General features: G+C 32.6%; 8 protein-coding genes and 1 pseudogene across 9 annotated transcripts; 7 read left to right on the plus strand and 2 right to left on the minus strand.

Annotated features, from left to right (window-relative positions):
* Positions 1-3,606: 3,606 nt before the first annotated feature.
* LOC18049747 (ER lumen protein-retaining receptor) lies at positions 3,607-7,400 on the plus strand. Its single transcript, XM_006443121.2, has 6 exons — positions 3,607-3,827; positions 4,556-4,821; positions 5,525-5,640; positions 6,711-6,784; positions 6,870-6,933; positions 7,159-7,400. The coding sequence occupies exons 1-6, from the start codon at positions 3,737-3,739 to the stop codon at positions 7,193-7,195; spliced, it is 648 nt and encodes a 215-aa protein (XP_006443184.1). The 5' UTR covers positions 3,607-3,736; the 3' UTR covers positions 7,196-7,400.
* Positions 7,401-7,706: 306 nt separating this feature from the next.
* On the minus strand, positions 7,707-13,743 carry LOC18049748 (ERAD-associated E3 ubiquitin-protein ligase HRD1B). The gene is made up of 8 exons (XM_006443123.2): positions 13,659-13,743; positions 12,861-13,397; positions 12,063-12,239; positions 11,049-11,198; positions 10,756-10,964; positions 10,294-10,447; positions 9,506-9,785; positions 7,707-8,176 (listed from the first exon to the last, which is right to left on the minus strand). Exons 2-8 carry the CDS (start codon positions 13,391-13,393, stop codon positions 8,012-8,014), a joined length of 1,668 nt encoding a protein of 555 aa, XP_006443186.1. The 5' UTR covers positions 13,394-13,397; positions 13,659-13,743; the 3' UTR covers positions 7,707-8,011.
* Positions 13,744-19,061: 5,318 nt separating this feature from the next.
* LOC18049749 (probable NADH dehydrogenase [ubiquinone] 1 alpha subcomplex subunit 12) lies at positions 19,062-22,326 on the plus strand. Its single transcript, XM_006443126.2, has 5 exons — positions 19,062-19,195; positions 19,380-19,406; positions 20,027-20,115; positions 21,757-21,866; positions 21,942-22,326. Exons 1-5 carry the CDS (start codon positions 19,113-19,115, stop codon positions 22,098-22,100), a joined length of 468 nt encoding a protein of 155 aa, XP_006443189.1. The 5' UTR covers positions 19,062-19,112; the 3' UTR covers positions 22,101-22,326.
* A 7,161-nt stretch (positions 22,327-29,487) lies between these two features.
* LOC18049750 (D-xylose-proton symporter-like 2) lies at positions 29,488-35,881 on the plus strand. 2 transcript variants are annotated; one of them, XM_006443128.2, is made up of 14 exons: positions 29,488-29,702; positions 29,816-29,922; positions 30,082-30,160; positions 30,263-30,322; positions 30,452-30,518; positions 30,613-30,737; positions 31,426-31,527; positions 31,690-32,058; positions 32,598-32,645; positions 32,758-32,820; positions 33,662-33,742; positions 34,091-34,189; positions 35,020-35,157; positions 35,491-35,881. In XM_006443128.2, the coding sequence occupies exons 1-14, from the start codon at positions 29,652-29,654 to the stop codon at positions 35,620-35,622; spliced, it is 1,521 nt and encodes a 506-aa protein (XP_006443191.1). In that variant the 5' UTR covers positions 29,488-29,651; the 3' UTR covers positions 35,623-35,881. The 2 variants fall into 2 exon arrangements, with proteins under 2 accessions (XP_006443191.1, XP_006443190.2); XM_006443127.2 differs by lacking the exons at positions 35,020-35,157; positions 35,491-35,881 and adding an exon at positions 34,706-34,860.
* Positions 35,882-36,551: 670 nt separating this feature from the next.
* LOC18050149 lies at positions 36,552-38,582 on the plus strand. The gene is made up of 3 exons (XM_006443129.2): positions 36,552-36,861; positions 38,034-38,114; positions 38,219-38,582. Exons 1-3 carry the CDS (start codon positions 36,615-36,617, stop codon positions 38,284-38,286), a joined length of 396 nt encoding a protein of 131 aa, XP_006443192.1. The 5' UTR covers positions 36,552-36,614; the 3' UTR covers positions 38,287-38,582.
* Positions 38,583-39,077: 495 nt separating this feature from the next.
* Positions 39,078-42,936, minus strand: LOC18050150 (protein SMG9). The gene is made up of 7 exons (XM_006443132.2): positions 42,712-42,936; positions 42,299-42,523; positions 41,993-42,112; positions 41,743-41,832; positions 41,258-41,406; positions 39,868-40,123; positions 39,078-39,627 (listed from the first exon to the last, which is right to left on the minus strand). The coding sequence occupies exons 1-7, from the start codon at positions 42,922-42,924 to the stop codon at positions 39,475-39,477; spliced, it is 1,206 nt and encodes a 401-aa protein (XP_006443195.1). The 5' UTR covers positions 42,925-42,936; the 3' UTR covers positions 39,078-39,474.
* A 9,213-nt stretch (positions 42,937-52,149) lies between these two features.
* On the plus strand, positions 52,150-57,773 carry LOC18050151 (4-coumarate--CoA ligase 2). The gene is made up of 5 exons (XM_006443134.2): positions 52,150-53,429; positions 55,534-55,732; positions 56,796-56,941; positions 57,281-57,348; positions 57,457-57,773. Exons 1-5 carry the CDS (start codon positions 52,386-52,388, stop codon positions 57,680-57,682), a joined length of 1,683 nt encoding a protein of 560 aa, XP_006443197.1. The 5' UTR covers positions 52,150-52,385; the 3' UTR covers positions 57,683-57,773.
* An 11,078-nt stretch (positions 57,774-68,851) lies between these two features.
* Positions 68,852-69,648, plus strand: LOC18050152 (caffeic acid 3-O-methyltransferase). Its single transcript, XM_024187518.1, has 2 exons — positions 68,852-69,242; positions 69,622-69,648. The coding sequence occupies exons 1-2, from the start codon at positions 68,862-68,864 to the stop codon at positions 69,646-69,648; spliced, it is 408 nt and encodes a 135-aa protein (XP_024043286.1). The 5' UTR covers positions 68,852-68,861.
* LOC18050153 overlaps positions 69,548-70,211 on the plus strand; it is a 6,474-nt pseudogene continuing 5,810 nt past the window's right edge.

Raw genomic sequence — 70,211 nt, forward strand, 5'->3', positions numbered from 1 at the left:
TATCACGATAACCATTTGCATTTGTTGGTGTGACAGGGATTTTCATGGTTGATAATCCTTACTTTTCTTTGGGTTCGGTTCCTTGTGGGAATCGTATTTTTAATTCGTTGTAACACTATGATGTTGATAATTTGTCTTCTCATATCGAATGAATTCATATTTTCACATTCACGACAAATGTCTTAGGGATATGATAAATCGTTCCACCATATTACCTGCTCATTAATTGCTAACATTCACTTCCTCCACGGTTGCTGTTAATATTTCATTCACCCTATGCATTTCAACATTCAACTCCACATGAATTTGTTACATATGTCTGTACGAGCTCTTGCTTTGATATAAGTAAGTTAGTTACATTGTCATCACTCTTAAAATTCCCATTTAATGGTTTCCTTTACTCATGTTGCAGGCCTGTAGCCGTGACTCTCGAGGGACATGGCCTTTTGATACCTACGGTCTGATGTGTCCTCCACAATTGGCCACCTGACATTTCTTCCAATGCTTGAAAATTAAACTTATCTGTTTATTTCATTATTATGATCGCCATCAAACGAACTCCACCAACCACGAAACTTATCCACATTTTGTGTGCTCCTATATTTACTTATTGCAAAATTTCATCTACTGTAACTGTGTTTGCCTATCAATTAATAGATGTTGTTAACATGCTACAACATTGTGCAAGTTTCACGATTATATGTTTCCAACTTATGTACTCTATCTCTTATGTCCACATTGCAGCTTATATTATTTTCTCCCCCTCCTAGCACCTACAATACAATTATCTTCTCCCTATTTCATATTTGTTCCTTCTATGTTCACATCCCTGATCCATTTCTCCCTTCTATTTCTGTTTCTGGCACTATTTTTTTTTTCAAGTATGCTCGCTTCTAGTTTATATGTTGCTCAACTTTGCTATTAACTTGCTGCCTTCTACTTGACCATATTGCTTCCGTTCTAACATAGGTTATTCCTTAATAAAAGAATCTATTTTACTGATGTTGGTCGTTTCCTCCTCCGCGTCTTAACCGTCTACTCCATTTCGCTGATAGTTAACAATGTTTTTCATTAACTCATTACTACTATAATTAACAGCAGTTTATCTCATTATCTTCTTCTTTGCTGTAGTATTTCTTTCACATGCCTCCGGCCACAATTCACTTGTTCACAACGTAATTTTTAATCACCCTTTTGTATTTGCCTGGTACTACAAATACTTGTTCCCTCAAATTATTTTTGGTTATACACGCCAACTTTTTCTTGTTTCGTTTCACATAGTAATTGCAACTTGAATAGTTCCTTTCTAATGACCGCTTCTCCCAGTTTCCTTAAACTGCTGCGTGCCCACTCCTTACAAGTCCGATTTTACTCTTTTTCATCCAACGACTACGTCACTACCTGACAAAGTAAGGGGGTTCCGTGCCCCAGGGGCATCGTAGACAGAGCCAATAAATAGTATTATTATAATATCTTTTTTAGGGTACCAAAGTCTCAATAGCACTTTTTGTGGGAAATCTTTGATGTGACAAGTAAACAAAAGTCATTCTCCTTATATGTAATGACGAGTCTAACTACCTTGCAATTGTGGCAACATAGTCTTCTCCTGTGAGTCAATTCCTAAAACGGAATTGCCAATTAGATACATATTTCAACAATTTTAAATATAATTTTTTGAAATATTCTTAGCATTACCTACTCAAATTCTAATAACTTTCGGCAGATAATAAATAAATAAATATTAAATTAATATGATATTATTAATTGAATAATTATTTGTGTCATAAATAAGTTATTGTGTAGAAAACTCTAAATTTGAATATTCACTATTGTTGTTGACAAGGTTGGCTTTAGAATATTTGGGGTCTCAGGCGAATTTTTTTTTATAAAATTCTTATGTTTAATAACTTCCACGGTCAAACCAACATAAAAGAGTTTAAAATTTATTCAACTTTCATTATACTTGGATTTTAATAATAATCAAGTAGATCCTAACAAATTTAAAAAAATAAACCTTAAAAACAGTCAACAAGATATTTTTTTTGCTTCCATATCAAAATTATTATAAAAATAAATAAATAAGAACAATATTAATTTCAGATAAAACATATAGAATAGTAGTACCTAAAAAGTTGAGATGATAATTGATAATTAGATGATGGCTATAGACTTTATATTTTAAGAAACTTATTTTTTTTAATGAGCTAATGCATGTAATGATCTTCTTTCTAGAGAAGAAAGCAAGAAATTTTTTGGTTATTGTTGATTCTTTGTCTACTATTTTTTTAGATTAAAAAGTTTTTTCATAGGAATTGAAAAAAACCCAAAAGCCAATGATTTTAACGTTAAATAATTATATTTTTCTTGAAAAGACTAATAACAAATGAATCAATGATTTGATAATATTATCAATTAAAGCTATTTAACATTAAGTATATCAAATACAAAATAAATCTTAATTATAAAATAATTATTAACTAAAGAAAAAGTTTAAAAAATAAGTTTTCTTATAATAGATAATTTAATATTATTAAAAAATTTAAAAATAGAATCTTCTTACATATTAGTCCTTAACAATTGCTTTGTTGGCCTATAACTAAAGTTGTACTAATTGTTGAACAAGTGATGCAAATACCATATATTTAATAAGAGTAGTGCAACAATACTAAATTATTTATCTCAAAAAACTATCTTAAATGATGTAGCATTCATCAATTAGTTTGTAAAGAATTATCAATTAATCACATTTCATTTAGGATGAAATTTAAGATAAAAAATTTAGAATATCTATGATCACTAATTTAATAATGGATTAAAATTGATCAACATGAACCCATGCACAGATTCCAACAATATTTTAAAGCTAATGAAACGAAATGTTGTTTAGGATTGATAATAAACTCTGGATCCGGCCCGAATCCGCAAAGATCCTGAAGATTTAAATCTTAAAAATCAAGATCCGTGCGGATCCGGATCCCGATGCACTTGCATCCGAAAAATCGGATATGCGGATTTGCATTATTTTATAATTAAATTATTTATTTAATTAAGTTTCAATTGAAAAATATATAAATTAAATTATTTATTTAAATGTACAAGCATAATTAACTCTATAATCTTCATTAACTATGAAAAATATGTTAAAAGACTAACAACAAGAACAACAACAATAATAATAATAATTAGAGAATATTGTAATAAATCGGTTTACCTTAGATTTTTTTTTAATGTTTGATTTATATTGTAAAATTATTGTTTGTGAATATGTAGTGTTGTTGTATGTTATTTATGTTAAATTGATGTTAAGATTGTTGATTGTTAAATTATAATTAAATTTTATTTAATATTATTAGGTACGTGGATTTAGATATCTGAAATATCTACCTGCAATCCATGTAGATATCATCCGTATCTGAATCTACATACTTTTTTATGGATCCAGATATCAAAAGTTTAATTCGGATCCGGATCCGAATTTTGCCATCACTAGTTAGTTGTTATGTAGTCATGTAGAAAAATTTTAGATTTGTTTTTTTTTTTTCAAAAAATCATATGGGAAGCCAAGTAGTCAACGACCACGCGCTGCGAAGGCACTTAGCAACCGTTTCAGTCAACCTTAAAGTGAAACAATTGAAAGGGGAGCCGTTAGGTTTGGTCTGGAAATTGAAACAGAACTGAAAAAAAGAAGAGCTTAAAAGAAAAGAGGGAAGTGAAAGAAAAATTACAACAAAGAATCATGAACTTGTTTAGATTGGTCGGGGACATGACCCACCTCCTTAGTATAGTGGTCCTTCTACTCAAAATTCGTACTACGAAATCATGTGCAGGTACTTTTTTTTTGTTGATATTATTTTTTTAAATTTTTTATTGCCTTTGATTCCATTTTGTGTATTCCTGCTTTCTTTTGGTTGGTCTTTTGCAGCATTTTTGACTGCCCATTTGTGTTTTTAATGCTTTTGAGCTTTCTTGTATGTTATACAATTGATACTCAATTGGAATGTGCAAAGGCTTACTTTTATTTTTCTCTTTTAAAAAAAAAATTAAATTTGAAACTGCAACTAAAATCTCAGGTACCCCAATTATCCACCTTCCCACCTTTTATTTATTTACTTCTTTATTTTTATTGTTTTATTTTCTTGGAAAAAAATGGGAGGGAAATACATTGACTTACAGGATTCTGACTGATTTATTGAGCTCCCAATCTTCTTTTGTTTTGTGTTGAAATCTAAAAGTGTTATTTGATGTTACTGTCCTTTAAATTTTTAGGGAATTCCAATCTTGTAGAAGAAAGTTAACGGGATTCTGCTTGAAATCTGATTCTTTGAGAATTTTCCTTGAAAGTTGCTAACTGAAATTTTGTATCCATAATTTTATATTCTTTAATATCTTTTCCAGGTAAATAGGTTCAAAAGGGCTTTCCAGAATTAGGTTTCTCAGTGATCTTAAGAATAAGAGGCATCTTTTGTTTTTTGAATTTGGATAATTTCTGTGCTGCACTGTTTTTCTTTGAGTATTTTTCCGTTGGTAAGGTTATCATAATCTTTCATTGCCCCAGGAATTTCACTCAAGACTCAAGAACTGTATGTCTTAGTGTTTCTTTCTCGGTATCTCTTCTTCTTCACGAGATACATCTCTCTCTACAACTCCATAATGAAGCTAGTCTTTATTGGAACTTCAATAGCTATTGTTTGGTACATGCGATACCACAAAGTTGTGAAGCAGACCTATAACAAGGACGAAGACACATTCAAACACTATTTTCTGATTCTCCCGAGTTTTGTCTTGGCCCTTCTGATTCCCCATGCCTTTAATTCGGTTGAGGTATGAATGTTTTTGTCTTCATCCTTGGTTCCATTTAACAAATTGTTTGTTAAAGACAATAAAGTATTAACCAAATTTTATTGACAAATGATACATTTCATTGTTGAACATCAATCTAGAATTTGACACCCTTTGTTTACTACAGTTAATACTATCTTAAACTGCTATTCATTCGTGGCTGACGCTTTTGGATTTCATGATGCAAGAGAAATATTTCAGTTTTGATTGGCCATAAGTTGACATGTTTAATTGTTTGCATTTATATTACATCAAGAATGAGTCATGATCTTTTCCCTTTAATGGGAATATACATCCTTGGGCAGTATCACAATATATGTGAATACTTTTGCTTAAAATCGCAATGAATAGTTAAGTGCCTTCTTTTAACTTACTTGTTAGAGCTGGACTAGTCAGTTCCATTGGCAGCAGCCACGGGCAATTTCTTTGTAGTTTATGGTTAATGGTCATATCTCATATGGTTGGTTCCCTCAATATTCCTTTTTTTTTTTTTTTGGTTAACATCCCCCAGAAACAATAATTTGGTCGATACTTGTCTTTGATGTCTTCTGTAATTGCTTACATTTTCATTTTGTTTGAATGATTCCATTGCTCTACAGCGGCAACCGATTACTGTCTGATTGTATAATTGGCTTTTACTTACTAGGTTGAATGATCTCTGATGATAACTATTTCTTTGTGAAAGATTCTGTGGACATTTTCAATTTATCTTGAAGCAGTGGCAATCTTACCACAGCTGGTATTGCTGCAACGGTCAAGGAACATTGACAACTTAACTGGAAATTATGTCTTTCTTCTCGGGTATGCTGTTTTATATTGAGATGCTTACTTTCTTCTCTCATGTTGCTCCATTTTCATATATTTGTATTGCGTGTGCAAACTATATCTTTCTTAACACTGTATAATGTTTGTTGGTATGACATTTTGGGTAGCGAAAGTTGTAAGAGTATGAACCATGTTCTTCGTCTTCATTTTGACGTTCGAGTTGTTAGTGTGTTGGCAGGCTGGTCATAGAGATTAAGTGATTGTTAATAAAATAGTGTTAATTGTTTCTACCGGAGAGTCGAGTGATTGAAAATCAGGGCTGATGTGCTGATGGTTCTTCTTCAGTGCACTTATTCTGAAGTTTCTAGAGAATATGTAGTGTTATTAAAACTGTCTTCAGAAGTCTGGCATTGTATAAATGTGTCTCGGATGTTAGAATTTGTTTAGACGTTTGTTGGTAAAAGTTAATAAAATAAAAATAAAAATAATGGTAGCCCTGCAGAATTCTTTTACATGATTCCCAATCCATATGGTAAACGATACAAGTAGCCATTTGTCATGGCCTCAATTGTGAGGTATTCTTTGGCCAGTTTGCAGAATTTGTGTATTACCCTTGCGTTTTACACTGTATATGAACACAATTCCTTTGTATGATTTGGATGTATTGACATGGTAAACCATGATTTAAATAACTTGATTCGACACCAAACAAGTTAATTCATCGTGTCGTGGAATAATGAATCTCAGATGGACTTTTCATCTTTCAATGATACATCCAGGTGTCCTTAGCACATTATACTGTGTTTTAAGTTTAAATTGGGAGGTTATTGTTTGCCTTTGCCAGATATTTATTTGTTTATTTCAAAACTGTGATCTACAACTGCGGTTAAAATTTTGCATTTCATGTTCGCTTGTGCGGTTTCCTCTCTCTGTCTAGGTAGGCATCACTGTTATTATTTTGCTTGATCTATTTCTTTATTTTGTTTTATTTCTTGTTTAGTTGCATTTCATGTTCGCTTGTGCGGTTTCCTCTCTCTGTCTAGGTAGGCATCACTGTTATTATTTTGCTTGATCTATTTCTTTATTTTGTTTTATTTCTTGTTTAGTGCTTACCGAGCTTTATATATCCTCAACTGGGCTTACCGTTTCTATGTGGAGGATCACAAAGTCCGCTGGATACGTAAGTTTTCCTGCCGTTTTGCTGGTATTGTTGCATTCATGGTCTCCTTCCTAACAGAATCTTTTTGTCAATGTGCAAAAAACAGCCTGGCTTTCGGGGCTGGCTCAGACTGCTCTTTATGCTGACTTTTTCTATTACTACATTAAGAGGTATATTTTCATGTTTCATTGTATTTCATTTTATTTCATTTTATTTCAAGCCTTAACTTTCATATACAAGGGAATCTATTCATTTCCTGGGAAAAATAATTGTTCGATCAAACAGCAACTGAATTTTTTTTATAAAAAAAGGGAAATGAAAATAATTATTCATACTTTAACATACATCTAAAATTTTGAGTCCCTGCTAACAACATTTTCCCATTTTTGTATCAGCTGGAAGAACCGTGAACTTCTCAAGCTGCCTGCCTGAATTGGAGCTTTCATTGTTCAAATGTTTTACGGCATTCTAAGATAACAGAGAAATTATAATTTTCTAGTTTGGCTTTTAATACACGTAAGTTTGTCTGCAGTGAATGCCTCTATACTCTTTGATAGGGGTCCTTGTTCCTAATTTGTTTATGATTAACAAAATCTTTACATTTTTAATTAAGCAAGCAAAAAGCTTATATTCTTGGGTGAGGACAATTAAAATTATTTTATTTTTATTTTTGAGGAAAAAAAAACTTGAGCTGTTAAAAGTGAAAGAAGAAAAGAAAATGCAGGCTGCAAGCCAGCAAAATTAGAATTTTATTTAACTAATTTCACTTTGAATATTATAAAATTAAGCATTTTTCTTCATTTGTTAAGATAAATCATCATTTAAAACACCTCACATGTAATATCACTCACCAAAACGTTTGTCATTGTTATTATTATTGAAAATTCTGCATGAAGACCTATCTGTATATTGTAGCATTTGCCCAAGTCAACTCAACACAACATCAAACATCAATAGAGTCTGTAGCTTTTCCCCCAATAACTGAAATGTTTTTCAGATGATTAATTGCAGTGCCCCTCTACATTAAAAGAAACTGATCTATCACCTTCACAACGCTATACACGAGCGACGATACAGAATCTTTGTTAGTAACTTGCACAGGCATTGTTCAATGGAAATAAGACAAAAAGGGGAGGAGCAAGGGCATGGATAATTTAACTTCGAAGAAAAGAAAGCAATGTCTGTTTTCTCCGTTACCTATATCTAAACTTTTTTGAGTCTCCCACTGACACCACCATTGTGACAAAACTATGAACTAATTTCTTGGTTTTCCCCATGGCAACCAGAGTCTGATGCAGAAACAGATGAAGATGCAACTGCCTTTCCTTTGCCACCTGATGACGCTGTAGAATTAATTTCCACATTTCCCTCGGGCTTTGACTTCTGCAGAAGTTGGAGCTGGTTTTGCAGGACCTATTAAGAAAATTAGGGTTAAATAAGAAAAATGCAGAGGAACAATCTATTGAACAGCAGGAGCTAAGTAATTATGTTCTGACACCAATCTTCCAAGTATAAACAAATTGAAAAGAGACCAGCTAAGAGGCCATCTTTCTAGTGCAGCTGAAAAAAAAAATCTATCTAGGGACCATAACAGAATGCAATTTAGTGCTCCTCTAATGTGTTTTAGGCACTCCTTATCTCACTGTAATCATGTAGAAGCCATTGACTGCAGTTGCCCCTCTTGCTTCAAGCATGCCAATGAATTGAAGATACCACCATAAAACAAATCAATATCCAGCATTTTTTGAACAAAGCAAATGATCAAGGTAAATTTGCATCTAATTACACTATGATATCTGATATGAACATAGTTCAAAAGCAGGAGAACTACTATGGTGCTGATGTGTGTGTGTGTGTGTGGGTATTGTAAGTTAGTACTAGACAGAAAATTATACATATTTAGCACAAAAGTTAAAAAAAAGGCTAGCACTGAAGGAACAGACAGGAGTTTCTACTCCATGCTTATTACATATATACAAGTCAGAAATAGTGGCCATAAACTCATGTGTGCATCAATTTGTGCATGTACTCAGAAATTGTGTAGGTATAAATAAAAATATGTTATCTCACAAGCAATATCCCTATTCCGAAATTAAAGAACGGAGACTGCCTCTGATACAGTGATACTAAATGTAGGAAAACAACCATATAGCATCACCTGTAAACTACTAAAATTAAAAAGGATATATTAAATCAAGCTAGCTCCACAAGCCAAATGAGCTCACAAATCCATGTAAGAAAACAAGGTCGTTCGTTCCCCTTTTTTTTTTAAAAAAAAAGGGATTATAGAAAATTACAAAAGTGAACCAGATGTCCACAGACTAAAACCTTCCCTACAGTGTAGAACACCAAAATCTATTCAAAACTTTGAGAAAAGAAACCCTTGAAACCCAAGACATAGGAATAAAACTTTCATTGATTCCAAAACAAGCAAAGTAAAAAGCAATAAAACTTCTTGAAATCTCTGACTAACTTGAGATTTGAGTGGATTTTAAACCCAGGGTGTGTGTATGTGTGTGTGTTCAGCAAATTCCTTTATCAAAAGCAAGAACTTGCATCTTCTATTGGTTATAAATTTTGCTTATCTAATATAAATTATCTAAGGCAACTATATACCGGTCAGATATAAAGCATAGCACATATAAACATAATCTTAATTATAAAAGTAGAAATATCAGAACCACTATTCATTGACATGTGCAGAGAGAAAGCATGAATACAGAAAATGAGCTGCATTGATACCTCAATCTGGTTCTCAATAAATTTTCTCTGAGCTTCCAGCTGAGAGACTGGTGTATTTTGAGTGCTTGGCAGTCTTTCTCCACCAATCAAATTGGCGTCAGGTGTCTGAAAAGGGACAAAAACTGATTGAGGAAATTGAGGAAACGAGAAGGTAGCAGATCCACCAGGGTTCACAAACTGCTGTGGTTGACCAGCAGAAGCCTGTTCTTGACCCAATTCTACACTGGTGTAATCACCCAAAGGCCTGTTAGCATGAGGAAGTACAACATATCCAGGAGACCTGCATGCATAATAGAAGTTTTACTTTTATGTGTTAGCTTTAGCCAGATGACCACAGCAAAAAGATGTGCTGAGAATGCAATTAGAAAAAATAAATAATATAAAATAAAATTAAGTTGGCCGTAATGGGACTGAGCCCAGAATCTTTAAAGATCTAGAGAAAATCTATAAGCAAATAGGATAAGCTCTAAAACTATCCAAATGTATAACTACTAATATATCTGCTTTAGAATCAGAATTCAAAAACTCGTGACCCATTACAAAAATCCTCTCATCATACACCACAAAATTCTGCAACTCCAAACAAAAACAGAAGGTTTTGGTTTTTGGTGGGGGGGAGAGAGAGGAAGAAGAAGACATTTTGGATCAGAAATACAGGAAAATTTGGAAAACACAATCTGTAAACAATTGTGAACACTCATGGAAAATGTGACATAAGATTATATTGTGAGACAACATATTCAGGTTGCAAACAAAAAATCTGAAATTTGCTACACGATAGCACCTACCAAACTAGTGTGTTGGGAGAAGGATAAACATAGGATTTCCCATATACCGAGGCAGCGACAGCGGCAGCCTGGAGCCTAGCCTGGTGGAGAGTCAAGTTATTGTTAGCCGCATCATTAGCTGAACCTTGGGAAGCTGTGTTTGCAGTAGCAGTACCTGTTTGCAATCTAAACAGTTAGCAAATTTTTTCCAAATCATTTAAATAGGTGGGCTTAGTTCAATAGATATCTAAACGTAAAATATTCTGCTGAGAACAATGAAGTTATAAAGAAAAATCCCCCCGACTACAACCATATGAAGCTTATAGAATATAGATGTAGAAAGGGAATAAAAAAAAGAGAGAGACAATGATTTCATCTTTAGTCATGACCAAATATCAAAAATCACATAAATAGAAGGAACAAAGCTATAGACTCATCACAAACAGTTAACTACAATAATAAAGGTTGTAATAAGGAGATTACCCGATTGGTGAGTATCCGGCCTTTGGCCGTGTTGTACTCCAGCAGTGCTTGCCCCATTTTCAGGTGGTACAACTAAAGCTCTGCAGGTAGGACAGGTATGCTGTCGCTCCAACCATGAGCGAAGGCAGTGGACATGGAAAAGATGTCCACAAATTAATTTCTTGGCTGTTGTCATCTCCTCACGACATATAATACAGGTTGAATCACTTCTGCAAGTCCATGCAAAACAGTAAGGAAAGATGTCTTAATGGATAACAATATAAGCATATGCTCATAAGAGATTCAAGACTTACGCATCAAGCTCTTCAGGTGATGCATCTGGAAATCGATCATTCATATTTGAAGTGATCTTTCGATAACGAACATAATCAGCAACACGGATCCTGAAATTCCTAAATGTCTCATATAGCTCACGTATTAAGTGCAAAGGAACACCATAGTTCCTGCAGACATTAATTTAGTTTCAATCAAAAACAGAGGAATGCAAACATAACCATTAAAGATAGGTGCTATGGTAAGAAGCGGCAACAGTGAACATACGAACAAAGTCATCAAGTATCAATGCAAAGCAAACATCAAAACGAATACTGTAATGGAAACATTGAATCATAGCTCCCCATAACTCAAAAGATTAAAATAACCAATTAAATATAAACCAACACGCTCGCGATGCACCGTTCCTCCACCTAAACCATTCAAGTAACATACCCACCTAACACAAGCTCAAAAAGTGAGTTCAAGTTCTGTTCAGCATCTCAACTGGGGAATACTCAGTCCGACATACAACTCTCCTGAGCATTATGCCTAATACCATCCTCCATCCCTAATTGAAAGATACTGAACAAACAATAATTCTTAATCCTAAACAAAATACACTTTTGAAGAAATGGAGGATGCAGAATCCAATCCAGTTAACAATCAACAGAGCCATTTGCTTTTCATCATAAAAACTTGTATCAGCACATAATTAGACTTCACTAAATGCATGTTAAATAAAAGCCTCGAAAACATTTTCTTCTTTTTTTTAAAAAAAAAATGAAGCATGGAAGAATTAGTAAAAGAGTAATGTAAACAAAAAATTAGCAAGCAACATAATATTATTTGCTTAAAATTATATAATTATGTTTATGTATGTGGAGTCCAATTGTAGCATCGGGTGAGTGACCTGAAACCTGATATAGAGCTTCATCAAACAAAAAGTGTATATACCTCAATTGGAGTAGTGTGTGACTGTGCCTATGAGCAACCCGTGAATATCAAATGCAACACAACAGTTTAAGCAAACAGAAGTGGCAAGTTTTACTTACATGAAAATCACAAGAAAGAAGCACAGGTACATAGACAAATGAAGCAAGTCTCGGATGAGTTCCAAGTAGAAGGTGTAAACAGCCTTTCTTTCCCATTGTCCTTCCATAAGCATATCACTCACGTAGAAAACATATTTTACAAATATTGATACTGTTGTTGTCGCCAGTATCATGTACCTGAGAAACAAAGTTCATGCCATTAGCACTATCAAAAAAAATCCCAAATGTATGCCTTCTAATCCATTAAGTTAAGTCCAGAAGAAAGAATTTGAAGATCAGAACAACAGTATCACAAAAATAAAAGAAGCTTTTACGAAGTAATAATTCCATTGACAAGTTGAATCATCAAAGGGGTTCCAATAAAGGATCAAAACCAGGCTTATTTAGGATAAGTCCCAATATCCAGTACACTCAAATTATTTAGGACTACAAAACCACAAAACTGGAATCTGTTTCAAGAAAATCAGATGAATGACTTCACTTTCATGAATCTGGATAATGATAAAAACACAAGTAGGCATTTCCCAACCTCTATTCTGTTAAGTAACAGTAACGTGAAACATTAACCATGACTGAGCAGTGAAGTGGCCGGGTATCAGCTAATATGTATCATATTAATCAAATTTACTACACATAACCACCACGTATCACAAATATGTAAGCCAGACCAAGCGATCCACATCCACTAATACCAAACTTACACATAGAGCTACTCGTCTAAGACAAAAAGGACACAGAGAGATAATTCACTGCCAATGAAGAGATCAATAAAAGAATGCATTAGTATGAATAACTTACTCAAACGAAAAGAAAAGAGAAACTGAAGCTTGCCGTGTCTGTAGCAGAAACTTGACAGAACTGTACAAAAATAAAGAATCCACAAGAAGAAGAAAGCTCATAAAAGAAACAATCCGGATGTGAGACAACAAGGGAACAGTTGGGGTAGTCTCAATGTACTCCACCCTCTTCTGAGCCAACCAGTGCAAAGCCTTAATCAGCAAAAGCGTAGTGACCATAGCAAGAAACGAAACAGAGAAGTCCTGCCGGAAAATCGTGATAGCAAAGAGTATTTCCATGATCTCTCTCCTTGACTGCTCATTCAACCTCTCAACCTCGGCTTCACGGAGAGAACCAAGAAACACCTTCTTGATCAATTGCCACAAAATGCACATAATGACCAAACCCATGTTCATAAGCAGCACCAAACTGATCTTAGAAGTTGATAAATACACCATGGAAGGGTAAAATTGTCTTCTGCTGTTAAATGCATGGTACACAACAGCTAAAGTAGCCATGAAACTGAACCCCGCGTACGTTTGCAGCCTCATCATTTCACTGTTACAACAAAATCATTCAATCAAAACTCAATGCTATGCTTTAACTCGAAGAGATTTTGAAAAATTCTGAAATTTTCTATCAAATCAGATATCTAAAAACAAGCTAATGCCCTATTTGGTTGCCGAGAAAGTGACTGAAAATTGTGTATGTACATTCTTATCTCGTAATTTCTGAGCGACCATTAACAAGTCCGATTATTGAATCCAAATTCATCATAAGAGAAACCCTATTAAAAATTAATTAAAAAAAATTAGTTACCTGGCCTTTTAAGAATCTCTCCACTCCTTGCACGATTAACAGAAACTTCAAATTCCTTTTTTTTTTTTTTAACTTTAAGAAAATTTGTCTATACATATACCATAAATGGATCTATTTGTTCGGCGTCATCAATCCCAATGGGAGTTTGCCACGCAAGCGATAGTATGTTGGCGGTCTGCAAGTGAGTTTCAAGGCCCAACTGTCAATTACTTTTTGATCACTCAATGTCCTACTAATCTGCCCCCATGTGATGTCTTACAAGACCCCACTTCGGACAACAAGTCACTACAGCCCAAGATTTCTATTAAGAGGAGATCTTATCACACCCACGAAATTTCTCATAAACTCCCTTTTTCAATTAAAATTACTTAAATAATTAAAAAAATTAATTGATTTCTTATTTTGATTGAGAATTCAAATTAAACACTTAAATAAATTATTCTTTTAACAAATTATTTGCACGCACTCATTTCATAATTATATTTATATCTTAAGTTTTAATTGAAAAATATTTTAAAAAATTATAAAATTTTAGAGTTATAAAGATAAAAACTATACAATAACAAATAATTTAAGATTTTAAAATTTGTATGTATTTTATTAATAAAAATTTAAAAGAAATACCTTTTTAGGGTAAAATTTTATGGAAAAATGGTCAATTTTAATATATGAGTTTGTATTTTATAAATTAAATTGGGGGTACTAGAGAAAACAAAATTTAAAAGTAGTGTTATACTGATTTAGAAGCTTCACTCTTGTATTTTCACGAGTCCAACCAATGACAATTGGGTGGGTTGAAAATGATATAATTAGTATTTTATTGTGTTTGGTACGGTACATGATTGAGTTAGATTGTAGGATTTCTAAATGATAAAAATTGTCCAATTCTGGGCTTCAATACCGCTACCAAACGTACCCCAAGGATATTTTATCTTATTCTTCGGACACCGTTAAATAATCTAAAAATTAATAAAAGTCAATAAAATTTGGCATTATAATTTTCAAACTGCGGAGTATCAAAATCACATATATTAATCACACTCAATTAATATAGAAAATTAAAACTAAATCTTTATTGTTCTAAAAAAAATTCAAACAGTCTAGTGGTTTTCGTAAACAATTAATTGTGTTCTTTTTAATTTCTATTTTGCAGCATAGATCCCTTAACAATCTTCCATGCATAATTTTAATAAATATTAAGGAGGATAACTTATTAAACCCACCTGTTAAATCCACTTTTTAATATAATTTTTATGGCCCACATGAGACTAGTTAGTTAAATAAAGTAGATAAACTTGTCTTCTCAAAAAAAAAAAAAAAAGTAGATAAACTCGTAGCTATTAGTTATTACCCATATGTGACATATTATTATTATGTCCTAAATTAAATTGTATAACTTTTTCATCTCTCTGGTGGAAGGAAGTGAAAGGGTTAGGTTGATACTTGCTTGTTTAATCATAGGAGTTCAAGTCTTAAGTGGAATAGGTTATATTAAGTTGATTCTCACTTGTAAAAGATATATTATGGGCCAGTTTGGGAGTGCTATAACTTTTGAAATAATTGGTATTGGCTGTGTTGTAAATATAATCAGATGTGAAGAGAATCAATTAAGTGTTTGTTAAATTTTATTTTCATAAGTATTACGAGTTTTTAAAGCAGTTATGGACGTTTGGTAAATTTTACTGTTAAACTATTGAGAGACAACAAATGACTAACATATACATAATGCAAGAAAAAATTTACTTATACATATAAAAACACATACATGTAATATTTTTAATTGCGTATTATAATAATTTTTACTAAAAATAAAATTTATAATATATTGATTTTATTTGTTATTTTTTATCTTTAAAAAATTGATAATTAAATTTATAATACAGCGAAAGAAACTTAATAATAATTCGACCAATAAATTGATATTAATAAATTTATATTGATGAATTATAATAAAATTTATTAAAATATTAATTTTGTTTCCAATTTAAATAAAGATAATTTTGCATTTAAGTAATAATTTTAATGATATGTATGGAATTGTATTAAAGGATAAAATTGATGCTAATAATTATAATCTAAAAGCTACTCCTTCCATGTTTTTTAAAATCAGCTGTATGAGAGTTGATTTTGACAAAAGTGATTTTGATTTTTTTTACCAAATATTAAAATTAGTTTTTAGATTTTTAAAATCATTTTTAAGCCTCTCAAAAGAAATTTCAAATGGGCCCTAAGACTAATTATAAAAGGTCCTTGAACTTGCCAAATTTATGCTTGTTAAGAACTTGTTTTCCAACACAGGAAAGACTTCAAAGTGGGATATATTTGAAGACACCTAATGTCAATTTGAGCATGTAGAAAATACTTAAAATTTGAAAAAGTATGAAGATCAAGATCCTCTTTTGATCTTTTTCCAAGTAAATTTTATATACGGTAGTTAATAAATTAAAAAATAAATGTAGCTAAATCCTAATGATATACTCGTACTAAAATACATGTGGCACAAAATTTGTGAAAGATAAGAGAGCTTAAATTAGAAAAGGATCTTAATCATAATTATAACTAGAGATATCATCCTCTCTCTCTATGAATATAATTGAATAAAAGTATAAAAGTCTTATGTTTGCAAGTGTATAGAACCATGACAAGTAGATGAAGTTGTCTCAAATCCCTTGAGCCCAATATTGGCTCAATTCCAATACAAAAGATTACCATCAAACAAATGCTTAGGTGCTTTTGGAGATTTAAAAAGCAACTTTTAAGCACCATAATTCGTTTAGGAGTCTGCCTGCGAGAGAATGTTGTCCGTGGAAGACAAGGCTTAGGCTTTCTGGTTTTTGGTGATCGCTTACTGGTGGAGTTGCGGCGGCCACAAGCTCTCGTTCATCTTACCAGTCTACAAGAAAGAAGGCAACGACGGCTGTCTTTGAGCTTAATCACGGAAGAAGTATTGATCTATTTGTAGTGAATTCATAATTCTAAATTGTATTTCACTAAGATATAATTAAACAAAGGAGAAACAAAATGATCATTTAAACTTCCAATTCACCTCAGTGTATAAAATAAAGAATGGATAGCAAACTAACAAATTGGATAGCAAACTAACAAATTACAATTTTGATGTACAATGAGTTATGTTTATGGGTGATAAAGATTCACAAAAGTAAATTTTTAATCAATCTTTACGAATGAGAAATTACATGAGGTAGCCAATTCATTGTATAAGATTAGTTTGGAAATCAATAAAATGTGTGTATGTATAAATACAGAGATTAGAATAATACAATAATGATAGAATATATTTATCTAGTATGGATGTTAGTTTGTATAGTAAATTATGAATTTTAATATACACACACATATATGTACATGTATATGTATATGTGTGTGTGTGTATTGTTTTGTTAAGTATTTTGGTGGGAAGAGGATATTTGAACACATTATAATATTGAATAGTGATTTTTTTTCTATCTCTCTACTTTCTCATAGTCTTCTATTTTTATTTTATAATCAAATCCTCCATTGCTATTGGCTTATTGCAATGGCTCTTTTTCTTTCTTTCTTTCTTCTTTTTTTTTTTTCCTTGATTGAAAACTCTCAAAGTTCTATCACTAAACAATAGAAACATAAGATAGAGTGTAAAGATCTCTAATATCAATTAAAGCACAAAATTCTCCATAAATCCAAAAACTTGAAAGATCATGGTGTGTATGTGCATGTCAGCACGTGTGTGTAGAAAAAAGACAGCTTTCAAATGTGGAATGTTGTTCCAAACTTGACAGTCCAAACATGTGCATGTGATCAATGTTATTCCAAGTCAATACACATGTGATCAATGTTATCCCAAGCCAATACACAGTTGAACATCGACCACATGCATATACACAGATTATAATAAATTACACATATGAAATTCAACATAACATATTTTCACTTCAGCAATATGTCATAGATAAAAAATTATACATATCAAAATCAAATACTACAAAATGGCCCATTTAAATTAAGGTCGAGCTCTCACCAAATTTTTTTAACTTATTTTTTTTGTTCAGGGCACAACAAAAAATTTATAATCAGTGCTATTGTATTATAATCAATTAATCAAATTGGTAAAATGAGTTTCAATTTTTTGTTCTCACTTCCACAAGTTGCAGGTTGTTTAAGTAAAAAGCAAAGCTTCAAAAAATCTCTATTTATCTCTAATAAGAAAATCCTAATTTGCCTAAATCATTTTCTCTCTAAAAAAATAATATTTTTGGAGTGACAGGCAACAAACTTAAACAAAATGGCATTTGTAGTGAAATCACTATCATGGCAATGACAATCGTGAACAATATCATATCATTCAAATAATTACATGCTATTAAAAACAATTAATTAAATCACTCAAGTAATTACTCAAATAAAACAAATACCAGCAAGATATAGAGTCGAGCGAGCAGCAACAGTTGAGTTTGTTGAGACGGAGCAACAGTGGCTAGACAGAGACAAAGCAACAATAGCTACGGTGGAGACAGAGCAGTGGCAGTGGCTGAGATGAAGTAGCAACAGGGGCAGAGACGAAATACAGCAGCTGGCACACCGAGAGAGAATAGATCGAGAGAAATAAGGAGAGAAAATGTTGTTGGATGAAGATAAAGGGGGAGAGAGTGCAGTTTGCTGTAACTGGATCGAGAAAGGTGAGGGGGAAGAGAGAGCGTTGATGAAGAGATAAGGATAAAGAGATGGGTCACGAGATTGTGGTTTTGTTTTTTAATTAATTTTTGGGTTTAGTTTTGTAATATTTGGAGAACATGTTTAACAAGTTTTCAATTTATCAGTTATAATAATGAATCCGGATTTTTTATTTTGTAGTCTATATTTTGAATACAATCCACCGAACATGTATTATATATGTCTTTTGAAAACAAAAATGAAACAATGATTGGAAAATGATACCGAATGAGCCCTAAGCTTTCAATTTTTTAGCTATAGTTTAGTCAATGTTACCGAGCAACAATGTTCTTTTTTATGTATTGAAAAATAAATGTAGAGATAAAATCCTTTAGCGGGAGAAATAGTTATAATATTAATAATAGTGATTTTTGGTTAAGGATATTTGTGTAATAATTTTTTTTTAGAAGTGAGTTTAACAAGTGATTTAATAGATCAAATAACCTTCCCATTTTTTAATGGGTTACAAATTCAAATAGCCTCACCTTTTCTTACCTACTTTACTCGTATAACATAACAAAATTGCCATAAAAATCTGTGCTAGGGTGACGTTGACGAATTGGAAAACTATTGGATCTCGGATGATTTTCTCAAAATATTAGGGGCAATATAGAATTTACCCAAAAAAAATGTTTTGTACGGAAAAAGATGAAAAATCGCAGTACAGTAAATAATATTCTTTCAAGGGAAAAAGAAAGAAATAAATCGAAGAGAGGAAGCTATTAAAACGAAGGAAAATAGAAAATGGCTATGAAGAGCGCGTTGAAGTCGATCAGAGAGAGAGGTCTCGGTTCCTTCCTTCGCGAGCTCAAGGAAGAAGGCTTCCTGTTTGTCTCTTTCTCCCTCACTCTAATTTGTTTACAAAATCCATGAAATTTTCAAAATGATTTCAATATATAAGATTTATGTATATAAATTTTCTTTTTGCAGTTTTAATTTAATTTATTCACAAAATAATTTGGTAATTTTTACAATTTTCACTCATTGTAATTGTTTGTTTTCGTGTTTCAGGAGGGCACTTCTTGATGGAAATCTCATGTAAGTCAGAAATCTTTGCTGATATTTTCGTTGTTTTTTTTTAACAATTAAGATTATAGAAAGAAACTTGCTTAAATTTTTTAAATTTTATTGATTTCTTGTTTGTTATGTGAGGGTTGTTAGTGTTTTGCTTCTTTTTTTTTTTACCTCCTCCCCAACTCTTTATATTCTTATGTTTTGTTTTCTGATTCATTTGTTTTAGCGTGGAATAGGAATTAATAAAACCTACTGTACCGTCCATGATATCTATCAAAAAATACCTGCAACACTTGCTGAATTTGGAACAAATGCTTGTTAGATCTGTCACTCGTTGCTAGAGTTTGAACATTCAAAAATGTTATTAAACAAGAGATCATATGGTGCAGAGGCTGGGTGATATAAGTAAAGGGAAGAGTTGTTGAGGGGGCGTTGTATGATGAATTGTGTTGAAGATGGTATATATTAACCTGGGAATAGACTATATTGCAAACTAGGAAACATGCAGGTTTGAATTTGGGTGTTAGTCGCATAGAGTAGCAATAGAAGCTCTTAAAATGTGATATTTTCTCTTATCTTTCTTGTGAGAGTTACAAATTGTTTATCTTCAGCATCTTGAGCTACAAATTGTTTGACCGATACAGGCAAACCAAGTTACATAATAGAGGGGCAACGCTTGTTGGAGTTGATAAATTTGGTAACAAGTATTATCAGAAACTTGACGAGCAATTTGGTCAGTAATTTTAATCTTCCTCTGTTTTAATACGCCAAATTTGTATTATTATTAATTGAAGATGCTAAAAGACTACTACTGAATAATTACATCGTCTATATTTTCCTTTTAGTTATTTTGTGAATTTCTGTTGATTATTTATAGAAATTCTTTTTATTTCTATTTAAAAGAATGGAACTTGTACTTACACCAAAATAGTATGGATTTTATAAAAAGTAATCAACTGCCTGCAGAAACTAGAGTCATCCTGGACAGAACGTCAAAAGTAACCAAAATCAAACTAGCCCACTCAAAGTTGAAAAAACCTAACAAAAATAATGACAACAAATCTATCTTGGTCTAAAACTACTTATTAATTTTAAATTTATAAAGAAGAAAGATGTGTCTTGAAATTCCTTTGTTGCTGACAACCAAAGAGAAGCTAGCAAATGTAGTTTATCCCATTAACAGTTACATCTTCCAGACTCAAAACTTTAAAAATTCTTCTGTTTCGTTCTTGACAAATCACCCAAAAATGTAGCAAAACAGCATACTTCCACCCTGTTACCAAAATTGTGCATTTGTTCCACAAATATATATAGCTACAAATTCTAGCCTAGCGACTCAAGATTAGCTGCCTGAATTAATATATTCGACAAACTAGAAGCAGTGCAACAATGAAGGAGGAGGTTGCCTATCTTTTGCCTGTATTTGTGCACATAACACACCATTAATGAGAGAGGCACATAAAAGGAAATCGCCTTTGCATAACTTATACTGTACTTTCTTGGTTTTCCTTCATAAAATGTTAGGATTCCTTGAATGAACATCTGGACAACCTAAGCAGCTGTTTTATCTTTCTTTTCATATTTTCTTTGGGATAATGTTCTTTAACTTGTTCTGTGTTTTATTTATATCAATAGTCATTAACTTATCTCAGGATTTAGTGATTTTAGTAGAAATATGGCTGATACAAACTTTCATGTTTCAACCAGCAATCTCTTTTTAGTTTCTGAAATTTAGAAGCCTCCCCTAAGTTTTGTGAGATCTTTTAGAAGCCTGTATGGAGGTTGTCAATGTAAAATATTTATTAAATAATTAGGTCACAAGTCACAACTCACTAGCTAAATTGCCTTCGCAGCTCTTTTCAAGATTCTTCTTTCTTCTTCATTCATCAAAACTGGGAAGAGATGTTGGCTTAATTCTGTGTTTTTGTTGGAAAGCTTTCATAGTCTTTTAGACCCTATACTTATATTGTCATTTGATTAGCTCTCAACTGTATAGATCTCTCAGTGATCTTTTGGGGGGTTCTTTCTTTTTGGACTCTTTGTTCACATTTTGTAATTATTGTTCTTATTAATACTATTTTCTTTGTTTCCCATAAAAAAAAAAAAATAATGTGGATGTGATGTGCACTTATATATTTTAACTTATATATATGGATCAGGATCCTCTCTTGATATGATCTTTATCTGAACAAGTTCTATTAACATAATTGGTGGTTAATAAATTAAAAAGAAAAAGTAGTTAAATCCTAATCATACACTAATACTAAAACACAAGTGGTACAAGATCTATAAAAGAGCATGAGTGCTCAGATCAGGAGAGGATCTTAATCCTATATATATATACCTTCTAACTTCCTACGGCCTGTTTTTACAGGAAGACACAGGTGGGTTGAATATGCAGAGAAGAGTCGCTACAATGCTTCCCAGGTGCCACCAGAATGGCACGGTTGGCTGCACTGCATGACTGATCACACAGGAGATGAGGCAAGCTCTGTTTTAACTTATTCAGATGATACTTAATAACAAATTTGTGTACTGATGATAATGCATTTCTTTCAGCTTCTGATGCTGAAACCGAAGAGATACGGACTTGAGCACAGGGAAAATTTATCGGGAGAGGGTGAGGAGTTTATCTATCATTCCAAAGGACATTTCCTCAATCCAGAGCAGAGAGACTGGTCTAGGTACCAACCATGGGAACCCTCCAAGAAAGAGTAATTTCTTCATCAACTTCCCATGTTAACTTGCAAAATCTGGGATTTTGGCTGCCGTTTCCATTAATAAAATGTCTTGTACTTGTTTGAAGCAATAGAATTTTTGCATTTGCTTACCACATTAATGAAATGTCTTGTACTTGTTTGAAGCAATAGAATTTTTGCATTTGCTTACCACATTAATGAAATGTCTTGTACTTCATGTTTTGATCAAAAGCCATTTTGGATTATGTCAAGTGAATAATCATTGTGCTTTCTCATCTTCGACAAGTTTAAGAACCCATTTCCCCTTCAAGCATTTAGATATAATTTTGCTTCTGTAATTTTGAGTATGCAATATTGTTCAGGTGTAGAGATTAATTTTCGACAAAGCTAAAGTAAGCTAGTGATATCTAATTGTCTGTCAGAAGGTTTTTGATAGATGCCGAATCTTGATTCTCACAGCTGGTGATTTTGGGTCGCTCGGCGAATTTTTTAAAGCAGTTCATATTTTTTTAACTCAAAGAGTCAAATTTAAGTTTAGGAATTATAGGAAAGAAAAACAAGTTTTAGTGATTTCGAAGTGAAGAGACGTGTTTTCTGTTTTCGAGACCACCTTTTTGCCTTTTCACTGTTAAGTTGAAGGACAAGCAAAGTCTATGGACAAAAACTGAAACGAGGACTTACAGTAAGTCACTTACTCAGTTGGCACGAACCGCAAGCTACTGATCTTTTTTTTTTTCCCCCTCACTTTTTAGCAAACAACAGAACTGCAGTGCCAATTACCCATAATAAAATTTACTTTTGTTTTTTTTTAAATAAAAAAAAGTTCACGCATGCACAATAATAGTCAGGGGTGACAATGATTGTCCAAATCCAAATGGATCGATTTATAAGAAATGATACTTATTAATTTTATATAAAATTTAAAGTTTTATTAGTAATTTTAATTGAGATGTTATTATGTCCTTCAGTTGATGGCAAAACGTTTTGTTTCTGAAATATTTTCTTTTTAATTTTTTTAAAGGATTTTAGAGTTTCGTAAAGATAAACTTTGTTAACATTCTCTTATAATCTATAAAAAATTTAAAATTTAAAATTAATTTGTTAAAAATTAGAATTGACAAATTCATGATAGTTTAGAATAGGCCTGTATTTTTTTTTTTTTTTTGGGAATTGAAATATAGAGTAAAAATCATCGACTCCTAATAAATTTGGAGCATATACAATTTTTTTTTTTTTTAATTTTACGGATCTAACCCTTGGTAACACTTTTTATGAAGCGAACTGTCGAAATTTCCGAATTTATTTCTGTGAACTTGTGATAATGATTTCTCTAAAACCAAACAAAAAAAGTGAAATGGACAGCTAAATAGAAGAGAAAATTGACTCTAAAATCAACGAAACAGGGATAAAAAAAAAAGAATCATTTTGCCCTTATGGTTAATAATCTGAAAACGATTTTCTTCTCGAGCCCGGGGGACCAATGGCTCTAGTGAAGAGAAAGCATGACAAGTTTCAAGCTGCACTGCCTAAAATTTGTAGGGTCCAAAATCGAATTTTGTTGATTATTGAATCTTAAAAATGGCAGAATCAATAAACAAACAGATAAAAAGGTTTCATGAATTTTCCTGTATATTCTTCATAAGTGAAAGCCACAACTAATTATAATTTTATTTTATTTTTTAATCTCACCTTTTGCATGAGAGAGAACTGTAGACCTTAGTTGCATAATATGTCAAAAGTTTTAAATAAAAAAATTTTTAATTGAAAATAATTCAACTTATATTTTATTATGACCAACTTATATTTAGTTAAAGTTGGTTAGTGTGAGTGGTTCGATATTTTTATTTCTGGGAAATTATCATTCGTCCACCCTAAGATTACATCGTTATCAAAATTACTACAAAACTTTGACAGTGTATCAGCCGTCCACCCTTAGATGACAAAACATATCTCCCAACCACCATTCCGTCAACTGCCGTTTACAAGCGCTGACGTCATAAGGGTAATATGGTCTTTTAAGTTAGAAGCAGCTATGGGAAAAAAATGACATGTCAGCCATTTACCAGACGACTGAATGTTTTATTAGACGACACGTCGTTTTATGGGATGACATGTCGTTTCATCCATGCAAAACGATGTCATTTTAGGGGGAAAAAAAGAACGACGACGTTTGTTCCTCACCATCAAAAAGCTTCATTGCAGCTGCAGCCACGCACCAAATTTGTTCCTTCATCGAGAGATAGCTTGCACGCATACCAGCCATTCCTACTTATTTCTCTTCTCTTTTCACCAAATACGTTCAATATTTAACCATCAAACAAGTGTAGCTGACATCTGTGGAGATTGAATCAAAGCGTAAGCTGATAACGCTTGAAGACAACAAGTCAAGGATCGGGTTGTTAGGTATGTTCATATATGATACTTGTTTCTTGCAATGCATCTATTATTTAATCAATATATGTAAGAACTTGTAAGAAATTATTTGAATTTGTCATTTTTTAACTAATGTTAGAAACCCTAGACTGTAGAAACTAACGAAATGGTGAGGAAAATTTTGTATGTCAATTGAAGTCCTTTTTGCTGTAGAATCTCATTAATTTCCTATTTTTGTTTTTGAAAAAGCTTGAGTTTGGATTTAATTAGGTTATTCTTTGTTGCATTTGATATGACAACATGTCTCCAATGGAGTTAGTGATTCATTTCAAAGGAGAAAAACGTTGTGTAGGTTTGATTTACCCTGAAAGTTGTTCTGTTGATAAAATAAGGGTTGAAGCATTAAAGATAACAGGAGTACATGGGTTAAACGAAGCTGGACAAATCTTGTTAACTGTTATGAATCCAGATAACAAAGCGAAGGTTGTGGTGGATTCCGATTTTGGGTTAAACAGATTATTCGGGATTCATAACTCAATGGGTTTAAACACATTTGAAGTTGAAGTGGTGCCAGTGTTATACCCTCAATATCCAGATTCTCCATTACTGCAATCGTTGATGTTTAACTTAGGGATACATCTGCCTTCAGAAGCTATAACTACATTGAATGATCAGATTAATAGAGCAGAGCATCAGAGTACTTCCAAAGTTAGACATCCAACTAAAGATGAAGATGACTTGTTATCAAATTGGTCAGGCAAGAGATTAGACAGTGGTGATGATGATGAGGGTGATGGTGAGGAACCTACTGTGCCTGTTGAAGATGATTTGCTATCAGAATGGTCAGACAAAGGGGTTGGCAGTAATGATGATGATGATGGCAAAGAGGGTGATGGTGAGCAACCACCACCTACTGTGTCTGTTGATGATACCGCGCCTGTAGAGGACAGTGATGACAGTGATGGCAGTGGGGGAAACCAACATGACAGTGATAACGATGCAGATATTTTTTTGGATGATGATACTAGGGAGTTCCAAATGGCTGTTAATTCTTCAGATGAGGACATGAATTTAGGCAGTGTGCAGTTTAGAAATTATTTAGAAAAGCATGAGTATAAGTTAGATGGTGATGGAGTACATAGGCTTAGGGTGGGTGATGTGTTCAGGGATGTAGGTCATTTCAGAGAAGTGCTGCATGAGGTGATGGTTAGGAAAGGGTTCAATATTAACATCAAATACAGTGAACCGAGGAGATATTATGCAACTTGTAAAGAGCCTGGTTGTCCATGGTTTGTTAATGGTGCGAGATTGAATGACCGAAATGGATTTTGGTTGCGAGGATACCACAAAAAGCATGAGTGCAGGCTTACTAAGAAATCTGTGAAGGTTACTTCTACATGGATTGCTGAAATGATAAAAGGGCATGTTGCTATTGATGCTAATGTCAAGATATCTCTTCTTAGGACTTATATGCAGGAAAAATTTAGATTGAAGATTGAGAAGCTAACAATGTATAGGGCTAGAGAAAAAGCAAGGGTTTTGGTGTACGGTGATCATTCTAAGGGCTATGAGAAGCTATTTCAGTATGCTGCAGCCATTCATCAGGCTGATCCAGGTGCTATTTGCAAGGTATTATGCGATGCAGCGAGTTATTCCGAGAAATGTTTATTTCAAAGATTCTTTGTCGCATTTCCTGCACAAAAAAATGCTTTCCTTAATGGTTGCCGACCCTTCATTGGAATTGATGGCTGCCACCTGAAGGGGAAATATGGAGGAGTGTTATTGGCTGCTATTGCTACAGATGCTAACAAAGGGATTGTCCCATTGGCTGTATGTGTGTGTGAAATTGAAAATACTGAAACATGGACCTGGTTTCTTGAACATTTGCACAACTATTTAGATGATGGAAGGCAGGTCACATTCATTAGTGACAGGCAAAAGGGACTGTTGAATGCGATTCCAAACACATGGCCTTCTGCCTATCATAGGGCATGTTGTAGGCATGTGTATGCTAACTTTGCTAAAGACCATGCTGGTGCCAAGTTGCGGAATCTTTTTTGGAGGGCAGCCAAGAGCAGTAACAGGCACGACTTTAATGAGGCAATGGCATTGATTAAGGAAGAAAAGATAGCGGCTTATAATTGGCTGGAAAGAGAACTGCAAGGGTACACTTGGTCGATGCATGCATATGACAGAAATTGTAAAGTTGAGAGAACTAACAATAATGCATCTGAGTGTTTCAACAGCTGGATTTTGCCTTACAGAGATAGGCTTGTGCTATCGATGCTTGAGGAGATTAGGTGTAGACTTATGAAAAGATTCACAAAGAGAAAAAATGAAGCAAAAGCTTGGGCAAAATCTGTTGCTCCGAGGATTTATAAAGAGCTGGATACATCTTACAAGAAAGGAGAGAAAATGACCGTGCACCCTTCGGGAGACTTGAATTTTCAAGTCATGGATAAATCTTATTATCCAGCTAGGAAGTTTGTTGTGAAATTAGAGGACAGAACGTGTGACTGTGGGTATTGGGAAATTGCTGGTTTACCTTGCTCTCACGCCATGGCTTGCATAGGTTATGCGAGACACGAAATTGAGGAGTACATACCATTTTGCTTCACCAAGCAAGCTTACATTAATACGTACTCGGTTATGTTTAGTCCAATTCCGGATGAGCGTACATGGGACCGTGGTGAAAGGCCACTAATTGATCCCCCAATTGTGCAAAAAAAGATTGGGAGGCCAAAGAAATGTAGGAAGAGAGCAGCAACTGAACCTCAGAAACGCAGCAGGAGATTCTTTGTCAATTGTTCAGTTTGTGGTGGCTCTAACCACAATGTAAGATCTTGTCCATTGAGGCCTTCTGTTGCACGGGCAGCACGAGCAAGGAGTACTAATTCTCAAGTATGTTGTTTATATTGTTTTCATTGTTATTTAACATAATAGTCATTGCATTTTTCTAAATGTCACGCTAACTAAGCATGCTGATCAGCAGTATGCAAATGCTTAACTTGACTATTTATATTGTTTACAGTTCTCAGATGGAAATGCTTCAGCTGAGCCAGCAAGTTTTTCAAGCCAACCAGCAACTCCTTCAGCCCAGCCAACAAGTTTTTCAAGCCAACTACCAACTCCTTCAGCCGAGCCTGCAAGTTTTTCAAGCCAGCCAGCCAGTCTTTCAGGCCAGCCAGCAAGTCTTTCAGGCCAGCCATCTCAGCAGACAGTACAAGCAAGTGAGCCAGGCGAGGGTTCCAATATTGGATCAAAGAAAAGAAAAAATAAAAGTACTACTGCAGTTGCTGGAACAACCAGCAAAAGAGGTTGAGTTTCATTAATTTGTTTTAATATATAATTCACAGTTCATAATGCATACATAAGAGTTTGATTAATTTTTTCTTTTGTAATTTAGGAAGGAAAAGGAAAACAGATGTCAACACATCCCAAGCTAACCAATTCCAGAATCCATCACAGTCGTCAACTGTAACAGGTGCTTTAAAATGAGTTTGATACTCAATTTGTTGGGAAACATGTCATCAATTTCAATTTCTTAAACACTTATGTTGGTTATGTTATTTAATTTTGTCAATTTCAGATTTCTAAACTCTTATGTTGGTTATGTTATTTCACTGTGCTCTTGCATGAGCTAAACCATGTTTTGGATTTTTATTGAACTGAAGAAGATATGTTATTTGCACGGTTTGGATGTTAATTAATTACACTATCACTGTTTCTATTGATTATTGACAACAGTATTGTTAAGGATATATTTTGTTAGGAACATTACATGAGCTAAACCATTACTGTTGAAACTTTATTACAAGCCATATTACTTTCTCATAAAAACAGTTACAAATACACACACCAGCAGAATTAAGATATATTTAAGCCTTCCTTCAATGAGTTTCAGCCTCTTTTTTATTTTCACCACATCATCATTTAGCTTCAGGTTTTGCTCGTATGCCATCTCATCATTAGTAGTAGGATATATAAGAGATTCTGTAGTGAACCATTCCCAAAAATCACAGTGCTTCACTCCACAATGCTTCCACCTGCATGACCAAAACACTGCATTAGGATTTTGCAATGTAGTTGACACCATGGCCACTGCTTGCACGCCACACTTGCAATATTTTGGCTGACATTTCACTTTTTTATATCTTTTAAATCCACTGACACCAGAACTCGATGCTTCACTGGAGGCCATTTTCAAGGAAATGTGCTGCTGATTTATTGTTGTTAAGGAGTAGCAATTTTTTTGTTTCTTTCAATGAGGTGTGTGTGCTGATTTGTTGTTGTTGAGGAGTATCTAATTTTTGCTTTCTTTCAATGAGGTGTGTGTTGTTGTTGTTGTTGTTGAGGAATGAGGTGTGTGTTGTTGTTGTTGTTCAATGAGGCTGCTGTTTTTGGCTCATTATATAGCCAAAATTGTTACCGTTGTTGAGTCCAACGGCTACATTTGGCATTGTTTCATCTTTGGGGCAGTTTTGCCTTTTTAACATTAATTTCATGCTTAAGGGCAATATCGTCATTTTGTTTCAATTCTGTTAAGTTGTAAACGGCAGTTGACGGAATGGTGGTTGGGAGATATGTTTTGTCATCTAAGGGTGGACGGCTGATACACTGTCAAAGTTTTGTAGTAATTTTGATAACGATGTAATCTTAGGGTGGACGAATGATAATTTCCCTTTATTTCTTAAGAGAGGTCATGAGTTCAAATTCCGCTCTCATATAGAGTCACTACTTTGGTCAGCACTTTACCCTTACGAGCCGATTCGGTGCGAATAGAGATTAGTTTAAATTGTGATACAAACTTAAAAGTATCTCTCATAATTAAAGTTTATTTAAGACCACCTCGTAGTTCAGAAAAAAAAAAAAGACCAGTGACTTTATACACTGTCATGATTAATTACACCGTGGCATTATTTATTAGTTAACAAACTTGACATTGATATCAAATTCTTCCACGTGTACGTAGGTGCTCCCCAGATCATTTCATATTTTTTTTATTTTGTTTTTTCTTTTAAAGTAGCATTTTTCAGCTCGTACTTTTTTGTTAGGTGGAAGTCTACGACTCTACGCTTATTCCTTGCAGCAAGCAACACCCGCCTTAAATTAAATTAAATTAAATAGAAATACAATCAGCGCTCCAGATAATGTTAATATACTCGAATAATTAATCAGAGTTTGGTCAGAAGTTAGAATGGCGACTGATCCTGAGCAAGCGCGAGCGAGACTCTCCTCCTTCGGAAAGGTTCCTTCGTGATTTTGTTTTAATGAATTTGTTTCAATTCTGATTATAATTATTATGAAAAATAGCATCCTCGTAGTAATGATTTGATTCTAATAATTTATAAAAAAAAAAAGGTGGGAAAGTCATCTGGAGAGATTGGGAGTGCAGATGAAGAGCCACTTATTGCTAATGGAATCCGTCCATCTCCCGAAAATTATTCTGTTTCTGCTGCAATTCTCCCGTGAGTTTACTTCATTTTGCTTTCCTTTGCTTTTGCTGTTGATTATTAAATATAGTAAATTTTTTTTAAGAAAAAGTTCATTCAATTAGGGAGCTTGCCTTTTTCTTTATGAATAATTTGGTTGGATTTGAATTATTTATTATTTGATTTTGATTTCAGATTTCTATTTCCGGCCCTTGGAGGTCTTCTCTATGGTTATGATATTGGGTCCACTTCCTGCGCTACCATTTCTATTGAGGTAGCCATAGTAAAATTTCGCAATAATCTCCGTCTATATAACCATTTCCATATTGTCTTATACTTATTTGACCTTCTTTTGTTTGTTTGTTTGTTTGTGCAGTCACCCACATTAAGTGGAATTTCTTGGTATGGCTTATCTTCTGTGGAAATTGGTCTTATCGTGAGTTTCTAACCATATTTTTTGCTTTTCATCCATTCATGTATATTTGTTGATGGAACCATTCTTTGTTTGTCTTCCGTTTTACTATCTTTTGTTTATTTGTTTATTATCTTTTTCTTTTTATTTCAGACTAGTGGATCATTGTATGGGGCCTTGATTGGTTCCATTTTAGCGTTTAACATTGCCGACATTCTGGGTAAGTTCTTCTTTTGCGTTATGAGCTTTAAGTTTAAAATTGATTGTCAATTCCTTTTTCTGCATTAAGTTTAAATGATGAATTTAAACTGAAGGGCGTAGAAGGGAGTTGATTTTGGCTGCTCTCTTGTATCTTGTTGGAGCACTTGTAACGGCATTGGCACCTGACTTCATTATTATGGTTGTTGGGCGTTTCGTATTCGGCATAGGAATTGGTCTGGTAAAACTAAATATTTTTGTTGCACACATGCTCTTTACACCATTATTTTAAGCTAAGCTCCAGAAATTTGATGCACAATTTATCCATGTAATCCTATCATTCAGTTGCCTGTTTCTTGCACCTTTTTTTATTATATTTTATTACTAGTAGCACAATGTTGATGGTAGCCAAATCCCTTCCCCATTCATGAGCAAGGTTCAATCCTTAGACCTTTTGTTCAACCATAAAAAAGATTTTGCATGTTTCTTTTGTCTACTATTGGCTATTTAGACATGCAGCGAATTGCCTTGGCTTACAAGTCTTCTGGTAAACTATGATACAGTAATGTATCCAACCATAGATTTAATCTTTGTACTTTGTAGGACACGCACAAAATGTACATCGGTACATATGAACATAAGAATCTACTCCTGCATACTTTACATACACAGTTGTTTTTATGTATATATCTGCATACATGCATGCATGTGCACACATTCTTTTTGTTTTCTTGATTTAATATGCATTCAGGGGAATCTACTGGCTCAGTAAACTTGCAGAAAAATGAACATGAAGCAAAGCAAAAGTCTTCTCTTATATGACAACAATTTTCTGGAAATGAACTTTTTAGTTTATATACATTCTGATATTTTATTCCATTTGGTAATTAACTTTTGTGGAAACATTTGGTTACCCATTTTTAATTTAGGCAATGCATGCTGCTCCGATGTACATTGCTGAGACAGCTCCAACTCCGATGCGTGGTCAACTCATCTCTCTTAAAGAATTCTTTATAGTTCTTGGAATGGTTGTAAGTGCTTCAACTTATGATTAATTTGGGTTTCTTTTAGGCCAAGTAGTACATGCCATAAAGCCAACCATGGTTGCCTTCAATCTTCTGTTCTCTTCTTTGCTAAATCTTGCCTCAAGAATTTTTTTGATGAGATATTTTAAGAGTAGATTTTTCTTTCAGGGTGGTTATGGTATTGGAAGCCTTTTAGTTGATTTAGTTGCTGGTTGGCGCTACATGTATGGAGCTAGTACTCCTTTGGCAGTGATTATGGGAATAGGAATGTGGTGGCTTCCAGCATCTCCTAGATGGCTACTTTTATGTGCCATGAAGAGAAAAGGAGATATGCAGGATTTGAGAGAGTCCGCAATAAGTTGCTTGTGCCGTCTCAGGGGTCAATCTATTGGTGACTCTGCTCCTACAGAAGTGGATGAGATTCTTACAGAGCTCTCTTATGTTGGAGAAGACAAAGAAGTTTCACTAAGGGAAGTATTCCATGGAAAATGCTTGAAGGCCCTTATAATCGGTGCAGGATTAGTTTTGTTTCAACAGGTATCTTGATTAATTGAAGTGGTATGGTCTTGTTAGATCTGGAAAAAGAAAGAGAAAAAATCATTATCGATATATATATTTTTTATTTAGAGAGAGAAGAGAAAGAGCTCATTTGAGGGAGATAAACAGTGGAAGAATAGTTAACTACTTAATCACATGATTCATTGATATAAAGTAATAATAACCTATCAAACACTAAAATTTAATTTGATGATACGGATGTAAATGGAGAAATTAATGGTTTGTGATAGTATAAATGTATGTTGGGTGGGTGTCCTGCGTAATTTTACCATTTTTTAAATGCTTTGTTATACGTCATTTGCTCTTTCAAGTAATTTTGCCAGAGGATTTTCTGATATTAAAAATTTCACTACATGATAGATGGAGTAACTTGATGGGTGTATTTAGTTTGTGTGTATATATACACATATTAAAATTATCCAAATATTATCTATTATCAACATAGAATATCTCTAACAATGGTATGAAGTAGTTTATAAAACATCACTAGGCTTACAAGTCTTCAACTTTTGTGGCAGATCACTGGGCAACCAAGTGTATTGTACTATGCTGCATCAATCCTTCAGGTATGGTGCTGTTTAAATTTATAGCATTGGTAAGGTCACAAGAAGAATTCCTTTTTTCTAGGGACTTGCAGAATAAAACAATGCTTCTTCCTAACCAAACATAATCTGATAGAGTGCAGGATTTTCTGCAGCCTCTGATGCAACACGGGTCTCAATTTTACTTGGCCTATTCAAGGTAGGTTCATGCACTTTATTTTTTATGTCAAATGTTTATTTCTTTTGTATATGCATTTCCTATTTAATCATATGAGACTAACGTATTATATAAGTTTCAAATTTCATCTTGGCCTCATTTTTCCTAATTCTGAACACTTTGCAATGATGTCTCTGTCCTGTTGGTAAGTTTAGTGTGTTTTCTGAGCTTCCTTGGAAAGCTTATTGCTTGATTGGAGCATGGAAGTAAAAGCATGTGAAACATTTATTTCATGGAAAGGTGGCAGGAAATATTTTGTTGATTCTGTACAAAGTTACAAATGTACATGCACAAGTGTTGTTATGTTTTTATGACTTCCGATACTGCATGTATGCTCCCCCTCCCCCAACAACAAGAAAGATATTTTTAGCTGATTTATCTTGATTTTCATTTTTGAATTTTTGCTAAGCATGTTCATCTTCCTAGAAATATTCTTAGTAATTGATCATATTTCTTATGTAAAAGTCTGGGTATGATGGTCCTATTATCCCATTCCACTGAAATTATTACATGTGTTCTAAACTCTCACTTACTATTTCAATCACCACCATGTTGGTTATTTTTTAACTGAATGTGTATCTGTCGTGACTTATGACTTTACTAGAGGGATGTCAATAATGTGGTATGCTTGTCACAGCCAAGGCTCTTTTTCAGTTCAGCTTCATATATAATTCTATTCCATTAAAAGCACCTCTTTTTTCATGTCTAAAAGTATTCATGATGATTGACCATATCGCTTCCATTCAGCTCTTTTTGCATAACCCGACTTTTCCATTTGATGGCTTTGTTATTGGTAACCGGACATGCTCTTTTGTTTTTGTAGTTGATTATGACTGGATTGGCTGTTCTTGTTGTTGAGAGACTTGGAAGGAGACCTTTACTACTTGGTGGTGTTTCTGGGATTGTAAGTACTTTATTTTCTTCAATGTCCATTTGTGTTTGTCCTATATCACGGGCTGAGGCAAACATTAGACTACCTTAATGTTTCTGTGTCAAGTTTGTATATATATATATTTTGCTTGATTTATCAAATGTAAAGTAATGGTGGTTCCCAGACTCTGTGTATCCTTTTTGTTTCCTTTTCATTAAGTTTTACTTGTTCTGACAAATTTTGACAAACAGCAGTGAAAAAGGAAATTGCAAATGGGTGATAATTGCATGGGAATTCTGGTTGTTTGAATTAAAAGTAGTTATTTCCTACATTCTTGAAACATTAGCAGCAATCATGAATAGATTAATTTAATTGTGACAGGTTATCTCTTTATTCCTTTTGGGATCATATTACCTCTTCTTGGATGATGTGCCTGCTGTGGCTGTTGTTGCATTGTTGTTGTATGTTGGTTGTTATCAGGTAATCAAGAATTTCAATCCTTCTAAAATTTATCATTTTAGAATTTTCTTCTTTGAGATGACACGAATTGTTTGCTCAATATATTGTGCAAAACTTAGGTTTTAGAATTTATTTTGGTAGCTGGAATTAGGATTGTGAGTCTGCTTCTGTTTTTTTGTACATGGGGACTCTTTTAGGTTTTTATGAAACAACAGATCTTAAAAAGCAGTGTTAAATAAGCATTGCGATAGAGCTTGTTGAACCAGTGAGCACAACTGTTCTCGGGTAAATCTAAGCTGAAGCAGGGTTTTAAGACATTAAAAAATCTCGAAAACTACCTTGTTAAATTTGGTTTTCTCCGACTATGTTTAATCCAAGCCCACAGTTCAAGAAATGCATACAATCACATATGATATCACTTAACATGCTAGTTTTATTCAAGTGATGACAAGAATCCGACCTTTAACAAATAGTACTAGAGTAAGCCTCATTTACTATCTGCTATTAGGCTCCCAATTTTCACATCAAGCTTTCCAGGTGGTTAGTGGGGGATCCATCGAGAGGTTAGATCAGAGTGAAGAAAATGTTAGGTGGAGGAGAATGGCATGATTTCACTGTGATTGGAGTGGGATGTGGGTATTGTATTGTAAGCATGGATGAGAAGTATCACCCTACAGGCTGGTCTCTTTGGGTGTAGCAACTGCTTGGCCTTTGATAACTGGAATGTAGGGGCCTCTGAATATATAGCTAATGCAGCTCTTTTTCCACATTTGCCCTCTTTTTTTTTCTTTTGCAGATTTTATTATATATAATTGTTTCCGTTATTTAGGCTCACAAAATTAGTTTTGCAGTTATCCTTTGGGCCTATTGGTTGGCTGATGATTTCAGAGGTATTTCCACTTCGTCTAAGAGGGCGGGGACTTAGTGTAGCAGTTCTAGTGAACTTCGGAGCAAATGCACTTGTGACATTTGCATTTTCCCCACTGAAGGTACTTTAGTTTTTCAACTTAAATTCCAACGATATTTCTTTTAAAAACTTTGTTGAATGCTACCTTGAACTACAATCTAAAAATTTAATGAAGTACACATTCTTTGTTGAAAAATGCTTTAGCTTATACGTGTCTCTGGTTGTTTCTCAATTGGAATATTAATTTTAGACTTTTGAGTTTGTCTTCAAGAGTAACCTGATTTTGCTCTAGTTCTGCTTTTTTTTAACTTGCTTTATTTTCATTTCGTTGAATTTATGTCACACTATTCTTAGTGTTATTTCAATTAAATTGCATTATTACCGAGAAGGTATCATAACTGTTAGATTATTGCAGGACCTGCTGGGAGCTGGAATTCTGTTTTACGCATTTGGAGTGATAGCTGTGCTGTCTCTCGCTTTCATTTTCTTCATCGTTCCAGAGACAAAGGGGCTTACGCTTGAGGAGATCGAGGCCAAATGCTTGTAAGTAATGTTGCATCTACTGGACTAAACTGCAGTACTGGACTGAACTGCAGTAATACGGAGATGTCAGGATGGAATTTCACCATGGCAATTTCAAAACACAGGGTGAGGGCACACCTTTTATTTTGCAATTTCAACGTTGCTTGTAAGTTATAGCCAAGGAGTTGTACGGTTTTGGATATAAACAATCATGAGATCTTCATGTGTATCACTAATCAATAATCGGTATAGTCATTTAAGCTATTAATTCTGTCTTTCTTTTTTTTTTTTTCCCCTTCATTTTAAGAGGATTTAAGCTACCAATTCTGTTGTTATTAATTGTCACATAATATGTCTCTTATTCTTCCAATGACGATGAATTAACCGGGGAACTTTCGGCTATTACTGCATGAAACTCCCTGATGGTTCTGAGGACGGAATTGAATTTTGTCTGGATAGTAGAAAGACCATATTAATATTGCCTTTTATTCTAAAAAAGAAATAAGTTAGGGAAAAAAGAGACTCCATACTAGCAAATCTAGAGAAAAAAAAATAGTGAAATGTTAATTAATTTATCTGTTATTTAAAATAAAATACAATAGATTTTTTTTTTCAAATACTAATTAAATATCAAAACCTTAAAAACAAAAATAAAAGTAGTACATTTCATTTGGTTGATTCCAAGCATTAACCAAACGCTGGAATTTAATTGATTGAATCGGTAATTTAATTTAATTCCGCCTCCTTTCTTCTTCCAACCGAGGGCATCATCTAATAGATTAATTGATTGAATTGGTAAACTTTTAATTTATGAATAATAATTAATAAAAATTAGGGACAGCTGAAAATCATCCTCGCTAATAAATAAGTGGAAAATTGGGCTTCATTGTTGGGCTTATCCCGAAGCTAGGCCCAAAAGAAATTAGCTCTGGGGAGTCGGGAGTTGTTAAATTGAGATGAAGGTTTAGGGTTCTTCATGTTGGTAAACAGAAGTCAGAGAAAGCAAAAGAGAAAGAGATGGGAAAGTACAATGTGGTGATGAAGCGAAAGAGAGCAGAGAAAGCAGTTAGAAAGAGAGCAATTCACGGGGACCCAGTTACTGCAAAGCTTAAGAACAAACCTCAGAACCTCTCTGTTTCAGGAAAGCGGCAGCGCAAGCTCCTCAAGAAATGGCGCAGAGACCAAAAGGAGGCCGCCGACAAAGGCCTTATTACCATGCAAGATGTCGAGATGATGGCCGCCTCTCAACCTGAACATGAGGAAGGTACCCACTTACTCTTGTTCTTGTCTTTCTGGTACTTATTATAATTTTAATCCAATAATTAATCAGGCATTATAATTGCAGTGATTATTCTAAATCCTTCATTTATTGACTTCGCAATTCAAGTTGATTAGGTGGGTGCTACATGCTATTTTTAACTGGTAAAATCGCTTTTGTGGAGGTAAAAGAGGCATGGGGTTCGAAACGTGCTCACGTGGGTGGGGGAAGAGGATAGAGTTGCCATCACACTACTTAGTAAATATAATAATAATAAGAAGAAAATACAAGTTGATTAGGGAAGTTAAAAATATGGATTGGGCATTACATTTTGGAATGTGATTTTCAAATATTTGAAAATGTCGCTTTCGTGCTGAGAGTAAAATTTCCCTCTTTGAAGTTCATTGTTGCATTCAGATTAGTTTCTGTGTTGTTAAGAGTTAGTGGTTACTTGACTGATAGATACCTTTAGAATTTAGATAATGCTCAATGTAAGGTTTGTTGGCTTTATGTATAAGCTTGGGTATAGTAATCTGAGATGAGTGTGGAAAAATTAAACTTGTTTCTAGGAATTGATGAGTTTTACAAATTTTCTATGAGCCTGATAAATTTATCTAAGTCACATTTTAAACAAGTTCTTTGTTGCTTAAAGAAAGCGTACATGTTATTCTTGGTTTGCCTTTTACTGTGATGGCTGTATCCGTCTGTAATTCCATAGGCTTTGACCAAGTTGGTCTGGTTAAACTACTTATGTAAGCCAATGGTGAACCTTTTTTTGGTTTAAGAGAGAGTTGTGGAGGTTTCTCAATGAGGTTAGGTATTATATTTCTAGGAGAAAACTCGTGTTTTTAATTTTAAGCAAAGATTTTGCATGATGTTACTTATATACTGACTAGTATGAGTAATGATACAACCATAAACTCTTGTACAAACTTATTTTGTACAAACTGACGTGACATTAATTCATTGGTTGAATGAAAATATAAATTAATAAAAACAAATTATGTGGGCCAAGTGATATTTAATTCAACCAATCTTATCATGCCACGTCAGTTTGTACAAAATAAGTTTGTACAAGAGTTTGTGGCTGTATCATTACTCGACTAGTATTGCATCTGCATTAGATCTTAAATGATTGGTGATACGACTTTATCCATGTTTATCCATGGTGTGTTTAGGTACATCACAGGACACCAACAAAACAACAACAAAATTTCACTTGAAGAAGAGTTTGAAGCTTAAACAGTTAAAACGCAGAGGTAAGTTCTTAATCGTAAAATGATTCTGGATTTTTATTTTTTTTGGGTTCTTTCTTTGATGTTTTTGGGAAATGACCAACTTGTGTTCCTTGATCAATGAACAGGTAAGAAAACAAAAGCAGCCTCTAAGCCAGCTGCTGTTGAAGCTTCAGTGGATTCTATGGTAGAATAAATGCACTGAAGCACAACATACTACTAAAGAACATGTGCTGTTTTCCAAGTGAGCTTGGTGGACAGTTTTGCTTAGGGTTTTCAATAGGTGCTGTAGAATTCACTGAAGTTGTACAATTTTAATGCATTGGCTTTGCTTTTTGTCAGGCATTGAATCATTGTCCATTTGAAATTGCAGTGTCGGAAGTCAAGAATGTAATCAAAGCTGATTTTGAAATACAAAAATACCAGTAGACTGTTGGCTTTTGTTAAAATTATGAGTCTGTTATATGAATGTAAATTCCATAAATTTTGTTACGGATAGGGCATTGTTGCTGAATTTGAATCATTTTAATTTGCAAAGTTTGACAAATGCCCTTGTGTATCAATTTTTTCCCCCACCTGATGCTAGATTAGGTTAAAAGATTTGTCACAATCAATTTTGTATTTTCATGTCAAACTTCCAACCCTTAGGTCACTCGTAATGATCGATCAATTTTTTGTGCTCGCTCGTAAGTACAAGAGCCTTTTCAACAAAATTGTGATCTTTAAAATTCTCTTTGGAAGAGAATGAAAAGTGTGTCCAAACAAACAACCACAACTCTACCAGATATTTAGCAATATGTTTGCCCATTACATGGTTATAGCAGCCTGACAACTCATTAGCAAGTTTGTGAGGCGTAAGCATTTTCCATTCATCACACTCACAGTCACCACTGGTCGGCTCAGAAATCAATACGTAGCAACCTCATTAGCAATTTCTGCTCCACCACATCCGTATATAGAATTATATAAAGAAAAAGCTTGGCCATATAAAAATTTGCTTATGCTGGCAAATCCGAAACGACTTTTCCATAACAAATTTAAGGGCACATCATTACATTTCCCAAATTCAAAATTGGAAGTCCATATGATTTTCTATCTTGTCATTCATATTTTCCCTTGTATCTTTGGCACAAAATGTCCAACGGCTCATTACCTGAAACATGCTTTAATCTGAACTTCTCAATACACATACACCTGTCAACTATTGTTACAATATGCGGTTGTGAAGGGACAGAGAATTTAAAGTATTAAGAATCAGATCTTACATAATCAATCAATTTCAACCACCGAAGATTCTTCAGGAGCTAGCTTATGGCACAACAATCAACAGTTAACATCTTCAGTATGTCCTAGGGAAGGTGAACGTGGGAAATGTTGACACTCATTACTTCCTAAACATACCAGAACTCTGAAGCATTCTGCTATATTCACTGATGATTGGAGAACTTTTAATGAGTTCCCATATTTTGGCAGAATTTTTCAACCAGTCACGTTCAGAAACAGTCCTCGCAAAGGAAGGGCAATTCATAGATAAGACCTGAAACAAATGAACAACATTCAAATTTGAATACTTCTCAAGTATTTCAAAAGACATCAATTTTCCCGTACTTCAGGATAATCCAAGATTACACTTTACAACATGTTAATGACCTGGAAATGTGGAAAATGGTCGTTAATGCTGTAAGGATTAGCATTAATGCATCAAGATCCTCCAAGTTTTGTGCATGCGTGCATGTGTGTGTAAGAGAGAGGGAGAAGGAAGGTGAGAGTGAGAGACCTCGTCCCGCAATTTCCAGAGTGCTGAGCTGTAACTTTCATACTGAGCATTTGGAGAATCATCTCTGCTCTTAGATGGTATCAAAAACAACTTTGGGACTGTTGAAAGTGCATCACTGCTCTGAGTACCAGGTTCAACAGGTTCTTTGGTTACATTCCCGCATTTTTCCCTCACAAATGAAGAGGCACTGAAGTATTGTGCCAGCGCCTTCCTTAGTTGCTCATAAGTATGTGGAGTACAATTTTGATCTTGGAGTCTACAAACAGTGCCAACATGACAAATGGATGAGCTACTTCTTTTGTCTTGTTTATTATTTATCTATTATTTTTAAACTAGAAGAAGTTTTCCCAAAAAAAGGGAGAAAAACACAAAGGGGACCAGTTGTCTGCTCAACAGAATCCTGTTAGAAGCAAAAAATGAAATAGTAACTAAAAGAAGAATCGTCGAAGAAAAGCTCCAGTTTCCAGAATAAAACAGAACATCCTTAAATTCATCAGAAGCTGAAGCCCATTGAGAGCTATAGTAACATGAATTACCCCATAAATATTTCGAATATTCCTAACTAGCTTCTTAAAGTCCTTATACTTCTTTTCAACAAAATAACTCAAAAAATGTAGTAACATGGCAATTCCATAATACCATTACCTTCCTTCATCCAAATGCACAAAACTGTTCTATGAAGAAATAAGCACAGGGGTCTGTAACCATCCAATAATCCAATAAGGGCATGTCTGGGAGGTAGGACAGTTCATGGGACTGGACAATATCTCTGTGCCTTTGCAGTTTTGTTATGGTTCATAACAATGAGCTAGAGGAAGACAAACAATTCTGAGGCTAGTTTGAATTTACATTCTAAACATGCCTCCAAATAATTGAACTAATTCCTTTTTCAGAAGTTCATATGGAAAAAAGTGAATTCAAAATTAAAAAGAGTTACGGTTGACAAAATTAGATGACGATGAACTCTACCTTAATAAAACTGCAAGCAACAAACAGCCTTCTTGGAATAATTTATAACTTAAATTCAAAGCCAAAGTCTTAAAATACTTTCTTATATGAAAGTAATACCAAGTAGTTAAGAAGAAAAGTTAAACAAAAGTATAATTTATAACTTGGTAGATCAAATAAAAATAAGATTGGTGAAGCCGTATATGTTAGAAACAGAGATATCCTGACAGTTTGTCAGTCACTAGCACTTCACAAACATTGATAGTATAATTTCACATTTCATGGCCTCACTCAGTACAAGTTTTATGGTTTCCCCTACATAGCCGGCACATATCAGTTTTAAGGGTGGTGCTGGAGAGAGAGTACTCAGTATTTTGTGGTTTTCTCCTACATAGCCTGCACATATCATTTTTAATGTTACTGCTGGGAAAAGATTACTCACTTTGCATGCACAAAAACTGGAGTAGCCATATACTCTTCACCCTCGTTTGCTTTATCTTTCTTATCTTTTTCTGACCCCAAATTTGAGCTCTGTGAGTTGGAAGCAGTCAAAGAAGATGGATCAGGTATGCCATGCTTCAACAAGTCAACCTGCAATTAGATGAAAAAGGACACATAAGATCCATTGTGGACCACTGGTGATAGATTTACCAAACTGGAAATAGCAATTTTTGTAAACATGAAATCATCTGGAAAAATACAGAGAAATTCCCAGAAAAGGCTCTCGACCAAAATTTGGTGTTTAGTTGAACTTACATTCTTTTTTAAATATGAATGCATTATGCACTCTGTTAAACTAGAGATCAGGTCAGTCCATAATATTAAACTTACATCCTTTATGCTCGAGACCCAACAAAGGGTTTGCATCATTTTCCCATACAAAGCATTTTCCCTAAAAGATAATCAGTGGTTGAGCAAGAGTAATACCATCGACATCAAGCGCCACATTTTATTGTCATGGACTCCATCAGATACCACTAGCAAAACGTGACAAATAGAAGCCAAGAGAACACCAAGCTACAAGGACCCCTTGCAGTACACAGGAAAAATACGAACATTTAGATATAGGAATATATTCACCATGTGCTCGTAGCACAGATAGAACCATTACATAGTCTACCGATTGTCAAGTATTCTTTCAGAAATAAAATCAATTAACCCATATTTCAACCCTTACCTGAATACTCATGAGCTCAAGAGCCAACTCGGCGGATAAAGATTCACCACTAAGAACTGGAATCGTGGACGAGCCATCAGGTCTCATAATTTCAGCTAAAACAGAAGAACTGAAAACAGGCTGCGAGTAAAGAAATAAGCAAATATAGAAAATAAAATATGAAAGGGAAAAGAGTAAAGGCACTTAAAAAATCCCAAGCAGAGAGTGTTTCTGGGTTCCCAAATATGAGGTGCACATATTTACATGACACATCATTTTATAATCAATTGAAGGAATTTTGCGTCGGACATGAAAACAAGGAAACACCTGAGTGTCGAGAAGTAAAAGGCGTTGAGCTGAAATTCTTGGTTCAATTCCGGAAGTGCAATGCTTAGCCTGAGCTCTGGTATCTTCAGATAGAGTAGGGAAAGGAGGAAGCATTCCAGGTGAGGTAGCATCAAAGCCATAAAGCTCGTTCATAATGGTGGACTTGCCCACACCCGGAACACCAATCACTCCCACCACTGTAAACTCCGTATTCTCACTCAAAAACTGTACCAACCAACAATCACAACAACATTAACCAGCTATCCATGTATATAGGCTCCGTTTGGCAGCTAAGATAATACTATTATGTCAATAAAAAATTATTTTTCAAGCTTCAAATTATTAAAAAAAAAACATATTTACCAAACATTATCGAACCGTTAATGAAAAGAGAGTGTTTGAGTGTGTGTTACCGGTAGAAAGCGATCGATGTGAAAGTCCCAGGAATCGGACAACAAGTTGAGAGACGGAAGACGAGATCGGAGCGGATGCGGGTGAACATGCGGCACCGTTTCGTCTTCCCCACGCCCAAATTTACCGCCAACCGCTCCACCGCTCACCAGTCCAGGCTTCGCTAGTAGGATTTTCGGACCCGACGACGGATTTGATGATGATGAACCAGCCATTTTTTATTTTCTGATATTTTTTTCGATTCTATTTTAGTTTTATATTTTTAACTACTTAATATATATGTGAATGGGCACCAAACCGGCCCGAGCCCAATCCTCATGACTTGGGTTGGGTTGGGTAAAATTTTACCAACCCAATAGGGTTATTTTTCACAACCCGCCAACCTTATACACACTTTTTTCCTTTTTCCCTTTTTACATAAATTGGAAAATCACAAGTATAAAAGCCAAAAGCAACAAAAAAAAAAAAAAACACTCGTAGAAACACTGATGGTATCATTACGTGGCCAATTAATTAAGGCCAACGCTACAATACCCCCATGTATCCCATACATGCGGGTAATAAAAAAATTAAAAACATATGGCCATTGTTTGGCTGCCACTTGGTAGCCAAACAAAAAAAAAACTTGGAGCAACTAGTTGCTCCTTAAATTAATATTAAATTATGAAATAATATAATAATTAAATAAATATAATAATAAAATACTAATTATTTTAATAATAAAGGCAACATAATAATAAAAAATTATTTTTATAATAATTAAAAATTAGTTTCAAGTTTAATGGTAGTTGTTTTATATTTATTGGTCCATTAATCAAGGTTGCAAGTTAATGATCCTAAGTTTTATGTTCATTACCTTCAGTTTCAAGTTCATTGCCCTCAGTTTCAAGTTACTTTGACTTCAAATTTAATGGTCACAGTTTCAAGTTAATGGTAAGTGCTTCATATTTATTGGTCCATTAATTGCATGATTTTTGGGATTGCAAGTTAATGATCTTAAGTTCCATGTTCATTACTCTAAGTTTCAAGTTTCTTTGGTTTCAAGTTTAATGGTCTTCATTTCAAGTTAATGGTAGGTGTTTCATGTTTATTGGTCCATTAATTGCATGATTTTCGGGGTTGCAAGTTAATGATCCAAAGTTTCATGTTCATTGCTCTAAGTTTCAAGTTCCTTTGATTTCTAGTTTAATAGTCCCAGTTTCAAGTTAATGGTAAGTGTTTCATGTTTATTGGTTCATTAATCGGGGGTTACAAGTTAATGATCTTAAGTTTCATGTTCATTGCCTTCAGTTTCAAGTTCATTTGATTTCAAGTTTAATGGTCTCAGTTTCAAGTTAATAGTAGGTATTTCATGTTTATTGGTCCATTAATTGGGGTTGCAAGTTAATGATCTTAAGTTTTATGTTCATTGCTTTAGTTTCAAGTTCATTACCCTCAGTTTCAAGTTCATTTGGTTTCTAATTTATTGGTCCTAGTTTTAAGTTAATGGTATGTGTTTCATGTTTATTAGTCCATTAAACGGGGTTGCTAATAATTCAAAGTTTCATATTCATTACCCTCAGTTTAAAGTTCATTGCCCTCAATTTTCAAGTTTATTTGGTTTCAAGTTTAATGATCCTAGTTTCAAGTTAATGGTATATGTTTCATGTTTATTGGTCTATTAATTAAGGTTGCAAGTTAATGATCTTAAGTTTCATGTTCATTGCCTTCAGTTTCAAGTTCATTGCCCTCAGTTTCAAGTTAATTTGGTTTCAAATTTAATGGTCTCAGTTTCAAGTTAATGATATGTGTTTCATGTTTATTGGTCCATTAATCGGGGCTGCAAGTTAATGATCCTACGTTTCATGTTCATTACCCTCAGTTTCAAATTCATTTAGTTTCAGGTTTAATGATCTCAGTTTCAAGTTAATGGTAAGTGTTTCATGTTTATTGGTCCATTAATTGCATGATTTTCGGGGTTACAATTTAATGATCCCAAGTTCCATGTTCATTGCTCTAAGTTTCAAGTTCCTTTGGTTTCAAGTTTAATGATCTCAGTTTCAAGTTAATGGTAGATATTTCATGTTTAGTGGTCCATTAATCAGGGTTGCAAGTTAATGATCCTCGGTTTCAAGTTCATTGCCCTCAGTTTGAAGTTCATTTGGTTTCAAGTTTAATGATTTAGTTTCAAGTTAATGATATGTATTTCATGTTTATTGGTCTATGTTTCATGTTAACCAGTTTTTTAGGTTTCCATTTCTTTCATATTTAATAATAATAATAAATCTCAGCCATTCGATCTACCCCAATTTAATCCAATAGCTATTTTTTATGCATGTATGAGATACATGCATGTACTGTAGCCGCGCCCATTAATTAAACTGCCTTTTCATAAATGGCTTTAATGGCATTCTCATGTAAAACATCCTAACTTGCCTACATAGATATTTATGTCATAAATATTCTAAAGCGTTGACACTTTTGTAATTATATTACTATCTTTTCTATTTTTTTATTTTTAAATTTTATGTCATCTCAACATCAGAAAGGAAACTATATTGAAAAGTGAAAACCTCAATGTCTCAAATTCACTATTGCTTTCAGGTTTCCTAAAATTGCCTAATGAAAATGGCTGGTAACTTGGTAAATGGTTTGCATTTCAAGATTTAGAAGTGTAAAGCGCCGTGCAATCTCAGTTCTTAATTTCCTCAAAAGTCTTTTATTAAATTGTGTTAATAATTATAAAAATGAGATAAGAACGTCTATTGCCTATGATTATAGTTAATTCAGTTAATAAAAATTCTTAAATTCATACAAATGTCCAAAATTCAAAAACGGTTCCCATAATTACCAATGGGCCTATAGTCCAATAAGAGAAGTCTTATATTTACAATATTGAGTGCAAAAGTTCAAGCCTCCATAAGAGCTTTATAGAGGTTAGTTCCAATACTCATTCAATTATCAACTAATTGAGTGAAGACAGTCTCTCCATTACAAAATGTGAGTGGAGTAGACACATCTCGAATATTATAGAGGATTGAAAGTATCTGAGCAAGTGCTTCAGTGGGTTAATGTATGGCGGTGGTCCCAATTGTTTAGTATGATAATATTAATTGCAATATCTAATGTAATGTCAGTAACAATCTATGTATAACAAAAAAAAAAAAAAAAACATGGTTCTCATAATTATATAATGTTGTGTGCGGTTGGAGCATTAGTCTTTATTTTGGTTGGTTCTACTCTTAAGCTTTGTTTTGGTATAACTTTTGCAGTAACATCTCTCTTAGTAAATTTATTATTAAAGAGTTTTTATGATTATAGATTCCAAAAAAAAAAAATCCTCTAATTGTTTGGTTGTATAAGAGTTTTTATTAAAATTGTCAAATCATTTCAATAAACAAGTATTTAAAAATGATAGTAGGGAAGGAACGAAATAAGGGTATTTTAAATAGTTTATTTCTTTAAAATACTCTAAGGCTCATACTCTAAAAAACTCAAAGTTTGATTTTCTTAAAATAATTAAAAATAACTTTTGGCATTACCCAAAAATAAAATAGCCAACAGAAAGAGTCACACCAAACGACACGAATAGTACAAAAAAGCAAAGAAAATTTAAAAAAACCTAAAGTTTGAATTATGCTTGGATGGGAAAATAAGAGATTGGATTGCCAATGGATTATAATTAAAAAAAAAAAGAAAATGTATCAATTACCAATTTAGAAGACCATGAGCCATGATTAAATTTTTATTTTTAGCACACAAAAGTACAGAAAATGAAAACGGAATGTCAATATTTCTTATGAAGAGTATGTGGTATCAATTTATTTCATTGAGCTTAGATAATAGACTACACAAGTTAATCATGCCGCTCTTCTTAAGACTTCTTGGAATATTTTGACATCTTCTTCTATTTGGTGTAAGTTCTTAAAAGGTCAGTTCCAACTCTCATCATACAATTGGTCTCACACTTATTCCAAGTTTTCCATTTGGCGGGGTTTGAAGACTATGATTCCTACTTTAGTTGATGGTTGTCGTTAGGTTGTGGGAGATGGGAGAAAGATTAACTTGTGGCGTGATAGATGGCTGTCATATTCCATTGTTTCTTTATTTAATATTACTAATTTAAGCATGAACTTTAATTCTTCTGTGAGTGCCTTGATTTGTGATGGTGCTTGGTGTTGGGGAAAAATTAGGTATTTAAATTTTTATAAAACCTTTTGAAGATCGCTCTCATATAATATATAAGAATTTGTATTCTAGAAATCGTACCTTGAAAATCTGAGTTTGCTTTTTCCGCTGAAGTGATTTAGGCTCCTAGATCACGATCCGCCACCACCACTCCTGTTAGATCACGATCCGTCACCACCACGCTTGTTAGATCACGAACTGTCTCCAATGATCTTCCAGGTTATGACTCAGGTTCGATCTGCACTTGACGTGTGGGCGCCTTTATCACTACCAAAGCAACTAGCACGAGAAAATTTTTCTCTCAACAATAGAGAGAAAAATCTTATTCTCCGATTTGTATAAAGTGGCTTCTCCCATTTCTTTAGGGAAAAATAAGCCTTTTATATCACTCTTTAGTGAAAACCCTAGGCTCCAAGAATGCTCAAAATAAAACTCACGTTGTTTTCTTTTTCAATAGGGGACCCACCTTGTAAAATAACATAAGGCCCCTTACACATAAGCTTATTAAATGGAGCCTCCCACTAAATGATATATTTAGGCTTTTGACCCAAATAGCTAGTTATCTTGCTTATTAGTCCAGTAGTGGTGCAGTCAATTAAATGAGCTAACCCGGGGATCATTTGGGAACATACAATAGTGGCTACAATAATTAGGCCTGTAATTAAACTAGCCCAATTATTTAATTCCAAATCTACTCCACTAAAAGATTGGAACTGACTTCCATAATTATATGCTCGAGTAATAATTCGTCCCAAGCCACATTGATTTCTTTACTGCACAATCCTTTGTACCACATCGTTAATTAAATTGATATCTCAACTGTCCAATCAATTTAATAACATCTTATTCCTTGATCCTTACTGGTTTTCTCTAATGATCATTTTCAACATACTAAATATGTTGACACACTCTGGCCAGAGAATTCTATGATCAAGTGCCGAAAACCTATCAAGAGATGTGTTGTACAAATTCTTTATTGTTAATCCATAACTCCAATACTCATAATTGCTCCCACCAAGATACCGGGTAATCTTGACTACAAGGATGTGTCGTGCCCATTGGTAACTCAAATGGAATAACAATTACAATCATGAAATCATAATTAACTCAAGATTAAGATTACAGTAAAATCAACGCCTATGAGATTTAATAAGTCTGACAGTTATTACAAAGTTAATTAAATCTCATATGTGATCCTGTTCAATGTAGTCGTACTACATCAATAAATTCATACATGATTAAGACAAATCATTCAATGAATTTATTACAGTCTATACCTAAATAAAGTGCCCAACTTTATTTATCAACTGCGAACTAAATTTATTTAATCATAAGATAACTTGTATTTATGTCTTCTGTGAATCCACATGGTGATCACATAAATACATATAATATGATTAAATGGACTTTAATACAAGTATTAATGCAATTAAGATATTTGAATAAAATACCTCATTTATTTTATTAATCAGAAAAATTATTTATTACAATTAAATAAACACATATGCTTTTAAAGAGCATATTTTCCCAACACTTGGTGTATTCCAGATCATTTTCAATCTTTCTTCTCTCAGCTGGTTTTAGATATAAAAAATACAAAGATGCCCTTTGTTGATACCGAAGATAAGATGGTGTGGTGCCACTCAGTAGATGATGATCTTACTTTGGCAGAAGCTTATCATTTTTCACTTGGCAATCGTGTAGTCTGCCCTTGGAACAAATTCTTGTGGTCATCGTTTATTCCTCCGAAATACTCTATGTTTGCTTGGAGGTTGTTTCATAATAGAGTTCCAACAGATGATCAGCTGCGTTTATATGGGTTATGTGTTGTCTCAACTTGCCCTTTTTGCTTATAAACTGTTGAAACAACTACCCACTTATTTTTCCTATGCAGGTTCTCTCAATAGCTTTGGGGTTGGCTCACTTCTTTATTTAGAGTCACATTTCCCATGGATGGAGACCTTGTGAGTCTATGAAAGCTAGTTCTTAATGATATATTCTCTCATCACACGGCCTCCCTCTAGCGCATAACTTGCTTTATCCTGCTTTATTATTTGTGGAAATCTCGAAACTTATTATGCTTTGAAAATCGTCTGCTTTCCTGGTCTCAACTAAAGGTTGTCATTGCTTCTCACATTATTTTACTGAGCTCTTATTGTCCAGGACATGTAGCTACCTAGGTTCTAATTTATGATATATTAGGCATAAAGAAGCTATTGCGACGTGCTCCGAAGGTAGTTTCAGTTTTCTGGCATCTTCCTTTAATTCCTTGGGTTAAAATTAATATGGATGGCCTTGCTAAAGGAAATCTGGAAGAGGCAGCTTGTGGTGCTGTTTCCAGGGGATTTAATGGGGCCTTTAAAGGATGCTTTGCAATGTCTTTAAGTCTTCATTATTCATTTTATGCTGAAAATATTTGTATTATTGTTGCTATTGAAGAAGCAGCTAATATGTTTGGTTAGAGAGCGACTCTACTGCTGCATTGTCTTGTCTTCAAAATCTTAAATTTGCTCCTCTATGGTGCGTCCGTAATAGATAGATTAATTGTTGTAGCTTGATACTCCCATATTTTTCGAGAAGGAAATTCTGTAGCGGACTGGTGGCATTATCCACCAATGGCTATTAGGAAAAAGTTATTTAACAATGCTTGGGGTTATCCTAAGTATCGTTTCATAACTTAACCTCTTGTACATGAAAATTTTGTAACTCTTCTCTTTTTTTATTAATATATTTTCAGATTTATATAAAAAAAATTATTTCATTAAACTTCTTAAATAAATTAAAGAAACCACAGATTACAATAATACATAGTTAAGGACTACAACAACGTTTTGAACCTTTAACTACAATGCAAGCCCCGGTCCTTAACTTCTTGTCATTCTTACACAATGAAAGACGTTGAGCATCCCCAAAGGTTTTTGAACAACTGTTATAGTAGAATGGATCGGGAGCTTCATTATCTGCAAGTTAACAAAAATAAGTTAATTAATACTAATTTGCAGTATTTTTTTTCAAATGTATTCGATATACATATTATGACTGAGTTATGTATTATTCAGTGACATTCGTAACTTATATAGTGCAAATTTGAATGACTATGGTTAATCACCTAAAAAAATTAGAGAACTTTCCTGAGCTAACTGAAGAGATGATAAATATCATCACAATGAGAAATTTACCGAATCATATTTCTTTAAACAAATCTCAAATAATTCTTGGATCTTGATGAATTGATGATCTCAAAAGAGCTTTATATAATGACCTAGAAAAGCTAGGGTTTCATCTCAAAAGTTGTAAGCCAAATTTTCAAAACTCTAATGCTCCAAAAATGTGCCTTAGAGACAAGTATTTACCAATCTGATACAACTTTACAATTTTCTGGTCCCATAGAATTAATGTCTAGGTAAAATGACAGGAATGATGTTACTCAACAATTGTTTCCCAATTTAAATCTTGTAAGATTTGTATTGGGTATTCACATTTCACAGACATTGACAAAGTGGATTCGCTGTACATAGGAAAAACATACAATAGTACATGTAATGTGTAATTATTATTGTGGGATTATATCAATAAAAATCACGGCTTTATGCTAAATTTAGACTTTTCAGTTACCAGCTAGCCCCTCTTTTGTAATCCAATTAATAAAATTTAAAATGGGCAAAATAAGAATGAATGGACATTGAAGTAATAGCGTTCATGATTTAACCTTACTAGTCTCATAAATTTATGTTATGAAGAAATTAAAATAAACCAATAATTTCCTTAAATATTTAAAAGTGCTTGGTTTAAAGATTACACTGGAAATCAAGCAATCATTTTCTTTTTGATAAGAACGATATATATTAAGATTGCCAGCGTGAAAAGCACATATATATGGGAATAATTATTATCATAATGTGATGTATTTATGACAAGAATCAATAACATTTAGTAATGTAAATATGGCAAGGATCAAGATCACTATATCATTCGGATATTGAAAAAATCAAAACGTTTATGTGCATTTGGAAGATGAATCCCTCATTTATATCTTAGGTTACAAAGTATTTTATATAAATAAGCCTTTAAGCTATCGAAAAATAATAAGAGTGACATTTATTTGTTTCTTACCAAATTTTCACGTTCATACATCCAATTATCAACAACCTGACTAAAAATAAAATTTAAAAATATATGACGTATTATAGGTACTGTAAAATGACCCATCGCAGCCCGGTGACACATGTCTATTTACACATTTTAACCCTCGGGAAATATGAAACGTGAAAATAGAGGTGCATTTATTTCGTTGGCCAAAAATTATTCTCTACTTGTGCACCAACCACAGGTGGCAGATAAGTACACGTATCAACTGAGATTGGTTAACACTTAACAACACAGTAATGAGTGGTGCTGGCAGTGACTACGTGACAAACCATGTAAGGGGGTGAGAATATTTACACTGAGATCCATATTTTTTTAGACTTTTGCATATAACTCATAAGGTTTGAGAATTCCATATCTAAAAATCCATTTCGTTTTAAAAATTAGCACTCGTGTCAATTTTTGATCACCCACCGATTGTATCATTGTAGTACAATTGCCTATGTTTCTTAATAGAAATCTGGAAATATATATTCTTGAATCTGAAATTTAATTAAGTGCAAGATATAAATAGAAGTCATAAGATACTATTATAATCTTATTTTAATTAATATGCACATGCAATTGTTTGTATATTTTATTCTTGTAAGCAAAATCATATTTGTGATCATTAATTGTGTTTAATCATAATGTTCTCACGGGAAACCATGAAGAATAATTGTCATTTGAATTCTTGATTATTCGCTCTCTTCATTTTTAGGTATATGTAGGCCAATTGTTTTATTGCTATGCAATAATATTTCCCATTATACCACTAATAATTTTTTAAAATAGAAGATCAATTTGCCGTAAAATGTCAATTCTAATAAGATTGATCAAGATCTTAACACAAACCGCTATAAAAATGAATCTATTAGTGAGAATTACATTTTTTCCATTTATGCGACCAGCCAATATAACATGTTACCACATAACAAAATTATTTTAGTTAAAATCAACGTAACCAACCATAATACCTGGTGATAATCACATACTGATGTCCCCATATAGAATTTCATCATTCGACAGGGACTCGATTGCAAGGAATGGAAAAGAGAAAAAAAAACAGTGATGGGTTATGGGTGTGGTAGGTGCAGTTAAGAGCTGTGATTTGACGAAGAAATGAGTACAGAGGGAATTGAATGGTGAGATGGGCATATGCTCTTCTTGCTAACGTCCACCTTCAAATTACAAATTTAAAATCACCCCAAACTTCTTCACATCCATTTATTCTACCTACCACCCTTTCCCCCACTCTCCTTAAATGTTCTTTTTTGCGCAATCTGTTGCTTCGTGTGTCACTCTAACTTAATTTTCCCTAAACCATAGCCAGCTCCCCCTATTCATCTAAAAAAATTTCGACAAAACAAAAAAGGCACTCACGATGATATCAATAGCCACTAAAAAACCAGAGCTGTCTCTTGATATCTCTTCACCAGCACCACCAGCGCCGTCCAATGAAAAGATAGCCACCCATATTTTCAAATCAAAGCTTCCCGATATACCCATCTCCAATCATCTCCCTCTCCACACATATTGTTTCCAGGATCGTTTATCTGACGACCCATGCTTAATCGTTGGCTTAACTGGCAAAACTTACTCTTATGCCGAAACGCACCTCATCTGTAGAAAAACCGCAGCCGGTTTATCGAACCTCGGCATCAAAAAGGGCGACGTGATCATGATCCTCCTCCAGAACTGTGCCGAATTCGTCTTCTCGTTCATGGGAGCTTCCATGATCGGTGCAGTCACGACGACGGCCAATCCCTTCTACACTTCAGCTGAAATCTTGAAACAGTTCAGAACCTCTGGCGCCAAATTGATTATCACAATGTCTCAGTACGTCGACAGGTTGCCGAAGACGGACAAAGATTTCACAGTGATCACGATCGATGCCCCTCCGGAGAATTGCCTGCATTTCACAGTGTTATCGGAAGCAGATGAGGATCAAATCCCAGAAGTTGCCATCGAGCCCGACGATCCTGTGGCGTTGCCCTTCTCTTCGGGCACCACGGGATTGCCTAAAGGAGTGGTGCTGACGCACAAGAGCTTGATCACCAGCGTGGCGCAGCAAGTGGACGGAGAGAACCCGAATCTTTACTTGACAAACGGAGACGTTGTGCTGTGTGTTTTGCCTTTGTTTCACATTTATTCGTTGAACAGCGTGCTTCTGTGCTCGTTGAGAGCTGGGGCTGGGGTTCTGTTGATGCAGAAGTTTGAGATAGGGGCGCTGCTGGAGCTGATACAGCGGCACAGGGTGTCGGTGGCGGCTGTGGTGCCGCCCTTGGTGCTGGCGCTGGCCAAGAACCCGATGGTGGCGGATTATGACCTGAGCTCGATCAGGGTGGTGCTTTCCGGGGCGGCGCCGCTGGGGAAGGAGCTTGAAGATGCTCTCCGAAGTAGAGTCCCTCAAGCAATCTTGGGTCAGGTAATTAGCATTTCTTAACCAAATAAGTTACATGCAATTGATTGCTGTTATAACTGAATAACCGTTTTTAGGTTGCGTTTAGGTTACCTTTATTAGTTAAAAAACAATCCTATTTTGTCAAAGGAATGTGTTTAGATATATATACGACATACTAATATTTTGAACTCATAATCACACGTATTCGTATTTTTTAAAATACTTATAATGATGTGGAAACATTTTATATCATTGTAAATTATTAGAAAATTATTTTTACGACAATATAAAAATATTTGAATACATGGCAGTCAAACTACAATTTGAGCTTTGCTATTATTTTCCGAAAATGTTTCTGAGTTCTTTGAACGAAGAAAGGCCTTTTGGATTGGGTTGGATTTTTTGCCGTATTATTTGCTGCGGCCGCAGGGTAATGTTGTCACATTCGGCAAAAATAATTGACATTTCACATGCGGCTATTTATGATGTGGGCCGAGCGATGGCCTTAGTTTTATTTTCGGTTGGTGGGTGACTGAGTGTTTCTGTTGTCTATCCAACTTCGGCGGGTTGGTAGCTGTATCCAATTAATAAGCTCTACTTATTTATTTATTTTTATAAACATTCAGTTTTTTTTTTTAAATATCCAATGGATTCATTCTTCACAGAGTGTGGCCATTGCCAAATATGCAAGAAGAAAATTGACGTAGTTGTTATCTAGTATTATAACTAAATTTGACACGGCTCAATTATCTGATAAAAACACAATAAAAATAAATAAGTAAAAATTATCAAATTTAACACTATTATTAAATGGATTGAGTCAAGGTTGACATGATTTTTTTTTATGTGCTAAGGTATTTGACCTATTTATTTGATCAATGACACGATTATATGTTTTATTCTAAATTAATTTGTATGGACATTTTGTCATTAAAACTAAAAAAATTGACATGATTCTTTCCTTTTATTTTTTTTATTAGACATGATGTAAATATGCACAGTATTTCATTTATAAAATTTTATTTAAATTTAATATCTCAATAGTATAAATGGATAAAATATCGGTAGATATGTATATGTTATAATATTGGTAGATATATATATATATATATCGATAAATTTTATATTTGTTAAATATATAGATATTAAGTGGATGATCATGTAACCCTTTTAATTTCTATGTTAGGTTAGAGTTTGAATACTTTGATATGATTATTAAATAAATTATATTTGACATAAATTTGACACGACACCAAATTGATCCAGTGACCTGTTTTGCCAGTTTTATCTAGTACTGTGTGGATATGTATATGTTATAATATTGGTAGATATATATATATATATATATATATCGATAAATTTTATATTTGTTAAATATATAGATATTAAGTGGATGATCATGTAACCCTTTTAATTTCTATGTTAGGTTAGAGTTTGAATACTTTGATATGATTATTAAATAAATTATATTTGACATAAATTTGACACGACACCAAATTGATCCAGTGACCTGTTTTGCCAGTTTTATCTAGTACTGTGTGGATATGTATATGTTATAATATTGGTAGATATATATATATATATATATATATATATATATATATATATCGATAAATTTTATATTTGTTAAATATATAAATATTAAGTGGATGATCATGTAACCCTTTTAATTTCTATGTTAGGTTAGAGTTTGAATACTTTGATATGATTATTAAATAAATTATATTTGACATAAATTTGACACGACACCAAATTGATCCAGTGACCTGTTTTGCCAGTTTTATCTAGTACTGTGTAGATCCCAGATTGAATTTGGTTTTAAACTCCAGAAGCGTTAGTGTATGCAAATGTTTCATTTTAAATTCTTTATTTAATCTAATGGCAAATAAATTTTTTCTGTCATCCGTATTATTGGGTTTGAACAAATGTTTTTCTGTTAGTTCAAGGACACGTTGTTAAGCCATGCGGTTTAATAACATTAAAATTGGCTCTATTTAACCATAAGACTTAGCAGCATATCCACATGAAAAAAAAAAAAAATACCCACACTTAAGAAAGATTACATATACTCACAGTGTATCAAATCATTGTCTAATTATATTAATTTGTAAATGACTGAAAACACCAGGGATATGGAATGACAGAGGCAGGGCCAGTGCTATCAATGTGCCTAGGATTTGCAAAGCAGCCATTTCCTACAAAGTCAGGATCATGTGGCACCGTTGTTAGAAATGCTGAGCTCAAAGTAATTGACCCTGAAATTGGTGCCTCCCTTCCCCACAATCAACCTGGCGAAATTTGCATCCGCGGCCCTCAAATTATGAAAGGTACGCTCCTCTCTTTTGCCATAATTATACATGCTCATATTATCTTTCCTTATTTCTATGCTTTTGAATTTTTTTTTGCCTTTTCCCTTTGTAGTTCTTATTGATTGAACTAGTTACATGCTGAGCAGTGCAATGCGTCCGTGTATTATATATGAATGGTAATTTATTCCTAATAGTCTAACATTTCTTGCTACTACTCGTGATAAAAAACAGTGGCGCACAGTGGCGGAACTTGAATTTTGGTCTGATGGAGGTCATGATGAAGAAATTATAAAATTGAATAGGCTAACAATGGGGTCTTCATTAGGATGGGCAAGCAAAGCCCAGGCCGAACCGGGTCGATGGGCTTTTGACTTAGCCCTCCGCACGAGGGCTGGATACGAACTTAAGAAAAGAAAAAAAGTTTGGGTCAGGTTCGACCCTCTATTTTTTTAAAAAATAAGTTTATAAATTAAAATAGTAAATTAAAAAAATAATAAAAAAATTTAAATTTCTAATTCATAAATCAATAACTATTCAAAATTTTTAAATTATATATTAAACTATTTGTTAAGTGTTAATTAATTAAGAAAATGTTTGAACTAGAAAATTCATCATTAAAAAATTAAATCTCTAAATTTTTATTTGTTTCATTTTCTTTATTTATTATTATTTTTAAAATATATTTTCTTTAATTCATTATTAATTATAAACTTATGGATTATTATTTCATTTTAAATTTACAACAATTAAAAAAATTAAAAATAATTGAAAGCCTCGGCCCAAGCTTGGATTTTGCCATCCTTATTCTTCATAAAGAGAAACCATGAACTTGAGAAATTTATGAAAATTATGACGCCCAAACATAAAACTACCATAAAATGATAAAATTTATTGTCTATCCTCTGTAATTTTCTGGAATTTCAATTCTTTATTTGTGTGAAGCTATTTTATTCCAGATCTTTACATAGTTCCACCCTGATAGCGCGAATATATTATTAGCTAGTGCCATTACTTTTTCATTGTTTGATATTTGTAATCTTATTATAATGTAACACACATCTTCATATCTTGTAAATTATAGGTTACTTGAATGATCCTGAGGCAACTGCGGCAACTATAGACGTTGAGGGTTGGCTTCATACTGGTGACATAGGCTATGTTGATGATGATGATGAGGTTTTCATAGTCGATAGGGTCAAGGAAATCATCAAATTCAAAGGATTCCAGGCATATTCTCTTAACCTTTTGTTAAATCTTTAAACTAAAATTTTTCGGAAACTAAGATGAAACCTGAAAGCAATACTCAAATTATATATTTTATAGGATTAAGATCCTCTCCTGAGAAAAAATTCATGTATTGATTTGTGGTTAATAAATTTAAAATGTAAAGAAGTAGTATCTTATCCATATACTATTACTACATGACACATGACATAACATTGTTAAAAGTTCAAAAGTGTACGGATCAGGAGAAGATCCTAATCTTACTTTCTGAGATACTTGTCACGTTACATATCATAATGTAAGCACTTAACCATATAATTTTTTTGGATGTCATGCACACAGGTGCCGCCGGCTGAGATTGAAGCCCTCCTTTTAAGCCACCCATCAATTGGAGATGCAGCTGTGGTGCCGTAAGTGAAATTACACTCAGCATTTTAGATTGCTCGCATTTATAATTAATGAGGCCTAAAATTTTCAGAAGAGATTCTAACTTAGACGTGCTGCTAATTAAAATTTAGGCAAAAAGATGAAGTTGCAGGAGAAGTTCCAGTTGCATTTGTAGTTCGATCAAATGGGTTTGAACTTACCGAGGAAGCCATTAAAGAATACATAGCAAAACAGGTAGTGTTTTACAAGAGACTGCACAAGATTTATTTTGTTCATGCGATTCCAAAATCTCCTTCCGGTAAGATTTTGAGGAAAGATCTCAGAGCCAAGCTGGCCTCTTCAATGCCCTTGAATTAATTCTTCTTATTTATTACGTTAGTTTTTGTTCGCCTTTGAGTTGTTGGCATTCAAGAACTTCGAATGGTGTGACAAAAAAAATTATCATGTTTGCTTGTAATATGTAATTTTGATGAGTAGTTTTCCAAAATTTTATTGTAATAAATTTTAGTAAATTAATAAATTCTTATTCTTTGAACTTTTGCCATTAAATTCACAAATTACAATCTTATTTGTCTATTCATCTAATTGAAAGAAAATGGTTATGTTTAATTATACGAATAAAAAAAAGGAATGAGAAGTAGTAAATTAAAAGAAAAGGTTAGGTGTGCACTTGAACAAGTTATGCTCATATGTGCTTAATACTTTTTTTTTTTTTTTGGGATGTAAAAATCGTATACTTGAATTTGGATTAGTGCTGGTATGAGAAATGTGATGATTATGTACGTGGATTACTAAGGGACACCTTCTTATAGGTTCAGCTGAAATAATCTGTGCACGTGTTTTGTTTAGATACGTGTTGAAAATTATTCTAGGATGCAACTGTGGAGTCCCATTCCACCAGATATTCCGACCTGTAATATTAACATGGATGAAAATTAAAAGTAATATATTACTTTTAAAATATATTAAAAAATTGTAGCTAATTTTATCTTTTCGCCAGCTGCAATTCGTAAAATAGATAAATAGATAGAAGGGAAAAATAGTATAACCAAATCCGCTCACTCTTTGGTGAAATTGAGTAAAATCCTCTATATTTTAAAATAAGTCAAAGTCCCTCTATAATTATAATGATGTTAACTATATTAATCATTTTACCATTTTACCCCTCATCTTGATGCAAACTATAGAATTTATATATTTTGGGAACATAAATAAAGTAAAATAATTGATATAACCTTAGTGATTGAATTAATTTAATGATAAATATAAATTCTTCGAGAAAAGTCTCAAAGCAATAGAATAGATCAGGACAAAATATAATTCTCGTGAATAAAATATATCTTTTTAATATTATAATTTACGTGGGCACAAATGGTCACATATGGCCAATATAACATATTGCAACTTTAATGAATACTTGATGCAATTAATAGGGACATTTGTGACATTTCCTCTACTTATGACCATCACTACTTAAATGAATACTTTATTATCAAATTAATTCAATCATTAAGAGTACATAAGTCTATTTATTTGATTTTTATTCTCAAAATATTTAAACTCTACGGTTAAAATCAAGATAAATGGTACAATAATAAAATGATCAAAAAGTTAACATCATTATAACAACAAGAGGGTTTCAACTTATAATTTAAAATATCATAGGAGTGTTGCTTAGTTTTGCTTAGGGACCTATTTATACTCATTCTCACATACACGCGCGCGCGCGCACACACTCAGATATTTGTATGTATTTATCTATAGCGTAGATGGGAGGAAGACAATTTAAGAACTTGCAAGTATTTAATGAGATAATAGAATATGTTGACATTCACGATCAGTAGTTTGGATTGAAGGGAATATGATAACATTTCGAAAGGCAATCCAAGTTTATCTTCTAGTGGCACATTTTTTGGAAGTGAGAATAGAATTTTCTAAGGCTTAATTGTTTTGCAATGCGTCTAGGTTTCTTTCTGTAGAAATTTTAGATATCATTCTGTCAGTAGAGATTGCTTTTCATAACTGGTGGCTTTGATCGATTATAGGAGGAAGTGATCTAATTTCGGCAATTTCTTGTCGATAAGTATCCTTCTTCTCAGCTTCTGCAATGGCTTTGGCACAAAGTGGATGAATTGTATGACCTAAGCACGGTAAATTGAACTTTCATTGTATCCATATCTTTCAAGAAGGAAATTCGGTGACTGATAATCTCTCTAATTTGGGCTTTTTATTTTTTTCTCTTCCTGGAATTCTTCACCTAGTAATATCGCTAAATCTTTGTACAGAGATTCCTAGGGGCTGCCTTCTTATAGGTTTAGTCTGTGAAAAGCTTAAGCAAAAGAAAAATGGACAATCTATCTATCTATCTATATTTATATATATATATATAAAGTTGGGACTTGAGGAGGTGATGTGACATCACCATTTCACTTCTTTGTATATTTTTTATTATTTAATAAATAGAGATTTTTTTTAAATTTGACTTTTCATCTTCTCATAATTAATTTGATTATATTTAACTCATTTAATAAATAGTAACTCTATTAATATATATCATTCATCATCTTTTTATATTTTCTATTATCTAAAATATCTAAAATATTGGTAGATATTCTTTGTACTTCTTTTTTCTCTTTCTATTTAAATTCAACAATATGTAATCATTAATAATAATTAATCATAAGTCTTTTGAAACATTTATTTATTTTATTATGCTAGCAATTAAACTTTAGTGGCTTAAAATATATGAATTAATTAACATAGGAAAAGAGGTTCTTTCATTTTCCCTCAACAATGCCACTAAGGCCTAATTTTAATGTCATAATCCCATATTTAATTATGCAACTTTTTGTTGAGTGTCTTTTGGCTTCTTCAAAATTTATTATGCTATCAATTAAACTTTAGTAGCCTTAAAATACATCACCTAATTAACATAGGAAGAGAGGTTCTTTCATCTTCTTTCAACCTCATCTTTTTATATTCTCTATTATCTAAAATATCTAAAATATTGGTGGATATGCTTTGTACATATATCATATTATGACACTCAAAAAAATAAAGATAAAAAATATATTAATAATAAAGATATCAGTTAATATATAATTATCTAATAAATTGGTTGAAATTAAAAAATAATTACATTATAAAATATTAAAATAGAAAATAATTATTAGATTACAAATGATTACATGTCTTTTCCTCTTTCTATTTAAATTCAACAATTTGTAACCATTAATAATAATTAATTATAAGTCTTGAAACATCCATTTATTTTATTATGCAAACAATTAAATTTTAGTGGCTTAAAATACATCAATTAATTAATATAGGAAGGAATGTTCCTTCATCTTCCCTCAACAATGCCATTAGAGCCTAATTTTAATAAAATAATCTCATATTTAATTATTCAATCTTTTGTTTAGTACCTTTTGGCTTCTTCAAACTCCATAAACATTAAATATTTAAGATTTGTGGCATCATTATTTCTCATCTTTTTTTATTCTCTATTATCTAATATATTGGTTGAGATTAAAAAATAATTACATTACAAAATATTAAAAATCTATATCTATCTATGTATATCTATATCTATAATTCTATATATATATATATATATATAAAGTTAGGACTAGAGGAGGTGATGCTGCATCATTATTTCTCATCTTCTTGTATTCTCTATTATCTAATAAATTGGTTGATATTAAAAAAATAATTACATTACAAAATATTAAAAATAAAAAATAATTATTAGATTATAAAAGATTACATGTCTCTTCATCTTTCTATTTAAATTCAATAATATGTAACCATTAATAATAATTAATTATAAATCTTGAAACATTTATTTATTTTATTATGCCAACAATTAAACTTTAGTGGCTTAAATATATCAATTAATTAATATAGGAAGGAAGGTTCCTTCATCTTCCCTTAACAATGCCATTAGAGCCTAATTTTAATGTCATAATCTCATATTTAATTATTCAATCTTTTGTTTAGTGCCTTTTGGCTTTTTCAAACTCTATAAATATTAAGTAATTAAGATTTGTGGCATCATTATTTCTCATCTTTTTTTATTCTCTATTATCTAATATATTGGTTGAGATTAAAAAATAATTACATTACAAAATATTAAAAATAGAAAATAATTAATAGATTACAAAAGATTACATGTCTCTTCCTCTTTCTATTTAAATTCAACAATATGTAACCATTAATAATAAATTAATTATAAGTTTTGAAACATTCATTTATTTTATTAAGCCAACAACTAAATTTTAGTGGTTTAAAATACATCAGCTAATTAATATAGGAAGGAAGGTTCCTTCATCTTCTCTCACCAATGCCATTAGGACCTAATTTTAATGTCATAATCCTATATTTAATTATGCAACTTTTTATTTAGTGTCTTTTGGCTTCTTCAAACTCTATAAATATTAAGCATTTAAGATTTGTTATGTTTAAGTTTTTTTTTTATTATTTAACGAACATCCTCTTTAAAAATGTTATTGTGTTTTTATTTTTTTGACTTATTTAAATTTTTAGTATTGTGTGCTTCATTGAGTACTCTTTTCTTCATGAGTTAAACAATGATAAAGATAGTTGGATGATAACGGTTAGGCTTTGTAAGATGTGTGAGTCTGTTAATACCAAGAAAAATAGAGAGTTGATTAGTATGAACATGATTGTTATTGATGAAAATGTTGTGTACACTTAACTATACACATTAATATATTTTTTTAATGTTAACAAAAAAATAATAAACTTTCATAAATAACATTAGTTTTCTAAGGCTGCGTCATCTTAAAAAAAAAATTCATATTTTTTATCAGTTTCATCGAATGCAAAGTAATAAAAAAAGATAATATTAAATTCTTTTTTTAAAATCACACAAAGTGCGGTTCTATTTCCTAGTTTAAATATAAAATAATGACCAACAAAAGACAAGAGATTGAGGAAAAAGGAGATGGAGAAAGGGCTGAAATTGATAATTTAGATTGAGGGTATTTTAGGTATTAAAATGGTTTATTAAATAAATTTTTAAATTTTAAATATTTATTGTGTTTTTAATTAAATAAATGATATGATGAGAATTTTGGTGGGTTCAAATAACTTCATTTATTATGTCAATATGTAATGTATGTGATTTAATATCTTAGTTAACTTAGATACAGGGGGACAAAGCCAGGAAAAAATTTCTGGGTGGGCTAAATTTTATTTCTAAGTCCAAATATTATCCCAACTAAAAATATAAAGCTTAATGAAAATTTCATTAATGTATAAGAAAATACATCAAATCCAAGAAACAATTCAATCACAATTAAGCATTATTTCAGTTGCGCCTCGCAATACTTTCAAGAACTAAATTCATCTATTATCGAATCTGAATCGATAATGTCTATAAATTCTCTTTCAATATAGATAACCATACAATCTAATAAAAACTCATTCTCCATCTTATTTCGAAGTAGTGTCTTGATAAGCTTCATAATTAAAAATGCTCGTTCAGTAGTTGCAGTCGAAACATAAAGAGTCAACACTAAATGAATCAATATGTTTATCAAGAAGTAAATTTTAGACTTTCATGTCTCAACTAATTTTCGACATTATTCAGAAAGTGAAGAAATACATTGAAACTCAAAAAGACAAAGCACATCAATCTGAAAACATTCTAACTGTCTTCTCAGGGTAAGTATCTTAAATTGAGTAAAATCCCGAGGATAAAATCTCTCTGCAAGATTACAAATATCATTAACATTAAATGATTTGAAAGAATCAACAAGATTCAAAACAGAGCTCAGAGTAAGAAGTTTCATCGTCTGATCTGTAAATCTATTATTTAACTCCATCAACTGAAAATTTATTACAACATTAAACAAATCAATTCGATAATAATGCTCCCCCTGTGACGTAATCTTTCTATTGACAAGAACGCATCGTACCTTTCATATAGCGATCATTCGTTCCAGGCACATCAATATGATGACTTTCACAAAGTGATATCACGCTCTTAATAAAAGTAATTTTGTAGCCGGTATTAAACGTATAGCATTCAAAATGTCTTGAGATTTCATTTGCAATGCTTGACAAAGTAAATCACTTATCCCCACAACCTCATCAAGTGCAAGATAAAAACAAATTTAAAGGTTGACATTGCATCATAAATACCTTTAGCTTCCCCTCGTATGTCATTATTCAATCCATTGCAAATCATCTTTTCAAGATACTCATGAACAGAACCAAACATACTGATTAACCTACTGACCAAAGTAAAATAAGAGCTCCAATGAGTTGCTCCAGGTCGTTGTAAAGAACAAATTTGATTAGCTCCTGTGCCAATTTCAAGCTCCCCAGAGGCTATCAAATCAATAATTTCAGCCTCCCTAATAGATTTCAACTCAGAATGACGCTTAGGAGAGGAACCAAAAACATTGACAATGGAATTCAAAGTTGAAAAAAATATCCATACATCAGGCACATCTTTTCAAACTTTCAGCTAGTTTCACCCAATGAGCAAAACAATGTACATAATATGCATATGGACAGTCTTCTCGAAATAATGTTTGCAATCTATTCCATGCACCTTGCATATTACTAGCACTGTCATATCCTTGTCCTCGTAAATTTTCAACCAAAAGATTATAACGAGTAAGAACATTACATATTTCTTTTTTAAGAGTTGATGTACTAGTTTCTTTCACATTCACAACTTCAAAAAACTGTTCACTAACAAATCCATCACAATCAACATACCTAAGAATAATAGCCATTTATTTTTTTTTTAGATTCATCTTGTGCTTCATCAAGAAGAATACAAAATTTTGTTTCTCTAATTTCTTCACAATTTTTTTGCCACACTCTATTGGTAATAATATTCAAAAGCTCTTTTTGAATATCGGATGAAGTATATTTTGCATTGCCTGGAGTATTTTCCAAAACAACTTCAGCAATATCTTTATTCATCCTTACTGAATATTTTATCATTTCAATAAAATTTCCAAGATTAGAGGATTTAATGGACTCATCATGGCCTCTAAAAGCACATGCTTGCTTTGCAAGCCATTTAACAGCTTCTAGTGAGGTTTGAAGCCACAATCTATTTTGTAAAATCTGTTGTGATGATTGTGTATTCAAGACTCTATCTATATTGAGATGGATTCTTTAAACCACCATACTTTAGCATAGCCTTAGTATGATGTGAATTAAGCCCCCGCTTCATGATGCAAAAAGGAACATCTCTCTCCATTATTAATCATCTTCCAACTCCTAAACCCTTCGTAAAAAACAAAACATGGAAAATAATATGTAGCATCAATTTATTTAGAATACTCAAGCCAAGGAAATTGTGCATACTAAGTGTATTGAAATCGATGAAATTGTTGCCTATCAAATGAAGGTGGAAACTCTTCTTACTTTGGTTGATATGGACCCATGCTGGTGTACGTTCTCCTAACATCATCTTGTTGATTAACAGAATATGTCCATATTGGTTTACGTAACTTTGGATCTCGTTCTAATGAAGCAATATTTTCACTTTGAGCTTCAATTCTTCGAGACTTAGATGCGGGTTGCTCATTTAGTTTAGGATGATCAACATTACATGGAACCTCACTTGATGACTGACCACCATCTTTTTTTCTTAAAAAATGCAAGAAGAGTTTTTCTAGGCTTTAATGATTGATTGTTTGACATTAATTAACACCTGAAAAATAAAAAATAAAAACATAAAAGAAATTAAAAAAGCAATCATCGAAAAGTTTAATTAACAAATTAATAAAAGCATAAAATCATCAATCCGTCACAATATCACATTGACAATATCCAAAAGGCAAACAATAAGTATAATTAACAAATTAACATTGTATATAATATACTATATTGAATTTATGTTCTCCATTTGACCTAAAATAATTTAATCTTATACAATCAATTTTTTGAATCAAGTATAGTTGCGACCCCTATATAGTTCTTCTAGTTGAGATAATTTAGTATTTACTATCTTACAATTTATAAATATATTGTAAATGATTGAATAAAAAATAAATTTGTTATCTAATTCTTACCAAGAAGAAGACACAGAATTGAAGAAGCCAATAAAGAGAGCATGAAGAAGCTAAGAGAGTGCACAACCGATCTAGAATTGGAACCTCGAAAAAGGGAATCCCTTTTTTTTAGTTTATTCATATGATTGGACATTTTTTTGTTCAATAAAGGGAATCCCTTTTTTTTTTTTTTTAATTTATTTGTATGAATGAGTCCAATGGTAAAGTTGTAAATAATGAAGTGGTACAACTGTAAATAAAAGTATAAAACAATGACAATTTTGTAAAAATATTAGCTAATTTAAAGAAGTTAAAAAAAAATATTAGCTAATTTTATTTTTCACCAGCTGGAATTTGTAGAAACGAAACCAATGTATCAAGACAAAAAAATGTAGTCATGCATGGTGTGCAGCAGATGGGTGAAGACAACTTGATAGCTAGCTTAAATGGCTTACGTTATTGACTTAATTAACGAATAGGCCCTAATGAATAGGAAAATCAATTAATTACAAATGAAAAAAAATTGCTGAAGAATCCGAATTTGACGTACGTGATAGCGAAGTCCACATAACTCAATTAACTATTTAAGTAACTGGAATAACGTGTAGTTTGATATTGTAAGTTATAATATTAAAATATTTAATAAATTCTTGGTGCTGTAATTTAAAAGTCAAGTTGAATTTATCACATCCTTATATGTAAAAAAATCTATAATATTTTTTTGGCCTTTTTTTTAAAATTATTTATCACATATTATTAATTTTTATTTTATAATTTTATTTTTTATTTTTGTCAAAACACCTCAATATGAAACATGTTCTTAATTAATAAAACTAACTAGCAAGTAGCAAGCACACATTGTCATTTTATTTTGTATATGAAAATTTGACACTCTTTAACTTTGGCGGGTTGCTAAGTGCATAATGAGCTCCACTTATTTATTTATTTAGAAAAAAAGACACTTATTTACGTTTGAGAAAATAGTCATAAAGACATTTAAATTTTTAAAAAGGAACACAAAACCCCTTTTTGACTATAATATCCTTTGATTTAGTAATTAAAAACTTGACTTTAAAATTTTTTTATTAATACAAATTTAATATAAGTAATATAATCTATTTAGTAGACTAATAATATTAAATTATTTTTAACATTTAAAATTATATTAAAAATTTAAATTATTACATTTATTTTAATAATATATTTGTATTTATTATAAAGATTTTAAAAAATCTCCGGGTTAAATATATTTTGCAATTAACATAATATATCTTATTAATAATATTAAAATTATTTTTTACAAAATATTCAAAATTATTTTAATTCTAATATTATGTTTCTATCTATTATTAAAAATTACTTTAATTATAATATAATTGGTCTAATATATTGTAAAATATAAAAATAATTTTTTAATATTAAAATTAGTTTAAAATGTCGATATAATTACATTTATTTTAATGCCATATTTCTATTTATTATAAAATTTTAAGGTCAATTATTTTGGGTTTATAAAGTCAAAGGGTATTATGATAAAAAAAAGGAGTCTTGATATCCCTTATTAAAAAATTAAGGTCCTTGTAATCATTTTCCAAAACTGTGGAGGTGTATGTGTCATTTTTCCTAGTTATTTTTATAAAAATTAAAGTTTTTTTTTAAAAGAATCCAATGAATTTAATCTTCAAAGAGTGTGCGGATCAAAAGCTTATTCTACGGTTATTGCTAAATATGAAAGAAGATAATTGACGTAGTTTTTATCTAGTACTATGTCAATCCCAAATTGAATTTGGTTTAATCTCCGAGAGTGATAGTGTATGCAAATGTTTCATTTTAATTTTTCTTTATTTAATCTAATGGAAAATAAAATTTTCTCCCATCCGTATTAACAGGTTCGAACAAATATTTTGTTTTTAGTTCAAGAAATTTTACCAATTATATATGTTAATAATTAATACAAGAAGAATTATTAATTTACATGTTGCATTAGTTTTTTAGACGGAGAAAACTAAGGTAGGGTTTGTTCTTTTGTGTAAAATCTGAATGGATTTGAATGTAACTGAAGTCTGAATGAATCTGAATCCATGTGTCAGAATAATATGTTTGTTTTTTATTTTTTGAGGTCAAGCGTAGCGGTAAGTTATTTATTTTTATAAACTCAAAATATCTTAAATGTAATATTTTTATACTTATGATCTTGAAAGTGTTATGTATACTTGAAATTTTTAATAAGTATATATTTACCGTGTTTTCTTAACTAAATAAGTTCATGCAATTGATTGTTGTTATTATTGAATAACCATTTTTAGGTTGCCTTTATTAGTTTAACAACAATGCTACTTTGTCAAAAGAACAAGTTACCATTATTATTAATAGGTCGGCGGCGATCAGTTTTTTTTGTTTTTAGCTCGTTGATAATTGACAGGGAAGAACGATGTTTTAGAGACATACGGTATATTTTAGATAATCACACATATTCGTATATTTTAAAATACTTATCATAATGCCAAAGATTTTTATATTATTATAAATTGTTGAAAATTTATTTTAGAACAATATAAAAATATCTGTATACATGGTAGTCAAACAACAATTTGAGTATTGATATTATTTTCCGAAAATGTAGCTAAGTTTTTTGAATGAAGAGTGTCCCTTGGATTCGGTTGGATTTTTTGCCATACGACAGAATTGCTGTGGCCGGAGGGTAATGTTGACATGTTGTCGCATTGGGCAAAATATAACGGCAGGATTTGTGATGTAGGCCCAACTATGGCCCGCTTATTTATGTTGTATCATTTCCCGTTGGTGGGTGTTACTGATGTGTGTCCAACTTTGGAGGCTGGTGGGTAATCCAATTAATAAGCTCCGCTTATTTATTTATTTTTATAAAAATTAAGATTTTTTTCCCTAAAAATATCCGATGAATTCATTCAAAGAGTGTGGTCATTATTAAATATACAAGATGATAGTTGGTAGTTATTGTCTAGTAATATGTAGATCCCAGATTGAATTTGATTTAAAATCCACGAGCATCGCTCCCGCAAATGTTTCATGTAAAATTTTCTTTGTTTAATCCAATGGCAAATAAATTTGTTTTCAGTTCAAGAAATTTTATCAATTACGTTAATAATTAGTCCTAACATGATTATTTGATTTTTTTTTATTTCTTCAGTTCGTATTGTTTGAACTAGTTTACATGACGAGTAGTGCAATGGGTCCATATATTATATATGAATGGGAATTTATCACTAATATATTATATATATGTCCATATATTATACTATTCGTGGTCAATAGCTGTAGCCAGGAGTGGCTCTCCTTGTTGATAAACTGAAATTAGCGCAAACCTTGAGGACAGGCATGAAAAAATGGGAACACGAGCATGATTTGTGATGAGATATAATATAGTTGAACCCATGCCTTGACTGATTCAATAGAAAGGAGGGAAAAAAGAAGGAAAACAGGGGCAAGCAATAAAGAAGAAGCAAATTATAATCATGGCTTCTATAGCTGATCGGGAAGAAGAGACAAATAATTTTTCATATGCAATGGAACTGGCAAGTGCCATAGTGCTACCTGCAGCTATGCAAGCAGTGGTAGAGCTTGATGTGTTTGAGATCATAAGCAAAGCCGGTCCTGGTGCTAAGCTTTCGGTTTCGGAAATTGTGGCTCAAATTCCCTTAAAAGATAATAATCCTGAAGCTGCAGCCATGATGTTAGATCGGGTGCTGAGGCTTCTTGTCAGCTACAATGCTCTTCATTGCTCTTTTGTTGATGGACAAAGGCTCTACTCTCTTGCTCCTGTTTCTAAATACTTTGTTCGCAATAATCAAAACGGCGCGTCGTTGCGTCCCTACATGGCCTTGTCTCTCGACAAGGTCCTCATGGATGGCTGGTATACAGAATTACTTTTTCTCTTTTCTTTTCTTTGCTAATTTTGGTAAATTAAGGAAAATTATCAAAACCTTCTAGTTGTCTATATATATAAAAAAATTAATCATTTGCATCTCATGTTTTGAACCCATCAAAATCCGTCAGCTGCTAAAAAGACAGTTATCTTCAATTATTTTACTTCTGTTGTGGTAAAAGACAAAAAAAGTTTAAAGTCCAAGCGTTTTTGAAATATGAAAGTAGAAAGGGTTGATTGTAACAAACAATTAATAAAGTATTCTTTATCTTGGTTAATTATGCGGTCTAATTTTACAAACTAAGCTTCTAAAATTGTTACTAACTGTGTTTGGATTTTGGAAAATTCAGGTTTCGGTTGAAAGAGCAAATTCTTGAAGGAGGAATTGCGTTTAATAAAGTGCACGGAATGCATATCTACGATTACATGGGCGTTGACTCAAGATTCAATGATGTTTTCAACAATGGAATGTTAAGCCACACTTCTGTTGTCATGGAGAAGGTCCTAGAATCATACAAAGGCTTTGAGCATGTTAAGAAGCTTGTCGATGTTGGTGGCGGCTTAGGAGCTACTCTTAACATTATAATTTCCAAATACTCTCATATTAAGGGTATTAATTATGATTTACCTTATGTTATTAAAAATGCCCCATCTTACCCTGGTATGTTACTTACAAAATTTATATACTATTTTTGTTAATGATTCATTGATGGGATACACAATAGCTAACAAAAATTATTATTATTATTATTATTTTAATTTCAGGCATTGAACATGTAGGTGGAGATGTTAAAGTATGAGCTTTAAACTGAATTCCAGAAGATCAACCGTCATGTCAGTCTGTGGTAATGTTGATATACGACATGTCAGCTATAAAGGATACAAGCCTGTATGACAAACTTTGGTCGTCAGCCAAAGCTTTAAGTGAAGCACGTAAATG

This window comes from Citrus clementina, unplaced genomic scaffold, assembly GCF_000493195.1.
Source record: "Citrus clementina cultivar Clemenules unplaced genomic scaffold, Citrus_clementina_v1.0 scaffold_3, whole genome shotgun sequence".
NCBI lineage: Eukaryota > Viridiplantae > Streptophyta > Magnoliopsida > Sapindales > Rutaceae > Citrus > Citrus x clementina.

What these genes read in the sequence shown, in the direction of transcription:
- LOC18049747 (XM_006443121.2), top strand. Translation starts at nt 3,737, where the DNA reads ATGAACTTGTTTAGATTGGTCGGGGACATGACCCACCTCCTTAGTATA. An exon ending in TACTACGAAATCATGTGCAG is followed by an intron (nt 3,828 to 4,555) that starts GTACTTTTTTTT and finishes TCATTGCCCCAG; the next exon opens with GAATTTCACTCAAGACTCAA. An exon ending in AATTATGTCTTTCTTCTCGG is followed by an intron (nt 5,641 to 6,710) that starts GTATGCTGTTTT and finishes TTTCTTGTTTAG; the next exon opens with TGCTTACCGAGCTTTATATA.
- LOC18050150 (XM_006443132.2), bottom strand. Translation starts at nt 42,924, where the DNA reads ATGGCTGGTTCATCATCATCAAATCCGTCGTCGGGTCCGAAAATCCTA. An exon ending in TTGAGCTCATGAGTATTCAG is followed by an intron (nt 41,833 to 41,992) that starts GTAAGGGTTGAA and finishes GGGTCCTTGTAG; the next exon opens with CTTGGTGTTCTCTTGGCTTC. An exon ending in TCTGGAAATTGCGGGACGAG is followed by an intron (nt 39,628 to 39,867) that starts GTCTCTCACTCT and finishes CATTTGTTTCAG; the next exon opens with GTCTTATCTATGAATTGCCC.
- LOC18049749 (XM_006443126.2), top strand. Translation starts at nt 19,113, where the DNA reads ATGGCTATGAAGAGCGCGTTGAAGTCGATCAGAGAGAGAGGTCTCGGT. An exon ending in CTCAAGGAAGAAGGCTTCCT is followed by an intron (nt 19,196 to 19,379) that starts GTTTGTCTCTTT and finishes TTCGTGTTTCAG; the next exon opens with GAGGGCACTTCTTGATGGAA. An exon ending in CTTCTTGATGGAAATCTCAT is followed by an intron (nt 19,407 to 20,026) that starts GTAAGTCAGAAA and finishes TGACCGATACAG; the next exon opens with GCAAACCAAGTTACATAATA.
- LOC18050152 (XM_024187518.1), top strand. Translation starts at nt 68,862, where the DNA reads ATGGCTTCTATAGCTGATCGGGAAGAAGAGACAAATAATTTTTCATAT. An exon ending in TGGCCTTGTCTCTCGACAAG is followed by an intron (nt 69,243 to 69,621) that starts GTCCTCATGGAT and finishes TGGAAAATTCAG; the next exon opens with GTTTCGGTTGAAAGAGCAAA.
- LOC18050149 (XM_006443129.2), top strand. Translation starts at nt 36,615, where the DNA reads ATGGGAAAGTACAATGTGGTGATGAAGCGAAAGAGAGCAGAGAAAGCA. An exon ending in TCAACCTGAACATGAGGAAG is followed by an intron (nt 36,862 to 38,033) that starts GTACCCACTTAC and finishes TGGTGTGTTTAG; the next exon opens with GTACATCACAGGACACCAAC. An exon ending in TAAACAGTTAAAACGCAGAG is followed by an intron (nt 38,115 to 38,218) that starts GTAAGTTCTTAA and finishes ATCAATGAACAG; the next exon opens with GTAAGAAAACAAAAGCAGCC.
- LOC18050151 (XM_006443134.2), top strand. Translation starts at nt 52,386, where the DNA reads ATGATATCAATAGCCACTAAAAAACCAGAGCTGTCTCTTGATATCTCT. An exon ending in CTCAAGCAATCTTGGGTCAG is followed by an intron (nt 53,430 to 55,533) that starts GTAATTAGCATT and finishes TGAAAACACCAG; the next exon opens with GGATATGGAATGACAGAGGC. An exon ending in GGAGATGCAGCTGTGGTGCC is followed by an intron (nt 57,349 to 57,456) that starts GTAAGTGAAATT and finishes ATTAAAATTTAG; the next exon opens with GCAAAAAGATGAAGTTGCAG.
- LOC18049750 (XM_006443128.2), top strand. Translation starts at nt 29,652, where the DNA reads ATGGCGACTGATCCTGAGCAAGCGCGAGCGAGACTCTCCTCCTTCGGA. An exon ending in GTTTCTGCTGCAATTCTCCC is followed by an intron (nt 29,923 to 30,081) that starts GTGAGTTTACTT and finishes TTTTGATTTCAG; the next exon opens with ATTTCTATTTCCGGCCCTTG. An exon ending in TCGGCATAGGAATTGGTCTG is followed by an intron (nt 30,738 to 31,425) that starts GTAAAACTAAAT and finishes TTTTTAATTTAG; the next exon opens with GCAATGCATGCTGCTCCGAT.
- LOC18049748 (XM_006443123.2), bottom strand. Translation starts at nt 13,393, where the DNA reads ATGATGAGGCTGCAAACGTACGCGGGGTTCAGTTTCATGGCTACTTTA. An exon ending in TCTCTTTTCTTTTCGTTTGA is followed by an intron (nt 12,240 to 12,860) that starts GTAAGTTATTCA and finishes TTTGTTTCTCAG; the next exon opens with GTACATGATACTGGCGACAA. An exon ending in TCTCCCAACACACTAGTTTG is followed by an intron (nt 9,786 to 10,293) that starts GTAGGTGCTATC and finishes TTATGCATGCAG; the next exon opens with GTCTCCTGGATATGTTGTAC.